General features: G+C 40.4%; 2 protein-coding genes across 3 annotated transcripts in view; both read right to left on the bottom strand.

Annotated features, from left to right (window-relative positions):
- Window positions 1-7,533: 7,533 nt before the first annotated feature.
- arsb (arylsulfatase B) lies at window positions 7,534-46,742 on the bottom strand. 2 transcript variants are annotated; one of them, XM_087843893.1, is made up of 9 exons: window positions 46,285-46,742; window positions 43,754-43,940; window positions 42,248-42,438; window positions 41,630-41,837; window positions 39,085-39,328; window positions 37,889-37,959; window positions 30,364-30,477; window positions 29,265-29,410; window positions 7,534-7,611 (listed from the first exon to the last, which is right to left on the bottom strand). In XM_087843893.1, the coding sequence occupies exons 1-9, from the start codon at window positions 46,549-46,551 to the stop codon at window positions 7,597-7,599; spliced, it is 1,443 nt and encodes a 480-aa protein (XP_087700019.1). In that variant the 5' UTR covers window positions 46,552-46,742; the 3' UTR covers window positions 7,534-7,596. The 2 variants fall into 2 exon arrangements, with proteins under 2 accessions (XP_087700019.1, XP_006796962.2); XM_006796899.3 differs by lacking the exon at window positions 7,534-7,611 and having other exon boundaries at window positions 28,054-29,410.
- A 1,792-nt stretch (window positions 46,743-48,534) lies between these two features.
- dmgdh (dimethylglycine dehydrogenase) overlaps window positions 48,535-51,419 on the bottom strand; it is a 20,048-nt gene continuing 17,163 nt past the window's right edge. Inside the window, exons 13-16 of the mRNA XM_006796898.3 lie at window positions 50,902-51,059; window positions 49,536-49,595; window positions 49,318-49,452; window positions 48,535-49,220 (exon numbers count right to left, since the gene is read on the bottom strand). Of these exons, the coding sequence (XP_006796961.2) occupies window positions 49,008-49,220; window positions 49,318-49,452; window positions 49,536-49,595; window positions 50,902-51,059 (566 nt within the window). The 3' untranslated portion in view covers window positions 48,535-49,007. The remainder of the gene's footprint in view (window positions 49,221-49,317; window positions 49,453-49,535; window positions 49,596-50,901; window positions 51,060-51,419) is intronic.

Raw genomic sequence — 51,419 nt, 5'->3', positions numbered from 1 at the left:
ACAACATCTCATATGTTTTGTTGTGCTACTAGCATTACTCAGGAGTGCTACTGTAATCACATTCACTAAATCAGTAATGTGATTCAATTCAATTCAATTCAATTTTATTTATATAGCGCCAAATCACAACAAATGTCGCCTCAAGGCGCTTCATAGATACAGAGAAAAGCCCAACAATCATATGACCCCCTATGAGCAGCACTTTGGCGACAGTGGGAAGGAAAAACTCCCTTTTAACAGGAAGAAACCTCCGGCAGAACCAGGCTCAGGGAGGGGCGGCCATCTGCTGCGACCGGTTGGGGTGAGAGAAGGAAGACAGGATAAAAGACATGCTGTGGAAGAGAGACAGAGGTTAATAACAGATACGATTCAATGCAGAGAGGTCTGTTAATACATAGTGAGTGAGAAAGGTGACTGGAAAGGAAAAACTCAATGCATCATGGGAATCCCCCGGCAGCCTACATCTATTGCAGCATAACTAAGGGAGGATTCAGGGTCACCTGGTCCAGCCCTAACTATATGCTTTAGCAAAAAGGAAAGTTTTAAGCCTAATCTTAAAAGTAGAGATAGTGTCTGTCTCCCGAATCCAAACTGGAAGCTGGTTCCACAGAAGAGGGGCCTGAAAACTGAAGGCTCTCCCTCACATTCTACTTTTAAATACTCTAGGAACAACAAGTAGGCCTGCAGAGCGGGAGCGAAGTGCTCTAATAGGGTGATATGGTACTACAAGGTCATTAAGATAAGATGGGGCCTGATTATTTAAGACCTTGTATGTGAGGAGCAGGATTTTGAATTCAATTCTGGATTTAACAGGAAGCCAATGAAGGGAAGCCAAAACAGGAGAAATATGCTCTCTCTTTCTAGTCCCTGTCAGGACTCTTGCTGCAGCATTTTGGATTAACTGAAGGCTTTTCAGTGAGTTTTTTGGACATCCTGATAATAATGAATTGCAGTAGTCCAGCCTGGAAGTAATAAATGCATGAACTAGTTTTTCAGCGTCACTCTGAGACAGGATATTTCTAATTTTAGAGATGTTGCGCAAATGGAAGAACGCAGTCTTACATATTTGTTTAATATGTGCGTTGAAGGACATATCCTGGTCAAAAATGACCCCAAGGTTCCTCACAGTGTTACTGGAGGCCAAGGTAATGCCATCCAGAGTAAGAATCTGGTTAGATACCATATTTCTAAGCTTTTCAGCGCCGAGTACAATGACCTCAGTTTTATCTGAGTTAAGAAGCAGAAAGTTAGTGGCCATCCAAGTCTTTATGTCTTTAAGACATTCCTGCAGTTTAACTAATTGGTGTGTGTTATCTGGCTTCATGGACAGATAGAGCTGGGTGTCATCTGCATAGCAGTGAAAATGTATGCTATGTCTTCTAATGATGCTGCCTAGGGGAAGCATGTATAATGTAAACAGAATTGGTCCTAGCACTGAACCCTGTGGAACTCCATAATTAACCTCAGTGTGTGAAGAGGACTCTCCATTTACATGCACAAATTGGAGTCTATTAGATAGATATGATACAAACCACTGCAGTGCAGTACCTGTAATACCTACAGCATGTTCTAATCGCTCTAATAGGATATTATGGTCAACAGTATCGAATGCTGCACTAAGGTCAAGAAGGACAAGCACAGAGATGAGTCCACTGTCAGAGGCCATAAGAAGATCATTTGTAACCTTCACTAAAGCTGTTTCTGTGCTGTGATGAACTCTGAAACCTGACTGAAACTCTTCAAATAAACCATTCCTCTGCAGATGATCTGTTAGCTGTTTGACAACTACTCTTTCAAGGATTTTTGATATGAAAGGAAGGTTGGAGATTGGCCTATAATTAGCTAAGACTGCTGGGTATAGAGATGTCTTTTTGAGTAAAGGTTTAACTGCAGCCACCTTGAAGGCCTGTGGTACATAGCCGATTATTAGAGATAGGTTGATCATATATAAGATCGAAGAATTAATCAATGGCAGGACTTCTTTGAGCAGTTTTGTAGGAATGGGGTCTAAAAGACACGTTGATGGTTTGGAGGAAGTAATTATTGAAGTTAACTCAGAAAGATTAATTGGAGAAAAAGAGTCTAACTTAACATCAATGGAACTAAGAGTAGCTGTAGATAATATTACATCTGTGGGATGATTATTGGTAATTTTTTCTCTAATGATAAAAATTTTATTTGTGAAGAAGTTCATGAAGTCATCACTAGTTAATGTTAAAGGGATGGTTGGCTCAAAAGAGCTCTGACTTTTTGTCAGCCTGGCTACAGTGCTGAAGAGAAACCTGGGGTTGTTCTTATTTTCTTCAATCAGTGATGAGTAGTAAGCTGTTCTGGCTTTGCGGAGGGCTTTCTTATAAAGCAACAAACTATTTCTCCAGGCTAAATGATGATCCTCTAAATTTGTGACACGCCATTTCCTCTCCAGATTACGAGTCATCTGCTTTAGGGTACGTGTTTGAGAATTATACCACGGGGTCAGGTACTTCTGATTAGAGACCTTAGTTTTCACTGGAGCTACAGTATCCAGAGTCGTACGTAGTGAGGAGGTGAAATTATTAACAAGATAATCGACCTCTGTTGGGGTAGCGTTCAGATAGCTGCTCTGCTCTGTGTTGGTACAGGGCATTGACGATGATAACAGTGGCTGGATTATATTCTTAAACTTAGTTACAGCGCTTTCAGAAAGACATCTACTTTGATAAAGTCCACTCTCCACTGCTGCATAACCAATTATTGTAAATGTAAATGTTATCAAGAAATGATCAGACAGGAGAGGGTTTTCTGGAAACACTGTTAAATGTTCAGTTTCTATGCCATATGTTAAAACAAGATCTAGAGTGTGATTAAAGTGGTGGGTGGGTTCTTTTACATTTTGAGAGAAACCAATTGAGTCTAACAACAGATTAAATGCCATGTTGAGGCTGTCATTTTTAGCATCAGCATGGATGTTAAAATCACCCACAATAATTATTTTATCTGAGCTCAGAACTAAATTAGATATAAAGTCTGAGAAATCAGACAGAAACTCTGTGTAAGGCCCAGGTGGACGATAGATGATAACAAGTAAGACTGGTTTCTGAGTTTCACAGCTGGGGTGGACAATGCTAAGCATCAGGCTTTCAAATGAATTAAAAGTCTGTCTTGGTCTTTCATTAATTAATAGACTGGTGTGAAAAATTGCTGCCACACCGCCCCCTCGACCTGTGCTTCGAGATTTCTGGTAGTTAGAATGACTCGGGGGTGTTGATTCATTTAAACTAACATAATCATCCTGCTGCAACCAGGTTTCTGTAAGGCAGAGTACATCAATTTGTTGATCAATTATTAAGTCATGTACTAACAGAGACTTGGAAGAGAGAGACCTAATATTTAATAATCCACATTTCACTGTTTTACTCTTTGGTTCAGGTGTGGATACTGTATTGTTCTTTCTTTGTAAATGTTTAAGTTGTTTGTTGCTGGTTTTTAGTTTGTTTTTTGTCTTTGTGGAAGCAGCGCAGTCTCTATGGAGATGGGTTTTTGGGGGGGTAGCAGGAGGAGAGAAGCTGCAGAGAGGCGTGTAAGACTGCAACTCTGCTTCCTGGTCCCAACTCTGGATAGTCATGTTTTGAGGGGTTTAATAAATTTGTCGATATTTCTAGAAATGAGAGCTGCTCCATCCAAAGTGGGATGGATGCCATCTCTCCTAACAAGACCGGGTTTCCTCCAGAAGGTTTGCCAATTATCTATGAAGCCCACATCATTTCTGGGACACCACTCAGACAGCCAGCAATTTAAGGAGAACATGCGGCTAAACATGTCACTCCTGGTCTGATTGGGGAGGGGACCAGAGAAAACTACAGAGTCCGACATTGTTTTGGCAAAGTTGCACACCGATTCAATATTGATTTTAGTGACCTCCGATTGGCGTAACCGGGTGTCATTACTGCCGACGTGAATTATGATTTTATTGAATTTACGTTTACCCTTAGCTAGCAGTTTTAAATTTCCTTCAATGTCGCCTGCTCTGGCCCCTGGAAGACAATTGACTATGGTTGCCGGTGTCTCTAGCTTCACATTTCTGAGAACAGAATCACCAATTACCAGAGTTTGACCCCCAGCGGGTGTGTCACCGAGTGGGGAAAAACGGTTAGACAAATGAACGGGTTGGTGGTGTACCTGGGGCTTCTGTTTAGGACTACGCTTCCTCCTCACCGTTACCCAGCCGTCTTTCCCCAGCTGCTTGGGATTTGCCGGGGAACAGCTAGCGGGGCCTACGCTATCTTCGGCTGCACCAGCTACAGGGGCCTGGCTAGCTAAGGGTGAGAGAAGGGTGCAAAGCCGAGTCTCCAGTTCAGTAATCCTGGCCTCCAGAGCTGCAAATATGCTACATTTGTTACAGATATCATTACCGCTAAAGGAGGCCGAGGAGTAACTAAACATCTGACACAATGAGCAAGAAAGTGCAGAAGGGACAGGTGAAGTAGCCATGGTGCTAACGGGTCGGCTACGAGCTAAGCTAGCAAAACAGTACAGAGACAGTGAGTGACAGAGACAGTGAGTGATGTGTTATTATACTAAATTCAATTCAAGTTATGTTGTTACTTGACAAAGCTTAATTATCTGTGCAGATAGACAGAAAGATAGAAAAAAAATCATTTTACAGAGTAATGAGAAAGTATTGCAATGAGTAATGTAACAAATTACTTTCTCTGTCAAGTAATGAGTAATGTCTAATACGTTCAGTACTTGTAATAGTCCTTTTTTGGCTTCAACAGTGTTGCTATAACCTGTGGAGATGAACTGTAATGCAGCTGAGAATCAGCTAGATTCAATTCAAAACTGTTACTTAGCAAATCTGGAGGAAATATCCAGGATTGTAAGTTATCCTTTACTGATAGCTATATGGTAACCAACTCGGTCTTGTATTTCAGTGGGTCCTTAAACAAACTTTTATAGTGCTGTATCTGCTTAAAACTTATATGTAATGTTAAAACTGTTAAGCTGTTGAATTTTTCACTGTTACTATTTAGATTTTGCAAGTTGATATTGAAATCAAAGCAAACTAATTACACTTTTTATGTTATGTTTTGGAAAATTGAAGGAAATGAAGAAAAACAGACACCTTAGATGTACTATTTGAAATTAATAAAGCATGATCTTGACTTAAAAGTTCTGGCCAGACTCCAGGGATTCAGTGTTGGTGCATTTAAAAAATGAAAATATTCCACTAAGAGAAAATACCACTTTAAGAAATTAGGGGCCACATTCTTCACACCTATTTCCTCTGGCTGCTGATGGACTTAAGAGCCCTGAGGAGTCACCAGCACTCCTGTTTCCTCACTGTTAAGAGAGCTGCAGCGTTTGGGCCCCTCAGGCCTAACACTGTCTCCATTGTGCTTAACCAAACTGCCCTGGGGTCCAAAAACGCAGGGGGTCATGGTGGGGGGAAAAGTCCTTCCACTTCAAATCCTATTTTCTCCCCCAGACTCAGGAAATCAGTCACTGTGCTAAGCTGGGTCGACGCCATTTGTCCCTCCTTCTAGAAAGGGCCAAAAGCATTGTTCTCACTGTGTTTTGTGCTCGGGATGAGTGCAGTTTAATCCTAACTTCCCTGTGGTGCTGACCCGCTACTCCCAGCTGAGTTTCCCACTCAGAGTAACAAAAACTCCCCCTGCAAACGGAGACTGCTCTACCTGCTTTATCCGAACACCCCTGGGGGACACAGCCATGGCTGTTGAGGGCACTTAACCTGATACTCTGCTCAAAATCAAAAGTAAGCACTACCAAGGAATGCTGGCACCAGACTCTCTCTCACTTGAGTTTGGGATAATAAAAGTGTCAAGTGATATCATCCCCCACTTTCAGGCCCTTGGGAAAACACAGCATGTGTAGGAGGTGAGTAGATGAGGGACGGAGACAAATGAGGAGATGCTGAGAACAAAAAGAAGAGGTGGGAAATGAAGAAGCGTGTTGCTATTGTCAGACTGGTTTTGGGGGAGGAAAGTGAGATGTGTAGGTGCTTTCACTTGCGGACAAAGAGATGAGTGTTGAAAAGTCATGCTTTTCTTATGAATACCAAGCAAAAACCCTGTTCTTGTCAGATTGCACCACTGTTGCATCCCGCAGACACAATAGATAAAAATCGATCTAAATTAGAGCTGACACGTGAGGATAAAAACCATCATGCTTCATACTGGAAGAATAACAACCTCGGACATCCTTCTTTAAAATGAAATTTAACTGAAAAAATATGAGTGGAAATAAAAGCTTTCAGATTGAATTATGACTGAACACTTCAGATTCAGTTAAACTGGATGTGTTTAAAACAGAGCGTGAAGACAAATGAGGTTCAGTCAAAACAAGTATGAGATAACAGGAAGTGAGTGCTTGACACAAAGTCTCCCTATTTAAAGAGCAAAGTGACAAACACTTTTTTGTTTATTGTGTTAGTTGGGGCTTTCCACTTTGAAATGACCTTCACAGGTGGTCTCCTGCACAATATCTCCAACTCCATTGTTTTCCTCCATATTGGAAAAACACGCTTCTCCATCCGGACACCCCCCAACTTCCTCACTTCATCCAGAAAGACATATATCAAACAGATTTTAAGAGTCAGCATGGCAGACAATGAAAAGACTGAGTGTAGCTGCTGAAGATGCTTCTCTGCCCTCAGTTAAATCAAAGTTCATGGTTCATAAATCTCCGGGGTCACAAGACGATTCGCGGTGAAGCAAAGAAGAAGAAAAAGGAAGTCATGCACTGAATCACATTTGTTGAATGTGCAGCTGGATTAACAGCCTTGCATTGGTGTCGGTTTGCGTAGGTCTCTGGCTGCACAGAGACGAGGATTCTACTGGTACTGGCGCAACAGTTTCCACGTCCATGAGCACATGAGGATCTGACACAGATTTTGTTGTCAGTGTGGGAATATGCAGTTTCCGTGCAGATACCTATCTGCATGCTCTGTTGCAGCACAGACACAACAATACAAGTGCGCCAACTACCTATGCTACCTCAGAGCTACGACATTGTGAAGTGGTGGTGAGCACTCCAGCAGAAACCAAATCAACCTTGTTTTATTTGCAGTGTCACAAAAAACCCTCCTCGACCAACAATCGAAACAAATTGGAACAGCGACATTTCTGATTGGTGGAGGTCGCTGTGTTACCATGGAAAGTCTTAAACCCACATATCAGGTTGCTTGTTGAGCAAGAAACTTCAGAAACTATAAAAGCATTGCTGACTTTTAACACCAGCAAAATGATCAGCTTAGGTGTTGCAATGAAACTTTTAAGCATCCATTAAAATTGGGATTTACAAGATTTACCTAACACTAGCCTGGAACAATAGGACCATGGGAACAGTTTGTGTTTCCACTAGAAACAGAAAGGTGCCAGGAACTGCAATAATATCATGACAAGAAAAGCAGGAAATCGTGCTTCTGTTTGTTTTGTTTTGCTCCAGAGGAAAAGCTTTATATTTACAGTTGACCAAAGAGCGCAGATGAAATAAAAAGGAAAAACGCACGTGACAAGAAACGACAACACCGACCTCCTGTGCAGGACCCGGCAGTGGATGCAGAGGCAAAATCTCTTCGGTGAAATCCAAATTCTCTCAGATCGTCACAACCTGTAGAGAGCAAGAACGAAGCAGTGATGAGTCCAAATCACAAAAACACACCATCTCCAGAGGGCTATAGTTCAGTCATTGTTGGCTCCCCAACAATAATGAGCATCCTTTCCTCATTGCTCACTGGTATTTTCCATTTAAACCCGAGACTAAGGAGCAACTGCACCTGGAGAAACTCTTAAACTGGTTCACATGTTCATAAAAAAAGAGAAGAGGTGCAGCCTCATTTGGGGCTCAGTAGCAAAGTTGCATAATGTTTACAACCACAGCGCAAACTCTTAAGCTCTGTGTGCATCAAAGAAATTACAATATCTTCTGTCCAAATGTTAGGTTTGCAGTACAAACTCCAACTATTGAATCACTCCCTCAGTTCAGGAAAACTTCAAACCAACTTCAACCCAGTGTTTGACTGCTCTGCTTGTGTTCTTTGTGTTTCCAACCTTATCGTGCCGGCTTTATCATATTACTTCTATTCATATTCAAAAGTTGAAAAATCTGTATTTTTAGAACATTTTTACTTTAGCTACACGCAGTGTGTCTGTTCTGTCATCTAGCTCAATCCAGAGTCCTTACAATGGTCACATTTGTGTTTATTGTTCCGTCAATATTGACTCAAATGACTATATTTTATATATATAAGCTCTTTATGACAGGGATCATAAAGGGATGGTCAGCACCAATAATCAGGTAGGCGTGGTGTGGTGTTTAAACAATGCTTAGTTTGGACTGCAGGGCCCAAAGTGTGCCAAAAAAATATGGTGGTCTCAGCAGCAGCAGCCTGAGCTGTTGATACAAACCGTGATGGTTTTAAGTTGTTAGTGCCAAATTCTGACCCTATAATCTAAAAGTCACAGCAGAAACACACTCATGAGTAAAAGAAGAACTAATAAAAAAATAATACTAAATCGTTACATTATCAGTCGATACAAGGAGCAAGAAAGTAATCACTTTGGAGCTAACAAAATAAAACTTCAATAGCACCGTTGACAGTGATTAAACATGTTTCAGCTGTCAGCAGTACATTCAGCTTTCTCTACCCTCTTCATACTGACGGCAGACACACTCTGCAGGCTGCAGATAACTGACTAATGGCAGTCTCTCTTCCCTTTTATTCAGTGATGTTGGGGCCTTTTAATGGTTACTGTCCAGAGATAGCACTCAGCTAAGTTAATGATCAGGTCAGTACTCTGACATAACAAGACTGCACTGAAACACCAACACAGGATAAGTGGACCAGATTAGGTGATGATAACAGGTCAGCAAACACTCAAAAGGAAGCAGAAGTTTTGTTTGTTTGTTTGTTTATTTGTGTGCAGATGGCAGAATGATAGAAGATTGTGACGGTAAAGGACACCTTTTCTCTGCCAGCACTGGATTGAGAATGGTCTTAATCCATGACTGATTCAAACAGTGGAGACAGAGACCACCTACATTTTCACAAATTCCAAGATGATTACATGCAGTTTCTGTGGGATCCACTGTCAGCAATTCAAATTCAATTCAAATTACTTATCCACAATCTCTCTTCCATGATGTTTTTGCTTCCAAACTGACCAAGCAGCAAACTCCAAAGCTGAAAGGTGAGGGTTCCTGGGACACTAGGGACACTTTAAAAAACATTTCTAACCTCCATGGATAGATTCACCCTTCATAACAATTCATAACAACTCTAAAGTGAGAGAATTGTTCTTATACAATTGTTCTTGTAGGGGCGTGTCCACTTTGATTTATAGGTGCGCTGAGATATGCAACTAGGGCCAATTGGTTGCTGCTAGGCCCTCTTTCCACTAACTGGAGTTACTGAACTCGACAAGCTTGTCATGCTTGTGCAGTTGGTGCTGTTTCTTTAATTATGTACACTTATTAATGTCTTAAACTTTCATCTCTGTTACACCAGATTTTCCAGTAAAACTATTAAAATAATCCAATACTATCCAATCAGTACTCTCCATAAGCCATCCCATTTCTTTTATACCTGAGAAAACATCATTTCCACTGGGATTGTTCTGTAGCCTGACCAATGGGGACAAAAAAGCACTGATGAAATATTTTGTAAAAATTCTACAACAATTTGATAAGCTACAAGGTACACAAAAAATGATCTTTAATAAACTAATATGCCTTCATCTCCTTTAGCCATTAAAAGCAACAGCTGTGGCTAAAAGAGAGATTTTGACATTTCAACACAAACACAATCAAATAAGATCTAATCGACACTAGCATTGACTTTATGAACGGTGGGAAAACAAGCAGTATCCTGCCACAAAAACTTGGCGTAAGCTTGAAATAATACAAGACACACACAGCAGCTTCTCTGGGATCACTGGGACTTACACTAATAAACCACAGGCCAGTAGGCCTCTCAGTCAATGATATTCCCCTGAGCTAAGTTCAATTTTTCGCAGAGAGTCAAAACTGAAAGTGCACTTGCTATGACTTAATCTGATCCTTTGGCTGTGATTTTGGATGAATTTAGAATCAATATGTTGGCTGGAAAACAGGAAGAACAACTTTACAGAAAAGTGCCCTGAAATACATAATAACAGATAAGGAAACGACTTCAGATTGATGTTCTGAGTTCAGTTTTGTCCTCTGGGGAAACTCAACAGTGTGAATTATTTTCCAAATTGCACAGCTGAGGGGATTTTCCCCAAGTGTTACAGACCAACTACTATTTTTACCCCTCTAAAGCATTGCCAAAAAATGCCCCAACACACATTTAACCTAATACCTCTTAGTTTAGGTGAGCTAGATGTCGGTGTTTGGAGCTCAGCCGTTGAATCCTTCCAGACTAGATGGCAGGCTATTATGTGGGAACCATAGGCAATTTCACTGCAGCCAGGTCCACCACAAAAGGGTCTTTCTTATAGCATTTAAGAGCTTTGGGAACAGGGGAGCTGAATGGAAGGGACAAAATAGGTTTGCCATTTTCCGGTGGAATAGATTTTTTAGATGATTTTTTCTTTTTGCACAGACTCTGATGCAAAAAGAGTCTGTGTATCTTTTTTTCTGATATTTGCAAAATCAGAAAAAAAGAACCAACTGCTTGTTAGATTCTCTTAACATCACGATTGAAAACAGTGAAAACTGTGCACTGCATGCTAAGCTAACATCCGGTTACCTATAGCTTCACATCAGGTATGGAACCACTTTTATTGGTCCTGTGTAATTATTACTTCAAATGTTTCTGTAGCTGCACATGCAGGAGCCAAGTTGGATGCTGTTTGATGTAAATCATACGTTACTCTCCATCAAGGCTGTGACACACCAAGCACTGATACTGTATTTGGCAGCGAGGATCAAAATCAGAAGGATCTTTCATTACCATTTTCCATCTGTTTTATATTTATTTCTCCCATCCTCGTCTTTTCTTCACTCTCTTGGTCTGCGGGCAGTAATGAGAGGCATGTGAGGCTAAGCAGAGAGCATTCTCATTAAAAATAAGCAGCTCGGTAGCCCCATCCCTCAGGCTAACACACACATACAACACAGGTGTCAGGAAGCAGCCAGCACCCCGAACCCAATTCACTCTCTGAACAGTAATCACTGTAATGCACTGCAAACTGCAAAGCGATTATGAGCAATCGCTGAAGCGCGTCAGTGAGTAAATATTTAAAGAGTGCTGAAGATCGGGCACTAGAGCAGATTTTTCTGGAACTCAAAGCTGCAACTCACCTTTGTGGTCTGAAAGGTCAACTTCAAAGGCATGAACACTGGGAAATATTTGCTATTGTAAACCCAGCGGGAACATGTGTTTGCAGAGTTTACAGAAACACAATAGATATTGTCAGTGTACACTAGGTTATATAAGCCCTCTATCTTAAGTCCGAAGCTGAATGGGCATTACAGCTGCTCTCTGTTCATACAATACAAAACAGAGTTGACCAACTATGACCTCATCATAGCAGACAGCAGCCAGTGTGTATGTGTGTGAGACTGGAACATTTTTATATGACTATCAAACTGCTGCTGCATCAGCACCACAGAAACCGCTCAGTGGCAGCACAGTGCATTCAGTATTGTGCTTATGGGACAAGCGCACTAATGTTATTCACTAGTGTCTGTGAAGGTTCTCAGTCATCCAGGTCATCGTAGTCTAAGGAGCTTGGAAAGAAAAGCGTCTGGACTTCTTTAAGTTGCTTGAAGATGTTTCACCTCTCATCCGAGAAGCTTCTTCAGCTCTAGGGTCAAATGGTGGAGAGTCCCAGATTTATTCACTAGTGCTAAAATCAAATACAAGTGGCAGCTGATAGTGAGACTTTATTTAGTTATGCAAAATGTATGAAATATGCAAAAAAAGTAACACACAAACACACAAAGTAAGCCATTACTGTTGCGGAGAATAACGAGTGTTGCTTGTTCCTGCTCAGCTGTACAGCTGTGTTACATTTACTGTAGCGCTGAAACAGAAGGGCTTTGAAAGCCTCACCAGGAGATCTTCAAACAGGGACAAGAAAAAACACAAAAACATTGGGTTGCTGGTGCCTGTGGAGCTTCCACATTGAGTGCACACTCGTTTCACTTCAATTCAGTTTTATATAGTGCAAAATCACAACAGTAAAGGGTAAAGACCCTGCAATAATACAGAGAAAACTGCAACAATTCGACAACCCCTCTATGATAAAGCACTTGGTGACAGTGGGAAGGAAAAACCCCTTTGAGAAACGGGCTAATGGGGGCAGGGGCAGCCATCTGCCGCGACTGCTTGGGGATGTGGGGATCAAATGATGGCAACAGAAAGACAGAAACAGACCATTAGGTGTGCCCTACACACCTCCGTGAACGTTGCCTACGAGATAACCTTGTCTGATTAATCTGGTCATTAAATACCCGATTAATCACTTATTGTATGACAGAGATAGAAAAGCACTAACTCCACAATTGATTTGACCACATCTGTTAATCATATATTCAGTTAGTTATTAACAGCTAACTAATTAAGTTAGCATTTGCCCTGTTGAAAACAGAGCCGTGTCATGTGCACCCAGGCATTCACCCTGAGGTAATCAGATAATTAGTTAGGCATGCTAACTGTAACTTTGTCCATGGTGTTTTTCTGAAACATTCAAGAACACAATTAAAAATCCGAACATTTACTCTCAGAATTCTTCACAATAATTATAAGGACACGGAAATTGATCCTTTTCAGTGACATCACGCTAGTATCTCCTTTAGCCCCCACTTCCTTTCGATGCAAGCATACACCCTTTCCATTCAACAAAAAACCCTCAACGCTGGAGCACAAGCTGAACCGCTATGAGAGCGCTCGGTGTGTAAAGTAAAAACACAAGGTGTGTTTTACTCCCTTAGGCACACACTGATTACACACTCTGCACTAATGCAATGATTATCCATACTCGATCCAATTTCCTCATGTCCTTGTGTGTGAGTGTGTGTGTCTATGCGGATGCATGTGTGTCCTGCTGGTAAACCACAGAGCACACAGAGATGACGTCACCTTACAGTGATTAGTGTGTTAGAGCAACGTGGAACATAACAGATGGCTACAGCTGCGGCAGTTTCATAAAAACAAGAGAAATTGAATCAAAGAGAAAGAAGAGATTTCAAAATGCTTTAAGTTTGTGTGTGTGTGTGTGTGTGTGTGTGTGTGTGTGTGTGTGTGTGTGTGTGTGTGTGTGTCGCCTTTGTTCAAATCCGATGAAGTCATCGACCTCTCCCTAATAACAGAAGACAGGTGTATTAAGTGCTCTCCTAATGTGGATAGGAGGGTAATTTCTCTGGATTGGATGAGAGCCAAGTCTCTCCCAGACATGATGACAGATATAATGGGAAAAAAAAGTTTCACATGAGTTCACACACACACACACACTCATTCCCCTCCTGCCCTCATCTGTATATGCACTGCAGCCTGGCTAATGTTTGCCAGGTTCTGTTATCATGTCTGGAAAACCAAGCTCTTCTCTATCTCCCTGGTGAATCCCTGAGCCTGAGGTGATAAAGATTCCCACTGAGCACCACAGGCCATCGACCACCAGGAATCTGATGGCTCTGCAGTGAGAAAAGCTTAACGGTTTCTTCAACATGCCTAATGATCCAGAGAAGAGGATAAGATCTGGTTAAGTGCATGTCTGCCCTTAAACTGTCAACAACAATCTGAAATTGCTGTTAAGGGGCCTTCATTTACATTTCAGGTGGCTTTTAAAAAGGTCAGATCACAGTTATTTATACCGTTATTTACCTCTAGTGGTAGGTAGTGCGATGAAAACAGTTCAGCTATGTGTCAATGTTGCACAAGTGCAACATTGACACATGCTGGAATTGAGTAAAGCCGACCCATCATTGCCCTGGTGCTATATTGAGCCAAAACTGTGTTTGTAGTAGTGTATGGATTCTGAAAAAGGACCTCACTGTGTAAATCCACTGGAGCTAAGGTCGGGAAGTTGAATCTCACGCTCAGTTTGCCAGTACACACAAGCAGTCTATTGATCAGTTCCCGCAGATTGTCACCTGAATGCTTTCTTACACCACATGAGCCCTGGGAAGCCCTAAATGTTCAAAAGTAAACAAGCTGTTTTTAAATTCATCTTGGTGTGGAAATGATCACCTCTCTATGGGCATTTTTTTAGCCAAGCTGTAGATTGACAGATGAATGGTCAGAGGTCAGAGGCAGCTTTTCAGAAAGCGATACCCCTCTGAGTAAGTGTTCTGTGGGACAACTAGTGGTTTCATCAGTGGGTATAACAAGAAAATTCCAGTTAATTGTGCAAAAAAAAGCCTTATTCTTTTTCTTACTATCTTTATGCTTACTCTTTGCACTCTTTTGTTTAATATCTTTGTTTTCTCTGATCCATGGTGCGCTCTGAAACATATGTCCTTTATGACTTGTCTGTGCTTCCAGCTCCTATTATTAAAGTCTTCTGTTATCCACTTTGTCATGCCTTTGTTTACCCTCTCCACACAGAGAGCCAAGACACAATCCCTGCCGTCTTAAGCTGGCAAATACCACTTAGCTGTGCAGGACCGCCCCAAATGAGATGAGCAAACAAAGAAATGCCTCATTCTCTGCATTCTTTTTGATTTCTCCAAAGCAAATACGCATATTTCATAAAGGTGTTGGAATAAAAGCAAAGGTAAATTAAGTCAAATTTAACAAAGTCCTGCAACTGCATAAGTGTTTACTTATAACTTAAGATAGAGACAGAGATGACACCAACTTCAGCCAAAACGGTGTTGGTCTTGATTTAACTAGACATATTAAACAGAATCCATCTAATAATGAGCCTGAAACTTGGAAATCTGTCCCGTCTCCAAATCCGTTTAGCCTAGTCACGTTAGGCTAAACGGATTTAAGCCTAACGTGAGGTTTGGTCTTTATTTATGTCCTTATTTAAGCTATAGCCTTGACAGTATTTTTCTTAAATAGATAAGCCCGATGAAAAGAAACAGTAATAATGTTTTAGTTTGTTTTTTTATTTTATTTAAAGAGCATATGTTTTTGCAATAACATTAAGAAGGGATTACACTTGGTTGCAAACATAAACAGCTGCAAACACCATGGACAAATAGTCCTTCCAGTTATGCTTCTCTAAAGTCCACTTAATCTGCCTGAAGGACATATGCAGAGCTCAAGTAGTGCAGTTAAGTGTTTCTGCATCACAAAAATTCATACGCATACAGTTGAACCAAGTGGGCCCTTATTTGTATGCATGGAAGCAACAACTCTTTTAGATTAGATTTAGATGTATGTGTGGTAACCAGTTTATAAGACATGTATATGCTTAAATTATACACTTAATAAAATACATATTATATACAATCTTTTAAATATTTTTCCCCTGAGACATCAACTTGCTAGCCGTCCCAAAAGCAAAAAAAAACACTACAAAATAATGACTGTTCAGTGTTCATCTGCTTCATAAGCTGTAATTAGTAACAGTTGCCATTTGAGCTTTTCACTTGTTGGGGACAAGACCCAGTGTTTAAAAAAATATTACTCAGAAATTCAAGTAACTTGCTGCAAACTGACATAAAGCTTGACTTGCATAGCAACAGTTCCAAAGGGGGCAAACAGCAATTTACTGTTAATACAGTCAGTAACATGAACAGGATTAGCTCAAACCAGTGACCTGCTTTACTTTTAGAATGACTCATCTCTATTCAAAGTAGGTGTGCCAAGGAAGAATGCAGCCAGAGGGTGTTACAGCCATTGGACTCGCTTTGCTCTGGACCAGCGTACAGTGGCGATAATGACCAGTGACAGCCTGCCAGTCCAAACCAAAGTAAGGTTTCCATAGTGCTGCTGGAACCTTGACTCAAACAGAGAAAATCAGATGTGTGGTTTTGAGAAAAATTGGCTCAGACCAGCTGGAGGATCCTTCAGCTGTTCTGGGATTTAGCAATGAATGTGAGTGAAAATGAAAGGATTCTTGAGCAGACTAGTATAAAAGAAAAAGCGAGGGAATTTACTAGCAGTATTCCCCAATATTGATCTACATTAAACAAGTGAAAGAACTTCAGTAATGTGGATGAAAATTCCTCCCAAAACTGAAACAGACAATAATTCGTTTTTCAGTTACAATGACTTTGTCGTCATTGCTGATCTTCTGTTATACTGTGTGAATTAGAAACACAAACACATACGCAACACACAATGTAGACTAATCTTGTTCACACAAAACGTGTTCCATGTCCACAGCCAAGCTGAACACAAACCATCTTATCGCACATTGCACACAGACTGCCTATTGTGGGAGGTTATACCCTTTTATCATTAGCATACAGCTGTCAGACCAAGTCCCAGGGTGACTCCAGTTCCAGCCTAATCAATATTTAAGCATGTCTCATACAACATTTGCCAGTAAAGAGCAACGATGGATGGCATGGACGAAAACAGGAGACATAAACTGAAGTTAATGTTGAGTAGAAACAGTGCAGTTTAATGAGCCTGCAGTTGCTCAGGGACTAGATGAAGTGCTTCAGGCCAAGCAGCTGCAGAACCCTCCGCCTGTCTGCCGTCCATTCCCCTGAGACTGACCCACAGCTCGTTACAAAGGGACAAAACCCACTGCAGATTCTTTCTCCTCATTTTACCCAACACCCCTCCGCCTCAACCCCCACCAACTCCTCCTTCCTCTACTAGTCATTTCTTTGGACAGGTCTTTATTTCCAGTGTAAGATGAGGGATTTCTTATTGTGACCCCACCATGCTGATTTCCCAGTAAACAGGAGAGCTGCCGGAAGCATCCCAGGAGAGACTCATCTCCAGGAACAATGTGGGGGCATGAAGGGCGGAGAGAGTCAGAGGAAAACAGAATTCACATTTATGTGAATCTTCTTGGGTGTGCTTAGGTTTTAGTGACAGAACGTGGATCATCAGAAGGCGAGCGCCAGGCTTGATGCAGACATCCATGCGACAGTTTCTTATGACCATGCTAGTGAACTATAATGCACCAACTGTGCATGCCTCCTTTTAGGCGGCCTTCTCATTGACTTCAAAGAAGTATGAGAGGAAAAACCACCAGCCTTAGTGTTTGCACACCCCACTTAAGGAATCTGAGGAGGTAGGTGGGGTGGAGAGGGCACAGGTGACTTTCAACCATGACACTGGAGTTTGACTCATAAAGAGGACCATTTGTAAATGTCACTTTCCCTCGCTGTTTTCTTACTTTGGTCAGTTTTGGGAATGTCAGTTAGGTTTAAAAGCTCTGACAACATTAAAAACACATTAGGAAAGGTCAGTCTTGTAGATTACCACAGTGCCCTTCTGAAGTTGTGTTTACAAATCAGAAGACAGGACAAGGAACCACCGTTCATTAGTTGTTAAATAAGGGTTGTCTAAAAGTTAAGGGCTGCAATGCACACATGAAAACAGCATTAAAGATGGCTTCCAAGCATGAAAAGTAAAGCCAACAAGAAAGTGCCTTAAATATGCATTCTTTCCAGTGGCCACCAGGGCATAAACTCATTAGCTAACAACTTTAGCTTTACAAGCTAGCCTATGAGCAAATTTTGCTCACAAAATCAGGTTTCACCGAGAAGGTGGCAGAGAAAAGCGGTCATCTCAAGGTTTCCAAACAGGACTTCACTTAAGCTACAGCCATCTTTTAGCCAAAAACACTGTTTTAGTCGTCAGTATCAGACCAGATTACACCATTGATGATGGTAGTTTAGGAAGTAGCTGGTACTGAAGTTCGTTAATCAATTAAAAAGTGAAAGCACTAAGATGGAGAACAGGGAAAATATGTGATCACATGACAAAAGATCTCAGTTGCTTTTGTGTCAGACTGTGAAAGACAGTTCTCCTAGCACTGACCTAGCAACCTGTCTCCGAGGCCATGCTATGAAAAAAAAAAATCAACAAAAGTCAGACTCACGGCTGCTTTCAATTCAATACTCTTTTTAGAAGCTTGGAATGGAAACGGTATAACGTAATGTGACCCACTTTGGGTTTGTCAAGATTTTAAGACTGTCTTCCTCACATTACGTCAACTTTATAAGCAAATAAACAAACTTTAGGGTAACAAGAGGCATATTAAATAAAACCTGTGATGTTTGGTTTCATAGAGCACTTCCTCCTGGATGCTCCTGTTGAAAGCTTTACTGGCCACACTTGCAGACACAAAAGAATACAACTGGTGGTGGTGAGGTGGGGGGGACAAAAAAGGAATAAAAAAAAAAAGAGCACAGATTGTGGAAAAACAGATGTGTGAGCGAATGATCTAACGTACACGTGCAGCAGTTACAGTAGTCCAAGGAAGTGCCATGCAAATAAACTGGCCTCGTTATCTCGGCCATCTACACTGGAGGATATCCACAGCAGGCCTCTGCTGGAACAAACTGTATTCCAGATGTTAATCCCAGCCTGCTGGAGTCATCTGGTTTAACCTTTGACACGGGAGCAGCCGTTCAATTAGTGGATTTCACACTCTGGTCATGGTGACACTATGGTCCTGGTTTTGGTTTCAAGCGAACACTGATAGAGCCCAGGTCTGATTTCCATCAGCAGACCACTCGGCAACATTTACTCTCACAGTATTTATTTAGGATCCAAATGCACAGAGAAGATGTAGATCAAAATCCTCTACTGAAAATAGCCCTCATTCCAGGAGAAATATACTGACCAATCCCATAAACTGCAGCCAGAATCCTGGATTAATGACAAAGGCACTACCATCAAAGCTCAGAGAGGCACGAAAGGCAGATGATGTGGTCTGCGTAAATTGCTTAGCAGTTAAAACTCTTGTTTTATGTTTTCGTATCGTGCATTAAAAAGCATCGCCAACTGCATCATCTGCATCGGTGGGAGAAAGGAAGCAGGCAGTGTCTTTTTTTCCCCATGCTTTGAAAGTTTACCATTTAGTCTAGGAAAGGAGAGGAAAAAAAACGAAAGAACTTTTCCAAAGTATCTGCGCTGCCAAAGGAAAGAAAAAAAATTGGTAGAAATTTGCTTTTCTTGTGGCCTGAATGGGGGGAAAAGAAGAGTTCTGCCGGGTTGTAACGAATGAAGCTCGTGCTTTTCTTTCCTTTTTTTTATGGGCCAAACACAGAGCCCTGAGGGACCACGTGTGCTGGCACATAAAGTCAAACCCCTGGCAAGCCCTGACGGCGGACCTCAAGCAACCACTGTCTTTAATGCTGCAGTCATTCATTCACTAAGCATCATTAAGTTACAGAATATAAACAAGACCTTCCCAGCTATAAAGTGACAACAATACTATGAATTAGAGCAAAAAACAACATTTTTGAAATCTATTGTGTGCAGAGAGCTCAAAAGCCAATTGTCGCTGCTCTTTGTCTCTCTCAGACTCTGGTTCAGAGGTTTCAACCGGTTCTCAGGTTTACTGCTGAAACACAAGCCAACGATCTGTGTAGCACTTTGTCAAGACCGCTGACAGACTTTCTCTTAGAGTTTCAATAGCGCAACTTTAAACTTTCAATATGCCCACTGACACAGGAAATCCGGGCAGGGATCAGGTGTTTGGGGTTAATGACGCCTTTTGATGGGACGTTTTCATTAAAAAATATTCATAAAAATCATGCTGTGTTGCTTTTAGAGCTAGATCACACAAAGATGAATCAGTTATCAAAGCTTCTCAAATGTGATTTGTTGCATATCGACCTCTTTGACAGTAAACGGACTTGTGACTATTGAGCAAACAAGACCTGTGTGACATTTCCCATCATCATCATCATCATTACCACCACCACATGACATTTTAAAGACCAAATGCGAGTTTTAAGGTTTCATTGTTCTTAACAACTGGCAAACAAGGTGTAACGAAACACCAAGAAAAGAAGGGATTTTTAATTTTTAAAACTGGAATTTGCATAAATGGGTACAACTACTGATGATCGTTTTATCTAACCTTAAAAAAAAAAAAACAAACTCAAATTTACGCATTTTATTGTATCGCGTGCGTCATCCGCGGGTGAGACTTTTAATAAAAGAACTAAACCCAACAGACTGGTGTCACAGTGACATCATTTTGGGGTCCCAGTGCGCTTCATTACATGGCAAAGAAACCGACTACTCGGCTTTTCTGCCACGAGTTTCCCCCTCAGTGCTCCGAGAGAAATACAAAAACCAGCCAAAGTCCCGTGAAAGTTACTTACGTCTGGCAGAGATTCTCCACTTTCAGGCTTGTTTCAGAAAAGAATAACCACTCCATTGTTAAGGGAAGAACAGTACTGTTTAAAACATTCCCCCTTTGCGCACGTACTTACGTGTAAAAGCTGCAGTCTGCGCGGATCTGGAGCTGTGAAATCCTCACAGTGGGATGATCTCTTTTTTGTGCCTTCTCTGAAGTTTGTGCAGGTTTTTCCTTGACTATCTGTTTCGATTCGAGTTGGATTTTCTCCCTTACAGACTATTCATCCTCCTCCACGTTTTCACCGCAGAAGAATGAATGGCTCCCTGCGTCCGACCCTCTACCCAGACAGGACTGCTGTTAGGATGGATGGGAGTGACTGCTCCGCTAGAGCCCGCCCCAAACCCACCAGTTACTGCCTCTCTGCAACTCTCAGCGGACTCTTGAAAACTGATGATAATTTTTAATTGTATTAAATGTAGTCTAAAATGTGTCACCAGTATATTTCTGAATTTGGTGTATTTTCATTTTTTTTTCACCAACTAATTGAAAAACTGGACAAAATTAATAAGTATTAATATCAGAAAAAATAGACCTTTTCTTCACTCAGGGGTAGTATATCAGCCTGCAAGCACCAGGCCCACTCACAAAACATTTCTGCCCAAAATGCTGATTTTAGATAATTTAATTATATGTAAATTTTTCCATGTTTTCTTACATATGTATAATGTAAAATGTTACATTTAATGAAATTTGGTCAAATGAAATGTACGTGATTGGTATCCATTTAGTTTATACCAAGTACATTTTCCTAAAAGATAAAGCACTTGAATAAATAAACCTTTGAGTTTTATATGTTTCAGTTGCATTTTAGTCAAAATTATTGCTTCGTGTTTACTGAGAGTGAACAATCTTGTTTTTGAGTAAAGTAGTTATCTAACCATTATGATTTAAAGTAATTTAAAGCAGTCCTGCTGTGTGTTCCCTTAATTTTCTGTTATAAATAAATTATTTCAGAGGTGGGTGCTAATATTAAACATTGCTGAAGTTTGAAATAATGAGGTCAGAGTATGTACCAGTAATCCCTGTGAGGCCAAACCTCAGGCAGCAAACTCTTAACTTTTCTAAATTTGGACCTTTATGATGTCACACAGAGGATATATTTCTAATATGGTCATTTCTAATAAGGCCTACCCACCTGCTGTTCAAAGGGGCAACTGTGTGTGTGTGTTCCTGTCTATCTATCTTTGTGAAGACCAAAATCTGCATCCTACTATACTTGTGAGAACCAACAGTCACTTGTGAGGACACACTCGCCGGACACACAAGTTTGAAGGCCTTTTTGAGGCTCAAAATGTGGTTTTAGTGTCAGGGTTACAATTCGGTTATGGTTAGGCATTCATTTTTAATGATTAGGGTTAGGGAAACCATTATGTCAGTGAAGGTCCTCACTAAGATAGCTGAATGGGCTTTGTGTGTGTGTGTGTGTGTGTGTAATTAATCCCCCACTAATGTGCATGATAGTTTGTTAAGTTCTAAGGATGATAATCTTTTTGGGATATTTTCTTTTAATTTGGACCTGTTATTCCATAAAGGTTTTTGTATCTAGTTACTTCCCTCAACTGTATATGAAAAACATAGCTAATATGGGAGTACCTTAAAGTTGCATTCTCTTGAATAACCAATAGGAGGAGACTCATGGAGTCTGAAAGGAGATTTACCCCTTTGCGTTAAACCTATGCCTTACTTATGTCATAACAGCTCATAATTATAACCTCAATATAAAGACAACACAAGGAGATTTCGGAAACTATTGGAATGGACAGGAAGGAATGTATGAAAAGAAAAACTGATCACAACAAACAGTGGGGATCCAGGAGGGACAAAGTCCCAGGAATTTATTTGTTTCTACCGTGGCTAGCACCGCAGAAAAAACACCAGGATGTAACGAAAATCATGCACAAGCATGAATGCTGGCGATGGCATCGGCCACTACGTGGGTTACACTGTAGGCTCTACAAAGATTCACAGCAGTAGTCTACAGTTATACTTTCCGTGTTTGTGAGTCTGAAGGAATCAGCGACATAATGTCATCATCAGACAGTGAGCGTGGGTCCATGTGGACTTACCTGACAATCTTTTTAGAACTGTGAGACTCGTCTGTGGAGACGTTACATTACAATGTACCAACTGTGCAACAGCTCCAGGCGGTGAACTTTTTAGAAGCATAGCAGCAATCGCTTCTTGGCTGTAATTTTTTCAAGCTGTCCATGCCTGTGTCCCCAACAGAGTTTAATCAAAGCTTTAGAGAAAACAAGCCTTCAGCTCACTGGATTTATGATGAAACATTTTCCAGATGAGTTTATGGTTCTAATTGCAAGTCTTATAACAACACCATCTTCATTGTGTAAATTATGGTCCCTATTAAAATCAAAAAGGTGGAAAGCAGGGTATTTTTTTTAAAATGGGATTGCTTTGTATGTGACACAATAAATAGCCAATAACAAAGGACTCAACACCTATAAAGGATATAGCAGGTGGGTGATATTCTTTAGTCAAAAGTGAACAAGGGCATATTCAGTTATTGCAAGTTGCTCCTCCATGAGAATTTAATTTAAAAAAAGTAACAAACACCAAAGCTGACCTCCCATGACTTACTATGTAAGACATATAGGACACTATTACAGCTACAGAGTTTATATGGTTTTTAATCCATATTTTCTCATCTGAGTAACACCATTGACCTTTATTTGTAACATAAAAGCAAAAGTCAAACAAGTAAAAACTCAGTTAAGTTTACAAAAAGGGGAAATTTCTATGTTTCTAAAAAGTGAACTGTTTCCCAATTAAAATGTCCGTTTATTACACTCACTTTGTATCGACAAGTCATTCACACAGTATTACTGTGGCTACCCGTCACATTCTCTCTAAATCTGAGGCTCAACCTTGTCTGGGAGGCCAACAGCTGAGTCTTAGACACATCATCAATCAATACAGAAGGGTCACATACTGAAGGTCCAACAGTCTGAAGGCTACACAGCAGAGAGCCATACTTGCAATATTTTCAGACATGTGAATTGACCATCTCGCATCTCCAGTCTTCTATTCTTGTCATTGTCAGTAAAATTATATGTTGAGTTAGTGTAAGATTGCTCAGTCAGTTCATTTGAAGAACAATAGTTTCAAACAAAAACTTTTGTATGTTTGTGCGCACTTTGCACAACAGTGAACAAGTGTGAATGCACTATTTTGAGAGTGTTGTGACTAGGAGGGGAGCAACTGCTGCCAGGACTTCAGTGCCCCACCTATTTGTGCTTCTTGGTCAGTCAAATGAAACTGGAATAAAATGGAAACACAAGGGAAGTCCCATGACTCGGTCATGGAGTTTCTGGCTAAACAACTGCAGTTATTGACAATAATAGCAGCCCTGATGTTATCCTTTCAGTTCTTGGGATCACTGCTACTCTGACTGACCTTTGGTTTGAAAGCCGGACTGAAAGTGCAAAAGTCCACTGCAGAATTTGTTTAACTTGTAGATCAAACTAGATAAATTAAATTTACAGATTATAAGGTTAGCTTCTCTAAGATCTGAGTGACTTTGTACCGGGAATCCAACTCTTCATCAATGAATGCACAAGTTTAGAACTTGAGATAAATAATGAATAATTACAGAAAGGATTTACATCATAGAACGGTTCTGTTGTTAACACCATGTAGAGGGAAGGGTAGCCTAAAGTGCTAAACAGAGGCAAAACAAGTGAATTACAAGTTTGTGCAAAAATGCACCACACTCAACGTGGTCTCCAGTCTGTTCAGTGCAAAATCTTGTATGAGAAGCAGCAATTAAGAAGTTACATTTAGAAGCTTTGTTTTTTCTATAAATAGCAGCCCACAAATTACTGTGTACTTCCTTAGCATACACTGCGACAAGCGTTAATTCCAGAGAGGACATAGAGAAAAAGGTGGGAAAATGTAAAAATGTTTCTGGTATATTTGCAAAATAAATACAAGGTAAACTAAGCTGTGTGACAATGCAGGAAGAAAGAAAAAAAAAGTAAATGGCATTGATTTTGTAATGGCACATAGTGTATTGCTAAATCTTAAAGCCCATATTTGCACTGTACCTGGGTATTTACTTTTATAACTACAAAGCTTGGAGTTACAGAATATATTGTGCATGTTTTTTAAAGTAGATACATAGATCCAATCTGAACAACATCCAACAGAAAACTTGAACAATAATTAGCATATCACAAATTGCATGAAAGTTTCTGATAAAGTTTTGGCTCCTCTAGCAGCAAAGGCCACCATTTGAACCAATGAAATACTGCACAGTACTGCAAGTAATAAAGTTTATTTATGAAGTGCTTTCAAACAATTCAGAAAGTCCTGCACTGGTTTGCTTTTGTTCTGGTGCTTCGGCCGAGGTTATGTTGGAGTCTTGTCAACCCAATCAGCCTCATCAGCAGCCAGTATGCAAGGACCACCTCCAGCACTCAGCTTCTCTGCCTGTCTCTGAGATTTATTGTGCCCCTGCGTTCTTGCAAACTGATGTTGTAGCTTCCCAGTATTCCTTGTGTGGCTGAAGAGCAGTTCTCTTACCAGGACTACTTACCTGTCTCTTGAGCTGACCAGTTCCTACTGAAATACTCACCTCAGCAACTCACCTGGCTGTTCACCCTCTTACGACCCCAGCAGTCCCCCTGTGAGTATCATCCTTGGCATTGCAAAATAACCAACCCCTGTTGTATTGAAAAAACAAACAAACCTTGGAACATCTCTTTGGAATCTCTCCTAATAGATTTATCTGGAATAAGCACTCTCTTTTTTCCAGTCAAACCACTCCCAGTGACCTGATGCATCTCTCACAGATCCCGGCCTTTTAATGTGCAAGTTTTTCTTTGAATGTCAGTAAATTTCGTTGACCGAGGTAGGAAAAGATACAATAAAACCAGAACAATACAAAACCATCTTAAGCCACATAATAAAAGTGAACCGATAGCTTTAAAAAACAAGACTGTGGTCCCAAAAGTTCATTGGCAGGAAGCTAATGAGCAAGTGTTAGCTTGTTAAAGTAATGTGCTAGCATTTAGCTAGTGCTAATGCTAAGTAAAGCCTAACAGAGCTGTTAGTGTGTATATAAATTACATTAAGTGTGATGTTTTTCAAAGTCCACTGTTTGCTGATGTAATGTGATCATTTTATCTATGTAAAGTTTTTAAAATTTCATCTATATCCCACACAAACACCTTTGTGACCCTCACCAACATACGGTACAAAATATCTACATAGCCGTTTTTAATTAGGTGCGATAAGCCGTTGGGTTTCCCCTCTTCGAGGCTCAAGGTTCAACACATTCCTGACTGCACTGGTCAGTATGATTTTAATCTGTTTTCACAGGCAGGCGGCACAGACAGACAATCTTGTTTGGAATTCTCGTCCCACTTGACTGTGAGACCTTCAGTCTCATCTTGTGAACATACCAGAAAGGAATCAAGGGTGGCAGCCTGTTTTTTGTGTGCGTCCCACATGTGCTCACTGGAAAAACATCTGAGCCTAACACTGGGATATCATATCTTTCCCCTGTCATATCTTTCAGGGGCATCTCTCTGGAGCCACACATAGCTTTGTCATTGCAGCTGAAAAAACAACAACGTGGGGTGACATCAGAGTCAGCGAATCGCAGTGTTGATACAGCGGAGGCACATCAGAGCTGAAGACTGTGCTCGACACTCACGGTGCTGAGTCAAAGCGCAGAATTAAGTGCGAAAGACACACCAAAACCACTTTGAAAACTATGAGGAGGAGACGAGCTGTGACACCGCAGGGGCACCCTGATCATAATGACACGTAGGGGAAGACGGAGCAGCCTGTCAGGAGGGGCACTTCACCACAAACGGGGTATGAGAAGTGCAAAAGTGGTCTGCAGTCGAGCTGAGAAACTTACAGGCCCTGGTTTTACATGAATTGCAAACACTAGTAACGTCTAATTAAATAGACTATCCCATCATACTGAAACGCAGAGTTTTGATTGTAGAGTAAACTGACAAAAGTGACAAATTTACAGCCTCAGCAAAGTAAGAAGCACTTTCTCAGAAACATAAAATAATCATGTGGTACTATGGTATTTGCTGTTACCAAAATCCCAGTTTGAACTCCACTGGCATTTTACTTTAGCATGTGGTACCATGACAGAATTAGACACCAAATAAATAACTTAGAAAACAAATGTAGAGTAGGTTTTAAAAATTTAAGTAAGAAATTGGCAGTGGACGTGGGCCATGGGCATGCCATCTGGGCTGACTGTTATTTAATAAATAATTTAGTGAAATTTGCCCTAAAAAAAAAATCTCAAAGGCCACTCATCAATTAAGCATCAAAATTCAAAGTAGGACTTACTTTGGACCACAGACAAGTGAAGATGCTGAGAAAGTCAATGTAACGCTTTTGAATTATGATCAGTTTGTGCTTTAAAAAGATGATATTCAAGTAAACTGAGTGTATTAAAACAGATAGAAAAGAGATTTACAGTGTAAATATACTTTACTCTCAATCAGCTTTATACTGTGCAACACAGTAAAGGATTAATCACAAAACACTATACTCTTTTATCCCAAGTACTTTTTACTTACATGAAGTGGGTGGGGCTGGGAAGTGATGTCACATATTTAGCAGGGGTGCAACAATACTCGTATCGATATTGAACCGTTCGATACAGTGCTTTCGGTTCGGTACGCATATGTATCGAACAATACAAAATTTATTTTATCAACTTTCCTTCTGAAGATGCTGTCTGTGTTGAGCGCTCAGTGGATCGGCGTTCGACAGTGCAGCCTAGGCGGAGTAGTTGAACGCAGATTCACTGAGCGCAGGGCAAGCTAGCAGACAGAAGTTAAGCTCTCGTTACAACATGGCAACATTGAACCTCCCCCACCCTCATTCAGATCTGGCGTTTGGAACTATTTTGGTTTTAATGTGACGTATGACCCTGAAGGTAAGCACGTCATGGACAAAAGTAAAACAGTATGTCAGATGTGCCACGCAATGCTCAATTAAATTGGTGTGAACTACTGCGTTAGCGCAGTTAGCTCGTTCACGTATTGACGCCGTCCAGCCCCACGCACAGGGCGATCCGCGGTAGCTCGTTAACAGAGATTTGCCGTGTTGTGGCGTTAACCTCATTTCAGATTAACGCTGACAGCACTAGTGGGAACACAACAAATATGACTGCACATTTACTCCGACATCATCCTAGTGCAAAGACAAGTGGAAGCAGACAAAACAACAAGCACGCATGCTACAAACTTTACCCGAGTCATTTAGACAGCTGTTAGCACATGATCCTCCTTATGGGGACCTGATATGTTTAATATGCTGCTGAGAATATAGCCCAGAAGAAGCGTATAGTACAGCTTTTATTTTGGAAAGAGCCATTTCTCTGTAATAAACTCTCTTTTCCAAAGATGAGTGATTTCTCGATCAGATAGATTTATCTTTTATTACTTTGTTGTTTCAGCAACATTAAATTAAAAAACTGTACTTTTGAGTTAAAATATATATTTATAATTTTAATAAATGACAAATTAAAAAGGCATGAACATTTTTTTTGTATCGAAAAAATATCGAACCGTGACACCAAAGTATCGAACCGAACCGTGAATTTTGTGTATCGTTGCACCCCTAATATTTAGGGTGCACCGACCAGGATTTGGAAACATGTTAATAAAGATAATATACTTCATACAGACTTTTTGTGGTGCTGGTATTTATGGAACAAATATTAATAATTATAAATTAAGGAAACAAAACATAAAACATTTAAACTGAAACACAAGTTCAAACCCTCACAACTTTGCATAAACGTATTGGCATATCCTGGTACCACCTTCACATTTAAGTGGGTAACAGTGCAAGATATATGTTAAATGTCACATGGAGCAAGGAGCTGAGAGCAAACAGCATTGCAGCTTTGGTTTCTATGGTGACAAGTCTGGGAAATGTGACAAACAAAACAGGAGTGTCATTGACTCCTTAATGACCAATAGGTCTACGGCTCTGTTTTTCTGTAGCAGCAGTATTGTTGTTTGTTTTGCTCAGCTGTCAATCAACATGCAGGGCAGGTTAAGGGTCGCGGCCCACATTCGGACAGCGGCCGCCTGCTCTCAGCAGGAAGCATTTCCTGCTCTAGTCTGCATGCTGCTTTCAGTGGAAGGTCAAACACCTAGGGGTCAAAGGTCAAAGAGGATGCGTATATGAAAGAAATTAGTTTCTCCTGCTCAGATTCTAGACATGCAAATGTACAGTGCAGCTCCCCTCAGAAACAACACTATGCACTATATACCTCAACCGGTCGTGATCTGATGAAGATTCACTGGTGAAGATAGACAAAGATTAATAATAACTAGTGATTTATAAACACATGGTGAGTGAAAAAGAAACACTCAGTCCATCAGGGGCCCCCAGCAGCCTAGACCTATTGCAGAGTAACTAAGAGAGGATTCAGGGTCACTTGATCCAGCCCTAACCTGATACAGCCTAAGATAAAACGTCTGAGAGAGCAGATAAGAATCTCTGAGTAAGGCCCAGGTGGATGATAGATAACAACAAATAAAACTGGTTTTTGAGTTTTCCAGCAAGGATGGTTGGGGCTAAACATTAGGCTTCCAAATGAATTAAGTGTCTGGATCTTTGGTTGATTAATAAGCTGGAGTGAAAGATTGCTGCCATCCACCCTCCTCAGCCTTTGCTTCAAGATGACAATTAGCGGTGTTGATTCATTTAAACTAATCCGCTGTAACCAGATTTATGTAAGGCAGAGTAAAGGTGCTGCTGTTACGGACTTTCTGAATTCTTTGGTATTGGCTGTTCTCTTTTAAAAACAAAAACAAAAATTGTTGTAAAACTTCACCTTTCCCCACAAAGGAAAATTCCTGCTGTTGTAATTCACAGTAAACAAAATGCTACAATATCGGTAATATCCGCCTAAGCCCAGGGCCCCCAGGCTCCAGTGGGGCCTGGGTCACATCTAGGGTCATCGTCAGGAAAGTTTATGGGCTGAGCACTTTTTTGGTGGTGCTCTAGTCTACAGAGGAGATGCTCGACTACCTTGGGGAACTGAGCAGACACCTCATTTCTCTCTTCTGGATCCTTTTCAATGTTAAACAGCATGACAGGCTTCAGCTGATCCACCTCCTCAGAGGAGCTTGAGTCGGAGGTGTTGCCGTCAGGTCGGGGGAACCAAACGTCACATCCTGGGGATAACAAAAAGGACATTAGCAGTATTGTTAAGAAGGGAGGAAAACCCCATCTCCATTTTCTGTTCAGCTTGTTTGTTCTTTTTTCCTGCCCTACTTATTATAGATGAATTTTATCATGTGCAAAAACTGAGATGCACTGCTAAAATTGCACTTTTCTTATATTAGAATATCTCAGGGATTAAATGTGTAGTTAAACTTCTTTACTGACAGAAAGGGGAGTTTCACTGGTCCGGTCCACTTAAGATCAGACAGAAAAAAAATAAATAAAAATAATAATAATTTAAATAAATAAATAAAAATGACCAGGCAACCACTGCTTTTCCTAGTGGCAACAAGGCTGCCATATTTTTACTCTAGTGTGACTGAGCCATAACGCAACTTGCTTCTTACTGGTTAGATCGATCACTTAGTATTAGAACAATAATGAAAAAAAAAGAAAAAAAAAAATCCTCCAAGACCCAGAATACATTTTTACCCCCCCCAATATAATATAATGTAATATAATATAATATAATATAATATGATATAATATAAATTTTCCACAATGTAATGGGCCAAGTGGTACCCAGTGGGCAGGGCCACAGCTATTGGCACTTTGGCTCATTGACCAGACCACAAACTGAAGATAAAAGATGGCCTCTGGGTCTCAAAAATGAAGAGAGAACTATTTTCCTCCTGCACAATGAGGACATGCTGTCAGCTCTGACAACAACAACTTTACCGTTTTACATAAGATATATTCAAATATTTGCTACTACCAACTTTACTTCATGTATTGCTACTTTATGACGTTGGACTTTTACTTGGGATGGAGTGTTTGATTGTATTAAGTTTTTTTTGTTTTTAATAAAGATAAGAAATGAATGTCTTCCTGTGCATTACTGTGTTTCATATTCTACGTCCTACTTCGACTAAATATGACATTAGAAGTGACAGAAGATACTGACCTGGGTACCCAGTCAGCAGCTTCCACTTTGAAGATCGAATGGCTGCGTGAATGGACACATTGAAGCCGGAGTTGGCCACCTGAGCCAAAGTTAACTCGCGCTGCCTGCCAGGACCTGTAGACAGAGGAGGACAGAGGACAGAGCTGATTCAAGGAAACCATCCATCTTAAAAACTACAGTTCGCTGATTAAGATGATATTAGTCCACCCCTGGATACAAAGCGCCTTCTGTGGATGTCTTCGGAAACCAAATGAGAAGGTAGACATCAGCATACTTGACAATCACAGTCGGTATCAGGTGAAGGGTGTGAAAATAAATGTACTAATAACAGACTCTTTTGTGCTGCAAAATCTGCAGTGAAATAGAACAGTTTAAATAAACAAACCCCATGAAAATCCCTCCTGTTCAAGAACAAAAGTTGGTTTTTTAAAATGTATACATTTCTGCAAACACACAGAACTTTGGGCCTGGAGGAATTTGACAGATACGGTGGTAATGTGGTCGACTCAGCACCAGTCTTCCATGTTTGCCAAGTATAATGAATAATGTGCTGTTAGTGCAGTTGTGCAGACACAAAGATGGCACAGAAACAAGGGTCACAGTTACCAATGAGCACATTTTTATCAGTTTCACAGGGCAAAAGTAAATAACTGATCTTCCTTTTGATGGTGTAGAAATATCTGCAGCTTCCCGCCATAAAGTATTTTTAGTGATGGGAATAGCGGCGTTACAAGTAACAGCGTTACTAATGGTGTTACTTTTTTCAGTAACGGGTAATCTAACTAATTACTATTCCTATCGTTTCAACGCCGTTACTGTTACTAACAAGAAAATGCGGTGTGGTCGCGTTACTATTTTTCAACAAACAGATGGTTGAAGCTGTGTTCAGCTCACCGCATCTTATATCAGCTACAGCTTTAAACAGCTGCACGCGCTCCTGCGGGCGGCAATCACTTTCTGGTAGACGATCACTTTTTGGCACAACAGCTGAAGCTAAGGGGGCAAAACAATCGCATGAATGCTGCTGTTTGACTGTCGACCAATCAAAAAATATTATATGGCGACATGACATTTGGTTGTTTAGGAAGAGGGGGAAGTTTTAGGAGTGAGTGAGTTAGTGAGAGACAAGTGAGAGAGAGGGAGAGTGAGAGAGAGAGATTTGTGACGTTTAGCGTGTTTGGAATGTGTAGTTAGTGTGTAGTATTGTGGATAGTTTTGTGTTGTGTGTCAGAACAATGAGGTGACTGCTGTCTCCAGGTAACAGGCTGTGATGTTTTCCTTTATAGTGGACAGAAATAATTTGTGTGTCATCTTATTGAATGCAGAACAGCTGATTGTTATGTAAATAGTTTGAAATGGTTATTTAAAAAAAAAAAAAAAAAAAAAAAAAAGGGGGGGGGGTAAAAGGTAAATGGCTGCAAATAACTTTGTTTGCAAGACTTGTGCATAGGATTTTAAAATTGACAATTTATATTTGCATTTAAAGTTATGAAATATGATTCAATAAACATGTTTGTGGTTCTTACAGTAAAAGAAATTTCTACTTTTTCTACTCAGATTTTATGTTTTTTGTCTGATTTTAGATCAATTGTTTTAATACAGTATGTCAAAATGAAAACATAACTGTAAATTCCGGCACGTGAGGTTGTGCTGAAAAGGATGATACCAAACAAGGCAAATAAATAGTTTTTAAAGGTGAAATGTAGAGGAAATATCAAAAGTAGTCAAAAATGGCCAATTATACCCTGGAGCCCGGAGGGGTAAACTTTTTTTTAAAGTAACGCAATAGTTACTTTTCAAGTAACTCAGTTACTTTTTTGAAGTAGTAACTAGTAACTATAATTAATTACCCTTTCAAAGTAACTTGCCCAACACTGAGTATTTCTAACCCTTATGGAAAATGTCTCCCAGAAGCGAGTACACATCTCCGCACCTTCAAACACAGGAGATCTGGCCTTCTCAGGTTCATACTGCTGTTGACCCCAACAATATGGTCCTGGTTAGACAGATTTGCAAGTCATTGCAGCCTCCTAACGCTGTCAAAAACAAGCATGTCCTTAACATTCTTCACATAAAGAGAAATCCGCACCCACACAAAGCCAAAGTTCCCCATCGGGGCTTGTTTAATAGAGCCAATCCCGCCGCAGCAACATGAGTGAGGGAATTAAAACATTTCCGATCTCAGCGTTTTTGCGACCACATGATAAAAGCTTGAATGAATTGAATGAATTCTTCGCTGATCGTTGTGCGAATGACGTGTGGGTATCTCAAACACTTCCAAATGCAGAGCTAAGCTGCTCAGCTCATCTCAGATCGGCATCGCTCACATGGTTGCGTAAGAATGGGGTATTCAGATTCAGATGTGAACACCGTTATGTAAGCAGGTGATTAATGATCGACAGGTTTGATTAATTATGCTGCGCACGAGCTTCTTCTTCCATTCTTAAAAAGGGACTGGACCTCAAACCCCAACAGATTGCCCGCAGTGTGCACATGTCCATTTCTTACATTCATTCTTTGCAGGACAAAGGAGGCTGCACTCATCTGGATCCACAGCAGGATGACACACAAACAGGAGGAAGGGAGGGAGGGAGGAACAGTGGGAAGAGACCCCGAGTGAGCAAGAGAAGTTTCTAGAGGGAGAGCTGAGGAGTGATTTAAGGCTTGGGTCAAGTCCAGGAATCGTTCTCTCAGCAAGTGAGAAGTTCAGGGACCCCTCTGTGACCCATTTAGCCACAATCCTTTTACTCACAAAGTGACAGCAAAGAAGATTTTGAAAAAGAGACTTGAAAGGAGTGAAAAAAAGAAATGAAGGAAAAAAGTCTTTTCATGAGCTAAATAGAAAACACCCCCCAAAAAAAAAAAAGCATGAAGAGGAGAAGGAGAAAGGAAAGGAGAGGAGAAGGAGAAAGGAAAGGAGAGGGATGTCTCAAAGAGGGGCTGGGTTATAATAGGAAAGAAGAAAAAGGGGAAAAAAGAGAAGAATTTCAGCCTGGAAGGGAGGGTGGGTGTCAAAGCGGTGGCCGACAATAAACTTTCAAACATAAAACATGAGGTTGAAAGCTTGTAAAGCAGTGCTTCCCTTATCAAGCCAAAGATTTAAATGTTAATGACCACCAGTAAACTTTGAGGGTAATTTGAGCAACACTGGCTGAAGCTGTACAAACAGCCCTGTTTCAAAACAGACAATAAATCACTGTTTGGATTTTCTGGAATTATTCGTTTAAACAGGTTTGTGAATGAGGGATTTTATTAAGTTAAAGCTTCATTTACCAATATTTGTATTTGTATTTCTTCCTCTCAGCTTGGTGCAACCAACTATTACAGCTTTCACATTACATTTTTTCAATGATTGTTTTTGTGTCTTTAAGCTCCTTGTTTTGGTTTGACAATCAGCAACTTTAAACTTTTGTTACTCTAGTTCAGTACAAGAGGCCCTGATAAACTCAAAGTATACTCCCTGCTCAGCAATAAACAGCCCACCAAAGAGATCAGCAACCAGTTCATCTGAGCCCACGCTTGCCCCTAAAGGACTGCTGATGGATGCTAATATTGTTTTGTTTTCTTCCTCATTTTTGACGTCTACTACACATCATTAAAGACAGAACATACTGTACTTTGTAAAAGTCCTGAGCCATCCTTTATTTCTTTATATTTGGCTTCCAAGGACCTAATTTGGTACTTGATAGTTATCTTGAGCAAAAGTTCTCCAAACTTTCAGAAGGTCTTTCAAAGTTTTCTTAGGATATTGTCTGCTTTTTAACTCATTTTCAGTCTAATCCTGTACACTGCCATTTTAGAAACACACTGCAGGCAGTTTAGTGTCACGTCTAAGCCTAACCTGCATGCTTGTGTACTGAGGGATGAAATGTTTCTTAATTAAGCCACCTAACACTGACCTATCAGTCAAGGATGAAAAAGACATCTAACTCGAGGAATAAATCAGTATTGTATGAACATGCAACAGACAACTTAGCAAAGAACCAATTTTTAATTGGCTCTTTCAGCACTCTGTTACTGTCAGCCTGTCACAAAAACAGTTTGCTTTCACTACTTAAGTTGAATCTAAGAAAAATGCCAAAGACCAAACAGTTTGACAGGCATTAACTGACAAAAACCTGCCAAACCTTGGCATGGTGTGCAGTGTTCCTTTAAAACAATTTGAGGAAAAGACAAGTAGGACAAAATTATAAGAATTAGGCTTTATGGACATGACTTTCAGATATTGTTCATCTGCTGTACACAGTTTAAGAAATAACAATTAAAACAAACAAAAACAAAACAAAAAACATACAGAGACCTAACACAGGACCAGAGCAAAGCATCTGTCTTCAATTCACCCATCTACTGTTCACTGAAACCTTATCAGAAATGGTCTCAATGGAAAGATGGTTGTCAAAAAGCCATTCTTAAGGAAGGCAAGCAGAAGACTGGGGATGCCAAACACACAAGAAGTGGACTAAAAATCAGTGCCAACAGGTCTTATGGGATCATGAATTCTAATTTCAGTCAGTAGACGTCGACAGTAGAGGCCCGTGAGTTTATACGCTCATCTGTAACACATGGTTGAGGCTCTTTCATGGTTTTGGGCTGCATTTCATTCAGACTTTTGTCTGTTCCATCAGATTTTCATCCATTGTGCAATACCATCTCAAAAGTACCTGATTCACAATGGCTTCTTTTCAGCGTGACATTGATAGCAGATATACTGGCAATACAGTAAAAGCATACCTGGAAATACACATGCACACGCACACACACACACACACACACACACATACATCAGTCATGGATTGGCCTCCCCGGGGCTCGTAACTCAACATTATTGCCGCACTTGCATCATCTTGACAGAGAACGGAACAAACAGGGACTCACTGGTGAGCATTGAGGCCTGGTCCAACACACCCACTAGAGAGTCGCTAATGTAGATAAGTGAACATGATCCCCCACCAGTGAACACCAAAAGGTGCCCTTAAACCTGAAATTAAGCCCAGATCTGTGCAGTGCTTAGCTGACTTGAAATACGGATTGACGTCGAACACTGAAAATCTCATATTAAAGCAGGCTGACGTTCATTGTTGAATATGGACTCAGGAAGGAGCGTGACTTGTACAAACTCTAAAGGACTGCTGTTTAAAGAAATCCAGATAATATTTTGAAAAGCCCCTAATACATAAGACTACTGTTTGTTTCACATGTGTTTGATCAACATATTAATATCTGTCTGGTACATCTGTGAAGCTTTTCAGTCCCAAAAAAGTTTGCAAAAAAGAAACAGAGAGCAACCAAGGCTGAGTTGGTAGAGTGTGCTGTCCAGTAATAGCAAGGTTAGTGGCTCACGTTGCAGTTCCTCCACACGTCTGCGTGTCCTTGGGCAAGAAACTAAACCCAAAGTTGCTCCCTATGGCAGGACGGCACCTTGTAGGTCTCTGCTGCTTTAAAAATGCTGTAGGAGAAAGACTTTAGAGCACTTTGGAAAAACCACCAAGGTTAAAAAGGTGCTATATAAGCAGGATTTTTATTTATTTTTTTACCATTTCAGTCCCCTTGGACCTTTACTATTTTTAAATGTGTAACTGAAGTGTAGTAAAAGTCAGAAAGCATGGCCCCAGATAACTGCCCTGCTACCTCCCCAGAGATGGAAGCGGTTTGGTCCACTAAATATTAAGTGGTTTAAACAAGGATGAGTCCAAAAAAAAAAAAAGCAGTCCCATAGCAGATTTCCTGTAAAACCTCCCTACAATCAGAGGTTAAAGAGCGAACACCCGCCCTGCCCTCTAACATCAGCTTTCTCAGATTTCCTCCCTGGCGACTGATTACAGTGTCAACAGTGAATGATTAGAGTTTCACCCCGGTGTTATCAGCATTCCTCAGAAGAAAACAAAATATCTGTTATATACGAAACAGTGAGGGAAAAAAACTGGATTCAGCTAATCTTAAGATTCCAAACACTCTTTACAAACCTAACAACAATTTCAAACACTCTTTTTGCTTTATTCAAATGTTATACAAGACTCTGTTCTAAGGTCTAAGCTCAAACAATGATCCTTTCATACAGGCTTAATGAGAAAACACAGCAGAATTACATTGTTAGTAAGAAAAGGAGAACATATCCTACACTGCAAGCACACAGGGGAGGAGGAGGTCAGTGCATGAGGTTTTCATCATCTTAAGCCTTCACTGGCATGTGAATTATGACTAAGAGTGTTTAAGCTTGCCTGTGTGAGTTTCATCCTCAGTACACAAGCATGCAGGTTAGACTTAGCCGTGACACTAAACTGCCTGCAGTGTGTGATAAACAGATGATCTGCCAGGCAGCCTGCAGTCCACCTTTGACCCAATGTGAGCACACTCCAGATACCCATGACCCTGCACAGGACGAGCAGACTGATTTACAGCAGCGCCGCTTAAGAACAGCTAAAATCCATATCATGATTACCTGTCACATTTATTGCAATAACAGGTCAGCCATCCATCTACGTTCTTTACTGCTTATTCAATTCAGGGTCGCTGGGGAGCAACATATACTCTAGCTGTTATAGGGCAAGAGGTTGGGCTGCACCAGACCTGTCACCAGTTCGTCACAGGGCCCATCACTTCTCTTAATTACTGTTTTTTTTTTTTTTAAATGCAAGTGAATGTAATTAATCTGCATAACATTTTAATTATCTGCACTGTGCAGAAAATAAAATAATTTAACATAATTATTGTATTATAAAGAGTTTCGTGGATCTTTGGAAGCTCATTTCTAGATCTGTATCTTTTTTCATTAGCTCTACCAAAATAGTTTTGAATGATAAAAAGGTCAAAATAGTCACATCCACTGGTCAGCTGGGACCTTTCTCTGTGGGGCTTGCCTGTCTCAGGGTATTCTCTCCCACAGCTCAAAGACACAATTATACGATGTGTTAGCCCTTTGATCGACTGGCAACCAGTCCAGGGTGTACCCTGACCTCACGCTATGACAGCTGGGATAGACTCCACCTATCTGGAGACACCAAACTGAATAAGCAGTGATGGTCAGTTTATACTTTCTATTTTTTTTTTTATGAATCATATACATTCAATTTAGCTTCACTGAAGATTTTCTTCTGTGGTCATTCCCCACCAGTGGGGTCATCCCACCAGTCCTTTAAACCAACACTATTGTGATTAGCTGCACCCTCATAAACAAAAGCTTTAATAAACAACAGGTAGGTGGAGCTTCTGTGCTCACAGTCGAAGCAGTGTTTCCAAGTTGATCATATCAGGGCTATCTGATATTTATGACATCATACATGTAGCTGTTTAGCAGCTTCCCCAAAGCAATGCCTACTCTCATGAATTTTCAATGGATTCATTCTAAGTTCATGACAATGTATCAGCTTGTTGAATGACTTACTCTACCTTTAGGGAAAGGCATAATTGACTTTAACAATGGATATTCTGTGAAATCAGCCGTTTGCATTAATTGAGAAAATTTTCAGACATACTGAAAAAAAGATTTCCAATAACGTTAAAGTGGAAAAAAGACATGTGAACTTACATGGAGCAATGTCATAATACAGAGGGTCGATGTTGTGCAGCAGCTCCAGTCTGGGTGAGGCAAACCCTTTGCTGTAAGATAAAAGCAGTGTTGCACTTCAATAAGAGAACACACAACCAACACGCCACGCTGACTCATGTGCTGTGAAACCCACCAGGATCTGTAAATCTGAAGCAGCTGGCTGTTGCTCACCAGGCGGTCATATGCGCTGACCGCACTCCACCACAGAGAAAACGCACCACTTTCTCTGACCACACTGACTGATAACACAACTGAAATAAGTCTCACCCTCTCACTGGGTGCTTCTCTGTTCTGGGCCTTCGTTTGGTTTACGTTTCCCAGGCCGTGCTGCCGGGGCTGCTGTTTTCTGCAACTGGGACGTCCAATTAAAACACAATGAAAGCAGCGTTTTGTGCCCTGTAGTGCTGCTCACACGGCCGTGCCAGCAGCTGGTGGTCAGCTGACACGCAACGGCCAATCGAGTCAAGTGGAGGCTGCGAGTAGTAGTTTGCGGTCCTGGCTAAGCCTCGATTTTCTGCCGGGGCTCTGCTGTAGCCCTCAATTTCACCTCTTTCACTGTGTCCGCATTTAGTTTACAAATATAATGTGTCAGTCAAATGGGACACAGTGACAGCTCGCCTCACATGGAAAGCACATCTGTGGTCTGCAAGCTGCTCCGTGTGACTTATCGATTTACTAATAGCTGCTTTGCAAAGTTCTCCAAAACACAAGAGGTCATCCAGACGTTTAATTGAATATATTACATTTAACAAAATTGCATCATCTCAGGCATGTCCTGACATAAAAGGATTTGCAGCAAAACAAATTAGCTGATCTAACAGGAGGACAGCTTAATTTTTAGTCTGAAGCAAAGCTGGGGGGGGGCAGAACAGAGGGATGGACGGACTACAGATTTGTGTGAGAATGACTGATGCAATTTCCTTCTCTTTGAGCTCTCAATGCCACAGCAACAAAGGGCTTATTGAAGAAGCAGGGGCTCCTACGAGAAGAAGACAGAGGTAGCTGGAGAGTGCGAGCATGGGGCGGGGGTGGGGGAGGGTCTGAAAGGGGCACAAAGAGAGGGCAAGCTGTCGAACTTAAGAGCTGGTATCACTCACAAAAACCCTCCAGGCTACAGCCAACTTCCCCCTCAAATCCTGTGACAGATCTTGACAGTAAAAAACGGCCCAGCTCACCTGATCGCGTTCCACACATCGAAGCCGTCCAGCGGCTTCGTGCCTGTGGTGCTTCCTCCTGCCAGGCCGACAAGTGTAGGCAGCCAGTCGGAGATGTGGATGAGCTCACGGTTCACGGTGCCCGGCTGTTTCAGTAACGGGCTGGCAACAAATCCAACTCCTCGGACTCCTCCTTCCCATAGTGACCACTTCCTCCCTCGCAAAGGCCAGTTGCTGCCACCAGACAGCGTTTGACCTCCATTATCTGAAACAACCACAGGGGCAAAAGGTATGAAGATCATTTGTAGATACTGAAACAATGTTCAAAATTTCCCAGAGTCTGGATTTCATATATGTTCAGGTTCCAGTGTCACTCTGTCAGTCTGTGGAAATTTGGTTTCTGAATGTTGATTGTACATCAGCCAAACATTTTATATTTCCAGCAGACATGTGGGAAACCATAAAAATGAATTTAAAGGTGGAAAACCCATCTAAGCGATATGTGCTCAGGTTTTGATGAGTCAAATACTCTTTAAGCAAATGCATAAAGAAGTTGTTTTCTTTCTTCTTTTTTTTTTTAAAGGCAAAAAGGAAACTCCTATCACCTGATAAAACTTTATCCAGTCAGCTGATATCCTTCCACTTTATGTTACCTAATTAAAGTGAGCTGAATCATTGATCACTGTATGCCAATAAGGCAAACTGTGACTGTAGCACCAACTGTAGCCTTTAACCTTATAGCAAATGGACAACATCAATAAGCCGCAACATTACAAAGTTTCACAGCTGACACAATGTAATGTGCCAATTTGCTATGGGGGCTACACAGGGTTTTATTTTGTTGTTGTCAATTTCAGATGTGTGACATATAGTCATGTGAAGAACAATCTTCTATAGATTTCATTGCAAATCTATGAATTTTGTTTTGTTTTTTAATAGAACTGCATAAAGTCCAGTGATCAGCAGTTATTGGGAAACTTCATGTGGTGCTGAGCTAAAGTCAAAGCATCATTAAAGTCATTAGGGATTCATGTACTCTGTAACATGACTGTAAAAATTCAATGGCAATCCATCCAAGCGATGAAGGATTTCAGTTTGAACAACCAATGAAGCAGCTGTCAGTGCACTCCCCAGGGCTGCTATTGCTGAAAACAAGTGATCAGCTGAGACATTAAAACAACACGCTGATGTTGTCTCACTGTCTGACAAATACACCTATAAAATATCCAACCATTACACAAGTGCACACACAGGCGGTTAGACTGTCATCATCCCAATAAGCAGATCCAGTATAAATACACTTGACCAGTCACATCCAGGCAAGGCTCCCCTTTCACAGGCAAAGTGTCATCCAAGTCCAGGAAGTAGTCTGTGTCGATTCCCGAACGGTTTTTGGAAAAGACCGTCTGCTTCTTAATGTCTTTTCAAGCTGCTTCGCCTCTCTACAGGCCAACTCTGTCTTTCCCAGCTCCCCCAAAAGGTCCCTTCATCCTCCTTGCTCATTTGCTTACAGTAAATTCCCAGTGAGGCTGTCAGTTTACAGAAAATGTCATCATAAAGGAAACTCAAAGTCCAACCAAACCAAATTCTGCCAATTCTGTCCTGTTAAGCTTAGTCAGTGATAACAGCTTGACCAGGATGAATTCAAAGTGTGAGCTGGAAATGTGACTAACCAAACAACTGATAAGCCTTCTTTCAGTAAGTTATAGTTAAACATTTATCTGGTCAAATCACAGATTACATAAGCTCTGCACCACATTTACACAGAAGCAGGAAGTACTCTGAGTTTTTCCACTGCTTCAGATCAGCAGAGTCAGTGTCTGCCCAGCATATGGTTGGCTCAATCCTCACAATCACAGCGAGCCAAATGTGTAAAGGAACAATGAAACAGGCCACCTACCGTAGCCCACCACAGGCATAAAAACGCTCACACTTTACTTTCACAGCATTGTTCCTGTCTTCTAATTACCCTTTAAAAACACAAAACCCCCTAAAAATAACCCTCAAATGTAGTTACCTACTTCAGATGCAAATCATTAGATGTTCCACGTGTGGAAACCTGCGAGCAGGCACAGGTTTAAATGATGTGGTTTATGGCCCGTCTTGGCCACATTACGTTCTTCATCAAAGGTTTATTAGATGTTTTTCCTTTGTCTTTTTCTCGGTGAGTTGCCTGTAGAGCTCTACACGAAGACATGAGCTAAGAAAAGTTTTCCTTACTTCTGTCAGCCGGCAGTGACGTTTGAACAAACATAGCAAAACACCGCCCTCTAGTGGGCATCCGCAGAAATACATCTGTCAGCCAAGCCAACTTAAAATAAATAAATCTGGGACATTTGAGATCTCTTTCAGCTCGTGGAGACTGATTTCAATATCATGGAGTCAATTTTGGGATTACATGAAGAGATAGAAGGCACTGAGACACAGCTCTAATTAGTACTCAGCTATATAATGCATTTATTTCTAAAAAAAAAAAAAAAACAACTGTAAAACAAATAGTGGTTTATCTAGCATCTTAGTTTAAAAAACCCAAAAAAACAACAACAACTAATAATTAAACTCATACCAGTTGAGAACACAAGGACCGTATTGTTCCAGAGTCCTTCTTTCTGTAAAGCCAGGGTGATGTTGCCCACCGCCTCATCCATAGCTGACACCATGCCAGCGTAGAGCCTGCGATTGGTGTCTGTGATAAAACTGTAGGGAGTCACGTAGCGCTCTGGCACCTGCAGGGGTGCATGGACCGCCTGCAGCGCCACATACATGAAGAGTGGCTGAAAGAGAGGGAAACGGGGGACAGAACATTCATACTGCTGTCATTACAGACGTTAAATGTCGTCCCCCCCCCAAAAAAAACCCCACAGTTGTGATATTACTCCAAATGAGAGGCTGAGCTAAAAAAGCTTAAAGAAAAAATAAAGATAATTCTTGGATGAGATTAAAATAAATTTAAAAAATAAAAAAATCAGCATTTAAAAATCAAGCGTAACATTAGTTCTGGTAACTGCCAAACCCTGCCAATCAGCTGGTATCAGTGCCAGCATACATCATCTGATATCTGAGCTGATAACCTTCTATACATGTTAAATCTAGGATTGTGATTAAGATAACTAAGGTTAAATCTAAGATTTAGTTAGGCTAGCAGTTTCACAGTTAATGTATGTGATGAGATGTTGTGTGTCACCTTTTGAGAGTTGTGTCTTTCAATGATGCTGATGGCCCTCTGGCTCAGCAGCTCAGTTGAATAGACCCCTTTGTATCCTGTTGCGACGTCTTCCCCATCTCTAAGGTCCATTGCACAGCGGCTCAGGTTCAGTGAGGGGCTTTGATAACAGCGGAAGTGAGTGAAGTAATCCTCACTACCTGTCAGGTAACCTGTGGCACACAGTGGGTAATCAATACATTAAAAACAGCTTTAAAAACAATGAAAGCACAGTCATGTATGGTAATTTATCCTGTTATTCTTTATATGTTCATTATATCACTTTATATAGTGAGATGGCAAAAAACAAATGAATATTAAATATTTATTACATAGTTATTCTTCTTCTCTGTAAGCTACATATTCACTGTCCATTACAGACACTATTAGCAAAATTTACACGTAATGTCGCCGTTTGTTTTGAGGTCGGCTACGACACAGAATTTTTATCATTCGTAAAGATCTGAATGTGACAGAAATGATTCCCAAAAGCCACATAGATACTGATAATTCTGGTACTGGCAGTTTATATAGTACGTGTCATTCAGACGTGTGTGTATATTGGGTAGTTTGAGAAGAGACGGACGTGATCTATGAGACTACGATCAAGATGGCAGATAAATAATGACACTAGTTTTGTTAGGCTTTAAATATAGATGGGAAAAGTACTGTATGTGCTCAAAAATTAAAAACAAAAATCATTAAATACATAATATTATTTAAAAATAATGCAAAATGTCTATAATACTGTTCAACCTCTGGACCAGGAGTATAGGGAAGCATTTTTAATAGTTGCAGTTTTTTAATTTCTTTAAAAAACAAAAAGACTTAAATTCTCAATTTGACTTTTACTGGGATAAACAAAGGCTATAATAAAAATGCTGTAGTTGTAGTCAGCTACTGAGGAGCGCATTTCACATGTGAAGAAATTGCAGACTTTGGCATGACACACAGCGAGCAATGCAGCAAGTGGTTAGGAAATAGTTTCCTCAGCAGAGGTATACGTGTTGATTTGTCAACAAAATTATGAAAAAAAAAAAAAAACAAAAAAAACAAGATGGCTAAACCTTCGTAAGAACAGTCCTCCCTTAAGGCGCTATGCTCTAGTCCAAACGGTGCTTTTGTCCTCCACATGTTTAGAACTGGATTTATTCACTTAACAGTGTCCTCTTCAGTGAAGTCAAACATCTTCATCTAAGCCCTCTTCAGTTTTTAGCATGTGGCCTTAGCATCTAAGGTGTCAGAATTAATTATTGGGGTGAACAAAAACATTGCATTAACTTTTGGGTAACTTCACTTTTAATACACAATCTTCTATTTTTACTTCAAATGCAAAAGATTAAAATGTATCATGAAGGTGACGTGTAACTAAGGCAATCGTAAGTTATTATGTGCATGATTTTACACAAAGATAAACATATGAGCTGTTACTGAGTAGCATTCATGCAAAATGTGCTCCGTGAAGTGTTTCTTCCACATTATACAAACCAAGGTACGTGTCAAAGCCACGGCGTGTGGGCAGGCAGTCTTTCTTGTACATGCCCAGGTGCCACTTGCCAACCATGTGTGTGGCATACCCCGCCTCCTTCATGAGCTGAGGCAGCAGTTTCTCATCCAGAGGAACGCAGTAAGGCTGGCAGGGCCAGATGATCTGGTGCTGCATACCGGTGTGGATCTGAAGTTTAAAGACAAATACAAACAGTTAAGAAGAAATCTGCAATTTAGTAAAAAAGGGAACAAACTCATTAAAAAAAACAGAAAAGAGGAAAACAACAGCCTTTGTGGTGGCGATGACTCAAACAGAAGTTTCAAAATAAATGTCCTGACTTTGTCTTGTTGTTCTCCTTTCCATCAACATCTATAATAATACGTACTTCCCTAGAAAGACTCCATTAAAATAAAGTTTACAAATCCAAAGCAGAGCCTGTAGGAAGACTGTTCTCATCATGCAGCGAAGGGTCCTCTATGATTGGCTTAACCAAATTTCACATTTGATTTACATGAAGAAAAAAAGACTATTGTTTAGAAGTGTTGGTTATAATAATGGGGATTGTTCTTTACAGGAAAGACAATTTAACATGCATAAACACCAAATAATGCCACGAAACATGTGATGTTAACATCGGACATAAAAGTGTTAGCTCGCTAGCTAGCTGGAATCACAATGGCTGCCATCAGTGACTCTTCATGCTACTGAATGCAAATTCTTTGGTGATCTTTCCACTTTTGTTGTGGGTGGATGTGCAGCTTACGCCTTTATGAAGGCCAGCAGGGAATGACTCCTGCGGTTAAAAAAAAAAAAACACATCTGGTTGCATTAAAGTTTACAGTGGGGGAAATAATTATCTCATCCCCTGCTGAATTTGTAAGTTTGCTCACTTACAAAGAAATCACAAGTTTCTAATTATTATGATAGTTTCAATTTAAAGGAGAGAAACAATATCAACCAAAAATCCAGAAAAAACAACAAAAAAACCCCAAAAAAAACCACATTACTTAAATCTGTAAATTGAGTTGCATTTCACTGAGTGACCTACAACCTAGCCAGAATTCTGGCTCCCACATCCTGATCTCGATTCTGTCCACAGAATCGATCACCTGTTCATTAAATATGCTGTTATCGATCCGTGAAGATGACACAACAATGACTTAAACTGCAGTATGTGTTAAAGACATAAAGACCTGGATGACCTCTAATTTTCTGCTGCAGATAAAACTCTAAAAAGCTTAGAGACATGTTATCTAACCAGATACTTACTCTGGACGGCATTACCTTGGCCTCCAGTAACACTGTGAGGAATCCTGGAGTCGATTTTGCTCAGGATTTGTCCTCCAATGTCCATATTGAACAAATATGTACTTTCTTTAAGTTGTGCAATATTCTCTAAAATTAAAACATCCATCTAAGAGTGATGCTGAAGACACTAGTTCATGAATTTGTTACTTCTTGGGTGAACTATTATAATTTCTTATAATCAGGCTGTCATAAAAACTCAATGAAGAGCCTTCAGTTAATCCGAAAATGCTGAAGCAAGAGTCCTGACAGGGACTAGAAAGAAAGAGCAGATTTCTCCCACATTGGCTTCTTTTTACTGGCTCCCTGTTAAATTCAGAATTCAATTCTAAATCCTTCTGCTCACATACAGGTCTTGAATAATCAGGCCACGTCTTATCTTAAACACCTTAAACACCAAGTAGAATGGGAACTCTTTCCCTCAGCCCCTCCTTCTGTGGAACCAGCTCCCAGTTAGGATTCATGAGACAGACGGCCTCTCTACTTTAAGATTAGGCTTAAAAGCTTCCTTTAGAGGAGTTGACTTTAACTCCTCTGTTAGCTGTGCTGCAATAGGTCTTAGGCTGCTGGGGGCTTCCCATGATGAGTGTTCTCGCTTGAGATGCTTTGTTATCAACCATTTGCTATGCCTTTAATGCAGCCACCATCAGTTGTGGTCTCTCAGTCTTCAGTTTAGCAGGAGAGATTCTGTAATCTTCCACTTTAGTCATTTTTGTGTGTGTGTGTGTGTTTTTTTTTTTCAGACCTTTGGTTGTTGCCAACTTGGCCACTTTATTCTGTCTTTTTAGAAAAGCAGATTGTTGATTTGACCACTCCTGAAGCTTTTGCTCCTCTCGTCACTAATATGGCATTATGTTGCATAAATATGCTTATGTTGTGGACAAAATATAAAACATGCGTCACTGTCCAAATACTTATTACCTGACTCTATATCGATGTCCGTCTTTTATTTATTTTTAAGCCTACCAAGTAACTAATGTGATATTTACCAACTCGTCGAATGAAGTGACAATAATGATTCTAAAATATTGGAATAGATTTATTATTTTTGTTCCCCTGTATGCGTTTGTGCCCATTTCACTTAACACCTCTTAAAATCGTTTACACCGGTAATTTGTGTCAGAAAAATGAAGAATTAAGTTCAGATCAGGACTGGTTGGCTTATTGGTCATTAAGAAATATCGACTGTATTTAAACTATCTTTATAACCAGTCTGTGTTCTCACCTGATACCTCCCGGTCATGAGCTGGTTCCTGGAGGGGGTGCACAGAGGCTGCACATAGTAGTTCTCCAGGCGGACTCCTCCGGCCGACAGCTTGTCCAGGTTTGGCGTCCTGATCTCGGAGCCGTGGTAGCCGATATCGTACCAGCCGAAGTCATCAGCCAGGATAAACACGACGTGAGGCTGCCGAGCCGCTAAAGTTTGAGCTAAATTTACTATGAAAGTCGAGGCAATGATCCAGTAAACCGCCTTGCCATTACCTTCAGTCATCTTCTTATTTATCACCTCAATGGGACAGTTTTTTTTCCGTCAAAGTCAAACAGGAAGTCGGTACAGCCGCGTTTAGCTAACCAAGAAAGAGTAAAGTAGCACCAGCTGTTCATTAGTTATTGTAACTAATGAGGTGTCAGTGTAATGATTACACACATCAATAATGAACGACGCACTGCAGCTAACTTTCACTTCCCTGTTCCACAAATTAAAAACACTGCCGAGACTGCAGCAGCCAATCAGATGATCGAAAACATTCCGAAGCACGTGATGTATGGAAGCCCGACGCTATAAGCGACGCTATAAAAGCGCAATTAAATTAAATTAATGCACATGCAGCTTGTGGGGATAGGTTAATTGGATAATCCAAATTGCCACTAGGTGTGAATGTGCGAGTGAATGTGAGTGTGAATGGTTGTCTGTCCCTGCGTGTTGGCCCTGCGACAGACTGGCGACCTGTCCAGGGTGTACCCCGCCTCTCGCCCATGCTCTCGCCCTATGACAGCTGGGATAGGCTCCAGTTAAATATTTAGAGAATTTTTTCTCTCTCTTTTTCTCTTTTATCATTATTATTATTAGTATGATTATTTTTACTGCTATTTTCTGTTATTTTCTTCTTAATATAACAGCACACTGTCTACATGTTCATGTAAAGCCGAGGAGCACGAGCCAAAGAATTGCATTATGGGTAAATGTGGCTACACTGTTTCTCCGTACATGACAATAGACCTTGAAACTACTGCCTAGTTGTAGCTAACCATGTAGCTAACATTAAGCTAGTATTTGTCTCAGTCCAAAAATAGCAGGCGTTTACATGAAAGGATACAACATGCTTCTTAAATCATCAGGTCCTGGCAGCAGCTGCATGTCACGGGCTTTTTGGCAAGTTTACTTTTGGACCAAACTGCCTAGCTGTAACCACATGTTTTTAGCCTTTATGCTAACTTAAGTCAACCTCATTTTTGGAATCAAACAAAAGTTGCTCTTTCCTCTATTCATTACCAACTAATAAGAGCTAACTTACATTTTCATACCACAACAGTTAACATTAAGAGCTACAATTATTTTTGGTAAAATCACTTTAAATTATGACTAAAATAAGATATTACATTACTACATATTGCATTACATTTGAAGATTATAAGTAATAAGTTGCTTTCTGTGTGACTCTCACTTCATTATGAAGGGCTTTGGTCCACTCTTGTTTACAATGTTCTGCTTTAAATGTAGCAGGAAAGTAGATTCAGATGAAAGAGTTTCATGTTCAGCTTGTAACAGGCTTGTAATAATCAATATAACTGAGTAATGCACAGCAGTCTGGTTTTATGATGACAGATGAGAATGGTTGTCTGTTCCTACGTGTTAGCCCTGCGACAGACTGGCGACCCCCCGAAAAAGGAAAAGCAGAAGAGAATGGATGGACATTTATTTGTATATATTAGTTGTTCCTGTCTCATAATTGTGACTTGTAAATAATTGTGTGTTTTCTAAGTGGTTTCTAAATATATTTCATATATTTTCTCTGTTCCACTTCACCGTAGAAATATATTAAATGTTGATTATTTGATTGTAGAACTACATACCCATTTTTTGTTTTGTTTTTTAATTCCTGTTGAGTTTAAAATTTGTACTGCATTTGCATTGTGTTTATTAACTAGCAGTAAATCAACCATTATTTGGCATTAGTTTATATCAGGTATAGGACTATAATTATCTATTAGAAGCTACTTTTTGGTGCTCATCTGTCACAAAGGGTCACCACAACATGTTCGAGTTGGCAGTTTTTACACTGGATGCCTCTCCTGACCCAACCCAGAAGGTATCAGTGTCTTTTCCTCAGATCAAATCTATTATTACTTATCATGATTTTATTTTACATGCTTCACTATGATGTACTTTTATTTTTATATACTTAAAAGTATGCAGTAAAACAATGTTAGTATACACGGCTGACTGTGTAAACTACTAAATGGAAGAGGGAAGGAGTGGGAACACAGTGAGTGCTTTAATTATCAATGTATATCCATTTAATTATACTTACAGAAAACACATTTGGTTAAATCTTTGTACAGCTTTGCAAACACTGATCTTTTTTTAAGCACAAAAGTCAAGACTTATTTGGGCACCATTCAATCTGAAAATGAGCTCTTCTTCATAAGAGAGACAACAGTTGATGCGTAAACATTTGACAACCATTTATGAAATTACAAAAATGAAATTACTCTGTCAACAATGCAAGACACTGTGGTGCAGGAACACCCCAGTTTATAAGACTGTGCTGAGCTTTCGCACGCCTGTTTCAGACTTGTTCCTTGTAAGAAAACGGAATTAAGTTGACCTGAACTGGCCACAGACGTGAACACAAGCAACTCAGGATGTGAACCACCCTGACTCTTGTTCACAGCAAGATTGTTCTTCATTCACTGGTGGAAAACTGATGAGAGGACGGCCTGTGTTTATGCTTTGCTCTGAGCTTTCTTCTGCAGCCGGGTCCGCGTGGGCTCAGTGTGGATTAAGGGCTCTTGGATGACGTTGGCGGGGTACTTCTTCCCAAGCAGTTCCACCTCCACCTTCTGGCCCAAAGTGCTTAATTCCAGAGGTAGATAAGCGAATGCAAGGCTCTGCTGGCTGCTGTAGCTGTAGGCTCCAGAGGTTGTGTTGCCAACCACCTGAAGAGAAGGTCAAGGGACATCAGCGTCGTGTGAATGATCACCAAATCTCTAAACTAAATTGGAAATTAAGTTTTGATCTTCTGTTGTCGCTAACCTTGCCATTGTGCCAGACAGTCTCGTTGCCTTCGGGGTCGATATCATCTGTGTTCACAGCAATGTAGGACAGCTTCCTTTTCAGGCCCTTGGCTTTGATCTCCCGGAGAGCTGCTTTGCCGATGAAGTCAGCAGACTGCAGGACCACAGACACAAACAGTTAAAGAGGAAATGCATGACTGAAACTGGAATATGAATGCATGCAGGAAACAACGTTACCTTGTTTAGTTTAATAAAATAATCCAGTCCTGCCTCCAGAGGGTTAGTGTCACAGTTCATCTGTAAAGATCAATGATTAAAAAAAAAATAAATCAAAAGCTGTACTTTATAAAGTAAGATTTTCACCAATATAATTGTGTCATTTGTTGTAAATTAAAAACAGTGAAATGCAACTTCACTTTATTAAGGCGGGTCTAATAAAAGGTGTTTGGAGTGTATATCATATACAGACAAGGTGAAAAAGATAAGAGAAAAAACATCATCTCTCTCAAAAATTCAACTCTGTAAGATTCAGATTCTTTTCCAAAGTCACACAAAGACGTCTTTCTTTCATCTCCATTGTTTTGCAGATGTTCCTCTAATCCAGGGGTTTCAATCTTATGACCCAAGGCCCCAGTGAACAGTGAAATCCAGCCCTCATGATGGCTTTGCAAAGTGTGAAAACCCTAACCCTTCCAATGCAATACTATTCCTGATTGGTCCACTGGGTGTCACACTCTCCTAATGACAGTATCAAGGCCAAAGGCTGATATTCTAATATAAACACTACAAGTTAGACTGTGAAGCATATGCTGCTGTTTATTTGAGGCCTCTTTTGAAAATATCTTTATCAGAAAAGGAAGAAATGGACACAGTTTGACACAGTTTGGGGTTTGGCGAGAAAAAATGGACCATAGTTTATAGTTTTTCACTGGGCTAAAAGGGAAGCTGTGTGTTTGGTGTTTTCGTCGCTGATGGAGTATAATATTAAAGGACCACTATGAGACAGATCATGGAGAAAAACCACAAGTTTTTTGAATCAGTGATGCAACACCCTCCTGACTTCAAAAAAAGACAGCTGTCGTCCAAAACATTATGAAAAGTCCAAAAAATGCATCCCTCAATTTGCAGCCTGTACTTTTCTCTTGAATTTTGTCACAACAAGTAGTTTGTTTGTGTCGCCGTGTTATCCTTAAAAGTGGATGAATTCATGAGTGAGGTTTTGTGAACTGTAATTTTCATCCCAAGCAAAGATCTGAATCCCCGACAGTTTGACAGCCTTCATACAGAAGAAAGCATCATGCGTGGCCTGCCTTACCACACCGAAGCCTCTTTGATTCACAGGAGAATTACAGGATTCAGAATGGCTGCAAGGACTTGCTTTTTTGCGATGCATATTTTATACCAGTTGAATACTTTCAAGAAACATATTCAAAATTGTTAAAAAAAAGTTGCAATATGACACAAAGTTTCCTGCTGAAGCTGATTTTGTGGAAGACGCAGCTTGACGTTTTCATTTCCTCTGTCTCCCTGTTACTGCGTAATATGCTGCTTCACATTTAAACAAGGACTTTTTTCTTCTTCTTCATGTATAATATGTATGTACCTCAGCTCCCCAGCCTCTGAAGCCCTTCTCCAGTCGGAGCGAGGCCATGGCATAGGTGCCGAAATTGTCAATGCCCTCGTCTTTTCCTGCTTCCATCATGGCCAGGTACACAGCAGCCAAGTCCTTCTGGTCAGTGTACAGCTCCCAGCCAAGCTCACCTAGACACAAAAAGACTTACACTTAAGAGCATGTCGATGCTCAGCACTGAAAACTATGTCACTGAAAGGAAAAGACAAAAGAATGAGGGCAGTCATAAACTCTAAATTATGAGACTATGCACACTGTAAAAGATTCACAAAAATAAAAGAAAATATCCATAGACCATGGAGTGTACATGTTTTATAAAAATAAAATAAAAATTAATGAAATAAAAATCTAGGCACATGAAAATTAAAGTAGTTGAAATAGTTGAAGAAAGATTTTGGTTTGGTTTCTGCATAATTTTGAATGAGTAAATTCAAATTTTTATTTAACATCTCACATTTTTCTTAAATTTTAACCCAATAACCATCATTTTG

The sequence above is a fragment of the Neolamprologus brichardi genome, chromosome 7, assembly GCF_056152115.1.
Source record: "Neolamprologus brichardi isolate AB-2024 chromosome 7, ASM5615211v1, whole genome shotgun sequence".
In the NCBI taxonomy this organism is placed as follows: Eukaryota; Metazoa; Chordata; class Actinopteri; order Cichliformes; family Cichlidae; genus Neolamprologus; species Neolamprologus brichardi.
This window is presented reverse-complemented; position numbering and strand designations above follow the sequence as displayed.

Coding starts and splice junctions, on each gene's coding strand:
- arsb (XM_006796899.3), bottom strand. CDS start 46,551: ATGACTGAAGGTAATGGCAAGGCGGTTTACTGGATCATTGCCTCGACT. Junction 43,941..46,284: donor TCATGACCGGGAGGTATCAG/GTGAGAACACAG, acceptor TTTAAACTTCAG/ATCCACACCGGTATGCAGCA. Junction 41,838..42,247: donor AAAGACACAACTCTCAAAAG/GTGACACACAAC, acceptor CCTCTCTTTCAG/CCACTCTTCATGTATGTGGC.